This window comes from Bufo gargarizans, chromosome 10, assembly GCF_014858855.1.
Source record: "Bufo gargarizans isolate SCDJY-AF-19 chromosome 10, ASM1485885v1, whole genome shotgun sequence".
Taxonomy (NCBI): Eukaryota; Metazoa; Chordata; class Amphibia; order Anura; family Bufonidae; genus Bufo; species Bufo gargarizans.
In genome coordinates, this window is record NC_058089.1 from 37304170 (window position 1) to 37376258 (window position 72089).

Below are 72089 nucleotides of genomic sequence, written 5' to 3' on the forward strand. Positions count from 1 at the left end.
AGAGCACATAGGATCCCCACAAAAAATAGGGTACCAGGAGACTATCCCAGACCGATATTGGTGAAATGTCTACTATCCAAGGACCGAGATGGAATATTAGCCGACGCTAGAACCTCGGAAAGATACTATATACAGGGGGTAAAGATTAAACTTTTTCCAGATTATTCATTTAGTACTAATGCACAAAGAAGAGAGTTTATATCGGTAAAAAAAAGATTAAGGGAAGCAGGTATAAAGTATAGCCTATTTTTTCCAGCAAAATTAAGGGTGGAACATAATGGCAAGTTCGTTTTCTTTCAGACTCCGGAGGAAGTTAGCGAATGGGCAGACGGGGAGGGTCTCTGAGGTTGGGGGGGGAGGTGGCGATAGGTGCTAAGATATGGAGTCGCCCGGACTGCCGACCAGCAGAAGGGGGGACTATTACGGAGGGGTTGGGGGGGTGGGGCGTGGAGAGAATTTTTTTTTTTTTTTTTTTTTCTTTTTTCTTCCCCTCCTGGATAGATGGTTAGGGTTCTTTCATTGAACGTGAGAGGGCTCCGTGAGAGGGTTAAAAGGTTTGCTATCCTTGAGTGGATCAAGAGGTTCCTGCCAGCCGTCATCTGCCTCCAGGAGACACATTTAGACAAAGAATCAGTAAGGTGGTTGGAGAGGAGATGGATGGTGGCGGGATATCATTCGGTATATACTACCTACTCTAGAGGGGTCTCGATTTTGATACATAATAAGATTAAGTTTGAGGCTCTGGCATGTGAGGCCGATGATTGTGGCAGGTACCTCTTTTTATACTGCTATGTAGAGGGGAAAAAAACCGTACTTGCAAATATATATATCCCACCACCTTATAAATCTGATGTTTTGTACCAACTGTATAGATTTATGTTGAATAAACAGGAATGTATGTTGATCGCGGTCGGAGACTATAACGCGGTTATGGATCCACTCAGGGATAGGATGTCTAGCGGAAGGGGAGGAGTACAAAATGTAGAGTTACGCAAATTAGTGTATGAATTTAATTGGGTAGATGTCTGGCGGGTGCAGAACCCGGATGAAACTAATTATTCTTGTTACTCAAAAACACACCAAACCTGGTCGAGAATAGATATGATTCTGGGAAACAAAAATTTAATATCTCAAAATAGGATTAGGATAAAGTATATACCCATGGCTTTATCGGACCATAGTGCAATGGTAATGGAGTTGGATCTGAATAAAAATAATACTTTGCCGTTGTTTAAGTTCAATCCCCATTGGCTATTATTAATCTCAGATAAAGAGAGTATAATAGAAGAGTTGAAATTTTTTTTCATGGAAAATAATGGTTCTGCCGGTAGACTTGTGGTTTGGGACACCTTTAAGGCTTTTTTGAGGGGATTACTGTTTAAAAAAGTAAACTATTGGAAAAAAAACACTAGAGAGAATGGGAAGGCATTGGAAAAAAAATTACAAGAGGCTGGAATGGTATGTATGAGACACCCTACTGTACTTAATAAGAGAGTTTGGGAGGAAGAACAAGAAAAGTTGAGGTTATATCAATTAGAAAAAAGTAGGAAAGAATTGCTCCTTCAGGGGATTAAGTTGGCCTCAGAGGGTGAAAAGGTCGGTAAAATATTAGCAAATATAGTCAGAAATCAAAAAGGGAAATCATGGATTGGAGTGATTAAAGATAAAACGGGAAAATTACTCACTGTACCTGAAGATATAAAAAAAGTGTTTGGGGACTACTTCCAAGAGCTATATAAGTCCAGGGTACAATACTCAAAACAAGAGTTAGATTCCTATTTAGATAAGATTGCCTTCAATAGGATATCTGAGGTTCAAAAAGAATTTCTGGAAAAAGAAATAACGGTGGCAGATATAAATTCAGCTCTGGGCAAGGTTAAATCCGAGAAAGCACCAGGCGGAGATGGACTGCCCTTTGAAATATATAAAACCTTCGCACAGGTATTAGTTCCAGAATTAAAAATAACATTGGATGAGGCCCGAAAATTAGGTGATCTACCGAGCTCTATGAAGGAAGCAATTATTACATTAATTTTAAAAAAGGGGAAGGAACAAACAGACCCCGGCTCATATAGGCCTATATCCCTCTTGAACACGGATGCAAAAATGTTGGCAAAAGTTCTAGCAGACAGGCTCTCTAGGGTTATTAAAGAAATAATAAATAAAGATCAAACAGGTTTTATACCGGGTAGAACAATATACTCCAATATAAGAAGGCTATTCCTTAACATTGAAGCTAATAGATCAGATGCAGGGGAAAAAGCGATACTCTCATTGGATGCTCAAAAGGCGTTTGATTGCATTGAATGGGAGTATCTATGGGCAGTATTAAGGAGATTTGGCATAGGGGAAGGATTTATAGGGTGGATTCAGCTAATTTATCGTAACCCCAGGGCTAGAGTGGTTGTGGATGGGAGCCTATCCCCCTCGTTTGCCCTATCACGCGGTACAAGGCAGGGATGCCCTCTCTCCCCATTGCTATTTGCAATTGCAATTGAACCCCTGGCAAATATAATAAGAAATGACAGGGAGATTAAAAGTTTTACATATGTGGGTGGAGAAGAAAAACTGTTGATGTATGCAGATGATATTTTACTTTTTTTGCAAAACACTGGGGAACAGTTTAATAAAATAGTAGAGATAATAGATAAGTTTGGGTTTTACTCCGGTTTAAACATTAATTGGGGTAAATCACACATGTTATTATTAGGAGAGGGGCAACTACAGAGAGACACACGGGTGCATGTTTTAAAAAGGCACGAAAATTTTAAATATCTCGGTATACAAATCTCCGGGAACATAGAAGAATATGAAAAATTAAATATTCTCCCTCTAATAAAAGAACTAAGAACTAAAATACACATATGGAAAAGATTACCACTGTCAATGCAGGGCAGGGTAAATTTAATAAAAATGGTCTTCCTCCCAAAGATACTTTACGTATTGCAAAATGCCCCAGTAAGAATACCACAAAATATTTTTAAATTATTTGATAGATTAATGGGGGATTTTATGTGGAAGGGTGCGATTCCTCGGATAAAGAAGGAAGTCCTTCAGCTCCCAGTGAAAGAAGGAGGATTAGCGCTTCCTAATCTATTTTTCTATTATTTAATAACACAATACGGGAATATAAAGGATAGCTTAGATAGTCAGGTGGGTAGACAAGAAATAAATAGATGGGGATGGAAAGAAAAATTTAATCACTTAGAGGTGTTGGAGTCAGGTTTTTTTGGGAAAAAAAACACTAGTAATAGGATATTCAACCTGTTAGAATACGTATGGGGGGAAATTAAGAAACTATTGGAGATTAAAGGGTTTTTGAAATATACACCGATATGGAAAAATCTTAATTTAAAGGAATTGGAAACAATAAGGGATTATATAGATTGGGAAAAAAAAGGAGTGAAATACCTAGAACAGATTTTCGAGGGAGATAAGCTGAAGGACTTTAATATAATGGTGTCGGAATTTGGGATCCCCCACAGGGACTTGTATAAATATTTCCAGCTTAGGAATGCATTGCGGATAGCGGTACAGGGGGATAGGTACCGAAGGGAAACATCAGATATGTTGGACAAGTTTATTGCAGCAGGGGAAGGAGGTGGAATAACTGCAAAGAGATATAAGATCTTGATGGAGGAAAAAAGAAAAACAATTACAATGCTTGCCGTGAAGAAATGGCAGAAAGACTTAGATTCCTTCACAGAGGAAAAATGGAGCGATGCCCTTAGAAATTATGCGACAATTTCGGATAGGGGTTCGCATAAGATCTCACAATTCTTTATAATACACAGACTACATCGTTCTCCATGGATGTTAAAAAGAATGGGAGTGAGACCAACAGATAAATGTTTAAAATGTTGGGAGGAGAGAGCTGATTTGATACACTGTTTTTGGAGGTGTCCCAAGCTTCATAGATACTGGACAGAAATTATGGAAACTGTGTTTTTGTTACTGAAGGTCCGAGTACCAAATGACCCAGTAATTTGTATTTTAGGGGCAACTGAACATTTGAAATTAAATAAAAATATACGATTGGTTTTGAATAAAGTATTATTTCAGGCTAGAATCCTGATACTTAGGAAATGGATAAAGGTAGATCCACCGACGGTGGAACAGTGGAGGAAAACAATAGATAAGTTAATTAAAGAAGAACGTGGGACGAAGAATTATACAAAAAAGTCCTCAAATCTCGACCAGGTCTGGAAAAATTGGGTACTTTAGTTTTTTTTTTTTTTTTCTCTCTCCACGCTGGGGGTAATGGGAGGGTGGGCGTTGGGAGGTGGTCGGGAATGGGGTGAAAGAAAGAAAAAGAATAAAAATGAAAGATGAATAGTAATCACCATTTGTTAATAATCTTTTCTTATGTACTGTTGGGATAATGTTTTGTTACGGAAGTATTTATTGTACGAAATTGAAATAAAAAGACTTATAATAAAAAAAAAAAAAGATTGCACCTCAATCAACAATTTATAGGATCATCAAGAAGTTCAAGGAAAGAGGTTCAATTCTTGTTAAGAAGGCTTCAGGGCGTCCAAGAAAGTCCAGCAAGCGCTAAAGAGGATTCAGCTGCGGGATCGGAGTGCCACCAGTGCAGAGCTTGCTCAGGAATGGCAGCAGGCAGGTGTGAGCGCATCTGCACGCACAGTGAGGCGAAGACTTTTGGAAGATGGCCTGGTGTCAAGAAGGGCAGCAAAGAAGCCACTTCTCTCCAAAAAAAACATCAGGGACAGATTGATCTTCTGCAGAAAATATGGTGAATGGACTGCTGAGGACTGGGGCAAAGTCATATTCTCCGATGAAGCCTCTTTCCGATTGTTTGGGGTATCAGGAAAAAGGCTTGTCCGGAGAAGAAAAGGTGAGCGCTACCATCAGTCCTGTGTCATGCCAACAGTAAAGCATCCTGAGACCATTCATGTGTGGGGTTGCTTCTCATCCAAGGGAGTGGGCTCACTCACAATTTTGCCCAAAAACACAGCCATGAATAAAGAATGGTACCAAAACACCCTCCAACAGCAACTTCTTCCAACAATCCAACAACAGTTTGGTGAAGAACAATGCATTTTCCAGCACGATGGAGCACCGTGCCATAAGGCAAAAGTGATAACTAAGTGGCTCGGGGACCAAAACGTTGACATTTTGGGTCCATGGCCTGGAAACTCCCCAGATCTTAATCCCATTGAGAACTTGTGGTCAATCCTCAAGAGGCGGGTGGACAAACAAAAACCCACTAATTCTGACAAACTCCAAGAAGTGATTATAAAAAATGGGTTGCTATCAGTCAGGAATTGGCCCAGAAGTTGATTGAGAGCATTCCCAGTCGAATTGCAGAGGTCCTGAAAAAGAAGGGCCAACACTGAAATTACTGACTCTTTGCATAAATGTCATGTAATTGTCGATAAAAGTCTTTGAAACGTATGAAGTGCGTGTAATTCTATTTCACTACATCACAGAAACAACTGAAACAAAGATCTAAAAGCAGTTTAGCAGCAAACTTTATGAAAACTAATATTTGTGTCACTCAAAACTTTTGGCCACGACTGTAGGTTTCAATTTTATTGTAATCCTGCTTGTAGGTTATATTATAATATTTAATAAAATGAAGTATATAAAGCTGAATTTTATATGACAATGTATACAATGTTATGACAAAATGACGTTTGACTACCTAGATACTCAAAGTCGTCAAAATGATAGGATATCATTGAAACAGTTAACATATCGGGCAAGGAACTGGTAGCAATGTGGGGTGTTCATTTGGTGGTCTCTTTTATCTGTCATGTATGCCACCTGTCTGTATCTTCAATGTCTCTTGACCAGTCTGTTTTTTGTGTGGTCTCTTGGAGGACAAATGTGGATCTCTTAAAGACAAGTTGTCTATATTTAGTTGAGCTAGGATCAGGGGACTATTCTGTACTTCTTACACTCATCTTTGTTTTTTAGAAACTAAGTCCCATAGAAGTGAAAGCAGAGAGCAGTGCATGCGCAGCATGCTCTCCATTCCTGGTGGTGCGAGATGGAGCCCCATTCTCAAGATAGGAACAGGAGCAGCTGATAAAACAGCTAATTGGCAAGGGTGTTGGACACCAGCAATCCAGAGGATAGGTAATCAATATTTAACTCCTGGAAAACCTCTTTAAATGGTTACTTACCTTTCACATAACTTTGAATTAATCAACAGTAGAAAATTATATATATAAAAAAACTACAACTGCGGATGGAGGAGATTTCTGCGGAGGCTTCGGACCTTTCGAATAAATTCCAAAAGGTATGGTCGCAGTGGATTGAGTTTCAAGACTCTCCAGAACTTCGGTCATTACTCACTTCATAAATGGCAGGCACTCTCATCATATACTTCCCCTCCTTATCCCCTTCTTTCCCCTTCCCCTTCTCTCTCCTTATCTTTACCTTTCTTAACCTCCTTCTTCCTTTTCTTCTTTCTTGTACGCTTAGTGTCTTCTTTCTAAATTGGGGTGGGGTCTTTCCCTCACGCCCTATTGACATGTCACATTACAGAGATACTTTGATGGTATGTAATTTGTCTTTGCATATATATTATGTACTTCATGGATTGAAATGTGAACATGTTAAATGTTTTTGAAAAATGAACTGAATAAAAACAGTTTAAACATAAAAAAACTACAACTTTGTAATATATCTCATAAGAGAAAAATGCCTCTTTCTCCACTCATCAGCTTTTTCCCCACTCATCTCGTTACTAACTTAGGCTACTTTCACACTTGCGTTCGGGGCTCCGCTTGTGAGTTCCGTTTGAAGGCTCTCACAAGCGGCCCCGAACGGATCCGTACTGCCCTAATGCATTCTGAGTGGATAAGGATCCGCTCAGAATGCATCAGTCTGGCAGCGTTTGTCCTCCGCTCCGCTCAGCAGGCGGACACCTGAACGCTGCTTGCAGCGTTCGGGTGTCCGCCTGGCCGTGCGGAGGCAAACGGATCCGTCCAGACTTACAATGTAAGTCAATGGGAACGGATCCGTTTGAAGTTGACACAATATGGCTCAATTTTCAAACGGATCCGTCCCCCATTGACTTTCAATGTAAAGTCAAAACGGATCCGTTTGCACTATCATGAACACTGTTCATGGTAAGGGCTCATTCTGACGGCTGTATGCTGTCCGCAAAAATACTGAATGCTATCCGTTTTTTTGCGGATCCGCAAAAAAACTGATCCGCAAAAAAACGGATAGCATTCAGTATTTTTGCTGACCCATAGACTTCAATAGGGCCATATCCTGATTTTCACGGACAAGTATAGGACATGTTTCATTTTTTTTTGCGGAACCTTGGAATAGAAAAGGGCCCCATAGAAGTGAATAGGTCAGCATCTAATCCGCAAAAAAATGGATATAGCATATAGCATACGGCCATCTGAATGAGCCCTAATGCAAACGGATCCGTTCTGAACGGATCTAAGCGTTTGCATTATAGGGGCGGATCCGTCTGTGCAGATACCAGATGGATCCGCTCCGAACGCAAGTGTGAAAGTAGCCTTAGTGAAATTTGGTGGGTGAGTATTAACACATAGGTCAAGCATTATTAATTAATTATTATTTCATACATCACTCTAAAAATGATTTTGGAATAAATTGCACTAAATGTATTAAAAGGTGCACTCATCTTAACTAATATTCAATCTGAATTGTCTGCTGAATCCGTCTTGAGAGACCAAGACAGCACATCAGCTCATAAGAGGAACAGGTAACAGTTGCCCATAGAAGTCTATGGATGAAAAAGTTGCAGTGAAAAAGACAGAGGCACAGAGGCTGGAGCAGCTAATAGTATTATATCTCCCCTCCAGTAGTGTTCAGTACTCCTCAATAATCTACAGTATATTGTGCTTACAGCGCGAGTCCAAGAGTTAGAGAGCAGAATCTCCTGTCTCCTTAGTTTCCACCCACCAGCTCAGAACAACTGCTAAAATGCAGCATACAAGTCATATAATAAGCAGACAGTGTTATTACTCAAGTACACAAAGTACAAACACGGCAACTTATTATGTCAGTTATGCTTCCTGAACTATTGAGTCACATCTGATTGGTCGAGGAGCCTCAGAGTTGCTCATTTGCATGCAAACTGAAAGATCAAGTGGTCCCCCTAGGTGGAGTGCTGTTTGGTGGATGAGTGAACACATAGTTTACTAGATCACTCCTAAGTATGCAGGGTGCAAATAGTGGGGTTTTTTTTTACTTATTTTTTTGCAATGCGTTTTTCACTGATGGTTGCTAAGAGATGTTGTTTGTAAACCTTCAGTTTTTTATCACGCGTGTGAAAAAAGCATCAAAACGCATTGCACCCGCGCGGAAAAAAACTGAACAACTGAACGCAATCGCAGACAAAACTGACTGAACGTGCTTGCAAACTGGTGGGAGTTTCACTGAGCGCACAACCGGAGCCAATCCGCCACGCTCGTGTGAAAGAGGCCTTAGGGTATTCTGTGGTTGAAAAAGCTGCAGCAAGTTTTGTGCTATTTTTTTTCATGATTGACTTCATTATTGAAAACATACATTTCTAGAACTTTTTGAGGAGGAATAATAAAAAAAAAAGTCTGTTGTTCTCAGCTACATGCGTCATGAAGTAGGATGCTCATAGTTTTCCGATAAAGCATTATTTCCCTCTAACCAGGAGAATGCCATTAGGTCACTTTCCCCAGGACAAATAAGCTATTAATTGGATTATTAGTTGACAGTGGCAATAGATTTTTTTTCATACCATATTATAAGCAGGTCATATTGCTTTAGGCGCTTTAACATTCCACAGCAACACACTGTGCAGAATTAGGAGGAGTGGAAATACAGAATCTCTCATTGCCCCATGTGTACAAAGCATATGTTAGCAACATTTACTACTGATGAGTTCATTTGGAAGTATAATTATTCCTACTATTGGGGCAGATTTCCCAACTATACTTGAATACTGAACATATATTGCTCCGGAAGAATAATCTGAAAATATGCTACTCTTAAAAAATAAATAATGAAATGTATCTATGAAGTGCTTCAAAACTACAATGTGATCATTTTACCAAAACCAAGAGGTCTCTCCCGACTTTCCATACACTCTTGGCTCGGCCGAGCATGCACATGTCCTGAAAGGGGAGAAAGCCAGCTGCCCAAAATGATAGGACAGTTGAAACCCAACATCTGAAGAGTCAGGAGGCCACCATACACTATATGGTTGTCTAGACCCACGAAAATCGGTGGTTTCGGACGTTTATCCAAAATGTATGTCCAGCTTTAGGGATCATACATACTACTGTATTACCACACTGGTTTCTGAGGCACAATATGGCACCCTTGGAGATGTATGGGGCCGAACACTACTGCTGAAATTCCATTTCAGATTCCAGCATAATCTATTAGGAAATAAAAAGAAGACTGTAGCATGCTTCATTAGATGCCGTATTATGGAGGCAATATGGCAACACATAGATTGCCTTCAGCCATGTAGTACCCACAGTAATTCCATGTGCCTCCATTGACACGCCACATTATCTATATTTGTCCGTTACTCTAATACCACAAACACGTTAACACAAACAGGATTCCAGTTTTATTAAATCAAACAAATATTACAATTGTGTATTATTTTAATATTCCAAAACTTCATAAGCCAGCTGTGATAAAAGGTCGGAATTGCTATTTCGTAACTTCTATAAAATACTATAAAATGGGATGAAGCAGTTGTGCAACCAATGCCCCTCCAACCGTAGAGGAATTCGCTAGCAGCAGGTCACATAACCTTGTCCCACAACCGCGAATTGAAAAACAAGCAAAATTTAGAGATTTCAATTTAATGCAAATTTTTTATTGTCAATGCACAATACACAATAGACAAAGCCTTATAAAATGGAGACCGTTATGTTTGTCCCTATTTAGTACTTTGCACCATGTTTCTGAGTGCAGACAGTAGTAGTGTTTCTATAGCCAAAGGGGGACGCAATTCTTAGACATGCATATTGTCTTAGGCTACATTCACATCTGCGTTCAAGGGTCTCCATCGCAGATTATGTATACAATGCCAGACAAAATAGTGCAGCATATTGCACAATTTTGTCCAGTAAAACAATGAACAGGAGCTGTTGCTGGCAGGGATGCAGAAAATCTTTTTTTTTCTGTTTTCCTGTTCTTATGATGGAACAAAAGGAGATGTAAAGGAAGCACAGCTCTGTACATTTTGTAGTGGCTGTGTCTGGTACTGCCGCTCAGTCCCAATCAAATGAATGGCAGTACCAGACACAGTCATTACAAAACATACATCAATGAAGGGGACATGATCCTTGCTGTGGAGTCCTGCCTTCTTCATCAGCTGATCGTGGGGGCGCCTGGAGTCAGACCCCCGCCATTCTTATATTTTTGGCCTATAGGTGCTGGAAAAGAAAAATCTCACTGTAGCTGATGAAGGGGCTCTGTCTTGAAATGTGTTGCATTTGAGACCAAAACATTTACATTAAAGGGGTATTACTGTTTCCTGAGGATAGGTCATCAATTTCAGATTGGTGGAATTCCGACTCAGCACCCCTGCTGATCCGCTGTTTGAAGGGGCTGCGGCACTAGTTGAAGAGCTGCGTTCTCTTCAGTGTTGGACAGTGCGCTGTCTATATTGTGATGCAGGGTAATTACAGTTTCCTCAAATGGGACGAACAGCTGTAATTACTCTACACTGCCACTACAATGTAGACAGCGCGCAGGTGAACACTGAAGAGGACGCAGCCCCTTCCAACAGCTGATCGGTGAGGGTGCCCAGAGTCAGATCTGAAATTGATGACCTATCCTAAAGATTGGTCATCAGTTTAATGAAACTGGAAGACCCCTTTAAACAATACTTCAGGATTTAGTCTCATCACTGCAAGACAAGGATAGCGCCCGTCCTAAATTTATTTATTTTTTGCCAATATTGTTAGGCCATGAATATTATAGTACCGGAACATTTCTTTGATGTCTTCAATAATTTTTGGTCACTTGTGGACGCTAGTGAATCCATGGTCAAGATGTTTCTGCTAATATCCCTCCACAATGCGTAACGTGACAGGACATGCTGAAATGTGCAGAATATGTAGCAGCCTTAAAAGGGGTTGTTCACCCCTGGAGACCTTACTGGAAGACCTGTGGAATCATATTTACCTGCTCCATGCCCCTGGGCTCTGGCTCCTTTGCTCCCCCGTCACCATACTCTAAGTGTCAATATCCGGTTTGATAAGGTTCACGAGGCTGCTGCAGCCAATCACTGGCCACAGTGGTGAGGTGTCCTCCATGTGTGAAGTAACATGACCCATGGGGGACATTTCACCTTTGTGGACAGTCATTGGCTGAAAAGGCCATGTGACCTGTGTAAAACTGAATGTTGATGGAGTGGGACGCGCATCAGACCGCTCCTGTTTGAATCCTGTAACATCCTGGAGATTGCAGCCTGCTGGTGGTAAAAAAACCACAAGAAAGAGTCCCAGACGACGGTGGATCCCTCTGGAACACTTAGTGGAGGAGGACAACATGTCGAAGAGGGGGAAGATGGTGCGGGAATAGAGGCGGTGAGTCGGAGCGCAGCAGCGCCCTTCAGCAAATATGCCAGGGTAGTAGAAGGGGCAAAGGACTGGTCACAGACCAATGGTGCTGGAGATAATTCCTCATCTGAACAAGAGGAGCACTCCACAGATGAAGAGGGGGTGAACAACAAAGACTGCCAAGTCTCTTTACCCCGAATAAAAGCCCAGGGTAAAGCAAACGCTCACAAACATCTTGAAAAAGAACCTACCCTTAAAGATATCATGAAAACAGTAGCTAGCTGCAATAGTACCTTAAAAGCCCTCAACCTCCAAGTAGGTAGCCTGAGAGAAAATATATCCCTGATTAGACATGACTTGCATACAATCATGGAAAGAAACTCCATGCTTGAAAAAAGAGTGTCAGAGATGAAACTAGACCTCTTAAGATGGCGGCCAAAACGACTGCAAGAGATGTGGCGGCACTGTTTGCCAAGACGGACGATCTGGAAAATAGATCACGTCGTAATAACATCAGAATCTATGCAGGAGGCACTTATAGTAGTGATAACAAAACCAGGGAAGGATCCATGATTATCTGACTCATACAGGCCTTTATCCCTACTAACATCAGATGTTAAGTTGTTATCAAAAGTTCTGGCAAAAAGATTGTCTAAGGTTATACTGAGCATAATCCATCCGGACCAAACGGGCTTTATGCTCCAGAAATCTACAGCTACTAACATCTGCATATACCAGCTTACAAATCCCAGCAGAGAACTGTGGAGATAGGGCCGTTCTGTCGCTTGACGCCGCTAAGGCCCTTGACAGTGTAGAGTGGGGGTACCTTTGGGAGACGTTGAGATGCATGGGCTTAGGTCAGCGGTTTATTAAGTAGATACAGGTCTTCTACTCTAATTCAAAGGCGTGTATTAGGGCAAATGGGAGCGTGTCCAACTACATCCAACTGGCAAGGGGAACTAGGCAGGGGTGCCCACTGTCTCCTCTTTTTGCTATAGCAATTGAGCCCTTGGCGGCGGCAGTGCACAAGTCCCCAGACATTAAAGGCTTCCAATATGGCCAGATAAATAATAAAATTGCGTTACACGCTGATGACACTCTTTTATTCCTGGGGGATACGATGTCTTCACTATCGGCGGCTATGTCTCTGTTTGGTTATCTGTCAGGACTAACGATTAATTGGCAAAAATCAGCATTGATGCCTATAGATGACCAGGCAAAATCTGAGGTTGTCATAGCCCATAATATCCCATGTGTAAATATTTAGGAATCCAGATTTCTCCCAAGACTAAGAATTTTGAAGAATTAAACTTATCCCCCCTGCTTGTGCTGTTTAGAAAAAAAGCTAAAGCATGGAGTAAGCTTTTTCTGTCCATAGTGGACAGAGTAAATCTCCCTCTAATAGGCCTTATGGAGAGTCTGGATGAAGGTCAAGCAGCTGAGAGGGGTGATGGGCATCAGTGAGTTGGCCCCAATTTGGAACAACTCTCGGCTTCCGGAATTTCTTTCTCGACTTGGTAGACGATGAAGTGTTTAAAGCATTTACGAATATGCAAGAGAAATTTCAAATTCCTCGAACGAGGGTTTATCAATAACTACAGATACGCCATGTGTATAACACCATGCAGAAAAAAAAGATACTTGCGTTGTAAAATTAGACACGGCTCAAAAATTATTTCATGTATGTTTTATAAAATGACAATACGCAATGCACATCTTGAACAGATTTATTTTTCTGTATTAAGACATAATAATGTTTCTACTGTATACAGCTTTGTATTCTTGACAAATAAAAAAGATTTGATTAAAAAAAAAAAAAAAAAATGTTGATAGAGGGACACCAGAGAGCAGCAGTGTGGCAGGGAGCAGGTAAGTACGCTTCGCTCTGCAGGTCTAGGAATATAGTGGGGGAGGAGCACAGGGTTTCCAAAACGGCCCCCAGGGGTGAACACTTTAAACTATAGCACAGTTAATTGGCTCCTGGCTAATAGAAAATGTATATTATATATATATAAAAATTCACTTTTAAATGGAATGTTATAATTTTACGAATTAGTAGAAAATGGTCCTGTTGATGTATATACTCCTACAGCTCTTGCTGCTGTATCTTTTCATGCTGACAGGTGAACAATCACCCCGCATCTCTGTCTTGTCTGGATACAAAATACAATATTGGTAGTAGAAGCAAGACACCGTGCTTTCAACGTAAAAGGGCCAAATTTCTAACTATAAATGCGCCACATTTGTGGAATGAAAAAGTTGCGTAAGTGTGCGGTTCTCTTCTTGCTGGTTCCCTCCTGACTCACGGAGCAGCATTCTAGGAAAGCGATAAATATAAAATTTGCCAGTTTTGGCTAGCGTGCTAACATTCTAGACTTTTCTCGCCTCTTGCATATATTGGAAAATCGTCGGGGTTACCTAGAAAGTGGCATGGCTGTCATCTTTCTGACAGATTTATTACTGGACAGAAAATGACACCAACCATAGCACAATTATAGGCCTGTTCATATTAAAAGCCAGTTTTAATAAATCTCCCCAGAGCGTGTTAAGCACCGACATACTTGTTAAGATCTGCCAATAGGCTGCTGGAAGAGGCACCGAGTCAGAAGGAAACTAGCGGGAAATTAACATCAGCAAAACAAGGAAGTGGAAACCTGGTTCCGAGCCATCAGAATGCCCATTTAATCTCTATAAACCTTGCACTAGACCAGAATTACATCCTTTATTGTAACCTACAGCCACATTCACAATTCTGCTGGCGTAAGAACAGAAAATCTCTTAATTTCTGGGAACTCAGTGTTGGCATACTGCATTCTGGGAAGTCATCTTTACTCCATGTACAGTAATCCGATGTAGGTAAACTTAACTGTTCCACCTTATTATAAGAACCCAGCTGAATGTGTGTCTGACAACTTACCAGTCAAATATTTCAGCAGAATTGTGAATGCAGCTCTGGGCTATATAATATCTGCTGTAACCGATGATCTCTATAGTACATTGTAAATATCATACTTGTTCTGGCTACAGCCTCAAGAAGATATTTAAAGCATACCTAACATTTCAACAAACTTTGCATTAATCAGTAGTACAGTGTGTGTGTGCGCATTAGGAATACCACAATTTCTGCCAATTATATTACTTGTATTTGGAATTTTTTAGCAGTTTCCCCTCTAAAGGCCCTGCCTCTAGTTTGCAGTTCTCCTAGATCTTGTGGGCCAAGACTAACTGGCATCCACTGCACACAGAAAGTAGAGGAGAACCTGCTTCCTAACCTTCTCGCACACACTCAGAAGCAGCCCCAGGATCATGGATGACATAAAAAAAAAAAAAGGTACTGACCTACATGGATGTGAATTTAGCACTTGGGCTAAGAAAACAAACAAACTGTGAAGTCTCTCTTGCTGTGTCTGAGTTCCTGCTTACGACTTACCCCTCCCCTCTGCATAGACTTGTAATGGCAATGAGAAAAGCATTGAGGGAGAGGTAAACTGGCAATAAACAGGAGAATTAGACATTTGTCTCTGATAAAATATATTACTACGTTTTTTATGGTCGCTATTGATTTATGCAAAGTTGTATAAAGAGTTAGTGACCATTTAAGATGGCGAGTTTTTAAACAGTAAAAATGCTAGTATTGTTCCTTTTTTAAATAGTAATATTTAAATTATATTTGACTTATGTTACAAACTTTTTAAAGATAGTGACTCTTGTGCAAATCTAATACCTAAAAATATAGATACACTTTAAAAAAAAAAAAAGTGTTAAAAGAAACCAAATGTCGAGAAACGACTTACCTCAAGTGCAAGTTTTCTTGACTTTCCGCCTACTGACCCATATCAGGGGGAATATCTAGCATTTTTGATGATCAGAATCACTTGATAACTTCCAATCTTTTTAGGAAAGGATCCTGCTATACTGGTGACACCACAAGCACAGCGAAGGATCAATAATGCAATGATGGGTGAATATCTCACTGACTGCCCATTTAGCTTGCTCCACAAGTTTGTTAAATATGGTCAGTACACTGTGCCTCCTGGGTTAGTATAAGGCTACTTTTAAAAAAGCATCATGGACAATAAGGACACACTGTCAGCAGACCAAATGTGAATTAGGCCAAAAGAACTGCATAAAAAATATCACAAGACACCTGGAAACCCTGTTAAACGATCATAATGTGTATTTTAATCAATGTCGATTAGTGATCCTTTATGATGTACTGTCTATTAGTGTCATTTGCACACATTATAAGTCAGAAGGTATGAAGCCTGTAAATTTAACAAAAGAAAAACTGTTGCTACACAATCCAATCTGCAACACTGGCTTATAGCTTTGTATGACCCAAAGACATGAGAAAATATTAAGATAGTCACTAAAAAAACAAAACATCTGTATACAGAATGTTACAGTCACACTTGTAGTTTATGGTATTTTCTCGGCTAGTCTCCACATCTGATATTTCCAATTTACACAGAAAAGGATTATTCTTAAGTTAAACCAAGGAGCAAAGAATATATGCAACAACCTTTATGATGTTTGATGTAGACTGTGCGTCGCTGTGCCACCTGTAAAGGCACAACAGGATCCTATCGCTCATGTACCAGCTAATGCATCCTTATACCGAAGTCTTGCCCCTGGGCAGAAAACACACTACAGCCATTACAGCTGGATAATGTCTCTGCTTTTCCTAAGCCGAAACACTGTAAGGGCACAGTGTAAAAGCTGTTATGAGACTTAAGGCCATCCCACTGGGCAAACGAGCCCAGCAATGTGCTTCTCCACCTCTGGGATTTCTTAGGTCATAACACTAATCTGCGGTGGAGGACAATGTTCATTCCTTTCTTCTTCCCCTGGAATGCTGCAGCATGATCTACTCATTCCCAATTCGGATATGCGGGTTAAACAATGGGTTAAGGTTTGGGTCATTGTCAGCTGATGCTCTGCCCCATTTTGACATGAGTAGAATGAGAGTCAGAAAGCCCAATACACCAATAATTAGGATAACCAGGAACCGCTGTTTGGTGGAAACAGGCCGCGACTTTGAACCGGTACGATTGCTGCAATGACATAAAATGTCTAATTATTCTCCAGGCTATTCAGACTGGAAAAGAAGCTTGACATATTCACATATAAAGAAATAAAGACTAACACACATATGAAAAAATATATACACGCAGCCACATCCATATTTACACACAGTAGTATATTAGTGAGGCTGCGTATACCAGCTAAATGAATGTCTATTTCACAAGTGAAGGAAACCTACATGCACAAATCTTATTAGAAAGCAGGAAGTGAAAGCATATAAAAGTACATTTTACATAAAGTTTTAAAAATAAATAAAAACTTAAATTAATCAAAGTTTAAAAGGGTTTTATGCACAGCATGGCCCTGAAACAGAAGATTCATACGTACCGGCTCCATGCTGCCCCCACTCTCTCCATCTCCCATCTATGGACATGGTCACTTGCACCGCTCCAGCCAATGACTGGCTACAGCAGTGATGTGGCCATAAGCAGCATGTCACCACTGAAGGAAGTCATTGGCAGGAATGGTACATGGGTCCATGCCCATAGCCAGTGCAAAAACCGGAAGATGGAGAGGGCAGGGGCAGCGCACGGGACTGGAGCAGCGTCAAGCAGGTAAGTATGAATTTTCTGTTTGAGAATCATGCTGCAGGCACCTAATAAAAAAAATATTAAATTTTTACCGGAAAACCCCTTTAAAGTGGTATGAGACAGCTTACCGGAGTATCCGTGCCAACCAACTTAGAGTGGGTCTCCTCCTGTATTTGTCATCATCAAAGTCGATCGTTGTGTCTTGTGAGGCAGCAACATCTCGAGTGTCATAAATCTTTCTAGGAGTTGAGGCTACAGAAGGAAAAAACAAAACAAAAAAAAAAATGTATATTATATATATATATATATATATATATATATATATATATATATATATATATTACCATCACATGCTCCATACATTGTTTTTTTCACAGGGGTGTATTCTGGCTTCACAAATATTGAAGGCCTGTCCTGAGGATAGGTCATCAATATCAAATTGATGGGGGTTCCATTCTTAAAGGGGTTCTGCACTTTCATTTAACTGATGATCTATCGTCTGGATAGATCATCAGCTTCTGATCGGCGGGGGTCCGACACCCGGGACCCCCGCCGATCAGCTGTTTGAGAAGGCAGCGGCGCTCCAGCAGCGCCGCTGCCTTCTCACTGTTTACCGCCGGGCCGCCCGCCCACTGACGTCACGACTTGTATCAACTAGAGTGGGCGCGGCTAAGCTCTGTTCACTTGAATGGAGCTTAGCCGCGCCCACTCTAGTTGATACAAGTCGTGACGTCAGTGGGCGGGCGGCCCGGCGGTAAACAGTGAGAAGGCAGCGGCGCTGCTGGAGCGCCGCTGCCTTCTCAAACAGCTGATCGGCGGGGGTCCCGGGTGTCGGACCCCCGCCGATCAGAAGCTGATGATCTATCCAGAGGATAGATCATCAGTTAATTGAAAGTGCAGAACCCCTTTAACATTCCTACCGATCAGCTGTTTGAAGGGGTAGTGGTGCTCATGTGAGCTCTGCCGCCCCTTCAACGTTTACCTTCAGGCCATCTACATAGTTCAAGTGAATGGGACAAAGCTGTAATTGAAGAGGCCGTCATGAATCACTGCAGCTAGTCTTGAGCGAATCAAGCCTTGGATCTTAGAGCCGAAGACGATTCGTTCAAAAACTTCGATTTTAATGCTTAGGAATCCGAAGTCGGTACCAAACCCAACTTTGGATTTCAATTTTTAAAGTTTTTAAAGCCGCAGATAGGAATACCGATTCACCAAGTCTTGCGAGACTTCAGGCGATACGAATTTTGCCTACGCGCAGCCCATACTGTACTGAGACAGCATTAAAATCAAAGTTTTTGAGCGAATCAACTTCGGATCCGTGATCTGAAGCTCGATGCTCTCAAGACTAACTGCAGCCTTCTAACCGTGCCGCTGTCCCCATCAGATACTGATCTAGCACTGTCACACCAGGAGTATCCTACAGCTATACTTCATACTATGTTATATCTCCTATTCTAAGGTCAAATGTTCACACTGTTCATACAGTAGACTCTTGCTGTATGGCAACAGAATATTACAGTACAACACGTTCATGATGCAAATCCAATTATTCCCTGTGATTAAAACAGTCAAGAGCAAGCTTGGCCTTATTGCATGTAACTAATGTCGGCATAGGGAATAACTGGAATTGCATCATAGCCACCATTTTTTGTCTCAGTGTAGCACTAGTGTTATTCAGTTATTTTCATTAAAGCGTTTGTGCCAGAAACTACTTTTCACTCAAGTGCATTTTCATCAATTACCCTACCTCCCATTCCTCCTTGGATTGTTTTTTTCCCCCAAATTTACCTCGTTTGCAGTTCTCTCTTATCCCCCACGTTTGAATCCTACTTCCTGGTTTGTCACGTGACTGCTGTCCCATCATGCCATAGGGCCGTGAGAAGTGCCCTGACATCAGCATGTGACACTCACCACACCAATCACGCTTCCTACGTCCTACATTACAAGGTTTCAATCCACAACATAACCAATAGCAACTGAAAATCCAAATGGATTTGCCACAGGGCGCATAGATAGGTTAATAACTTTAGAATAAGGCAGTTTTGATAAATGGTTGTATCTGGGGAAAGTGATATACAGCAATATCTGATGGGCGGGATACATTTATGTTAGTGGCACAACCCCTTTAATCTTACCTGCATTAATATTAACACTATCAGCTCCTCCATCTCCAATCATCACAGTGTGGTCTTTTGACATGGCGCCAGATAAGCCATGCTGAGCTGTGGAGGTGGGTACTGAACCGTAGAGATACCCGGCCTGTTGTGGTACTTCTGAGCTTTCTGACATGTGATCAGAGGATGAGGCTGAAGAGGAAGCAAACACAACAGTCATAACACACAACTGTACCTGCAGCATCATATATGCACAGTATATGACAATGCGTGATAAAACACTCACAATTGACAATTGACCAGTCCCTGTAATCTGTGACATCGTGTTCTGCAACCGCCTCTACAGGTGCAGTCTCTTCGATCTAAGAAAAAAATATACATATCGATATATACAGAATCCATACTGAGGAAGAAACGCAAAAATAACGTGGAAACTGAAATCATAAAGTTAAAGGCATTTTCTGGGAGTTTTACACTGATGACCTATCCTCTGAATAGGTCATCAGTATCTGATCAGTGGGGGTCCGACACCCAGGGCCCTCTCCGATCAGCTGTTTGAGAAGGCACTGGCACTTGCAGTAGCGCCACGGCCATGTGACAATGAACGGGTTATCACTAGCCTAGGAAAAGCTGCAAGAAAGCCACTGCACAACAGCGAGCACCACTGCCTTCTCAAACAGCTTATCGGCAGGGGTCCTGGGTGTCGGACCCCCAACAATCAGATACTGAGCGGTGTAAAACTCCTGGAAAACCCCTTGAAGTATGTTGCCTCCAGTACAAAAACTCAGATTGTGTATCCTTTGTGGGTACTCACTAAAGGGAGGCCCAGTCCAGCCCTTGCCCAGTTAACCGTGGAGAGCTTCTCCCGCAGGGTGGAGGCCACTGGGCTGACAAGATTGCTAGGGGGAAAGATGGGTCCTTGGCAGCTCGGGCATTGGTACCCAGCAGGCGCAGTGTTTGGTGGTAGCCGTGATGCCAGGTCATTCAAACAGGACCAGTGGAATAAGTCTAAAGGAACATAGTAAAACAGAGGTTATTTCAAAACTTCATAAGGCCTGGTTTACATCATTAGGCCGCTGAATTCGGTTAATGTCTTACCTCTAAAACTGTGCAGCCGCTGCCCGAGGGCAGGGATTAGGTTACATGCAGAAGCCAGAATGTGTAAACCCAGCCTAAAAAGGGTTCTCTATAGAGGAGTTTCATGTAATTTTGTTTTGTCTGTGTTTACATCTGTGTTACACCTGTTTTGTCCAGCAAAATAATGGACACTATGGCAATAGCGTGACGGACCTCATTATAGTCAATGGGGATGAACAGGCGCAGTTTGTGTCCGTCATGTGGTGGATCTGGCACTCCCACAGCACTTGATGGAGCAGAACAACGGAATAAGCAACACAGATGTGAACAGGGCCTTACATAGTTCTAGCCCATCTAGTTCAACCTTTTATACTTAGGTCGCTGGATAAACTGGCGATTGTAAGGCCGCTTTCACACAGTGTTTGATCGGGGATTTTGATCAGTACTTGTGGGCAAAAACAAGAAGTGGAGCCTTCACAGAGATAGGGTACAATGGAAAGATTTGCACCTGTTCTTTTTATTCACAACCACTGATGGAAATCACTCATAAAACATGAAGCATGCATGATCAATATGATAATGAACAGGGGTTATAGATATTAGTCATTCTTAAAAGGGGTTATCCAAGTTATTTTTTGTTCTGTGTGTGTTTGTAACTAAGCAAATGTTTTCAATCCACTTCCTCCATCTACAGTGGCCCCGTTCTCCTATTTAGCTGATGTCACATGACCTGTGATGTCAGCTTCTTTCCCTGCTCTGATGACGTTCTGTGCACAAGTCTGAGAGAGCAGACTGTGCTGGTTGGAGAGACAAGCCGAGCCCCTGCACTGCCTGATCTGGCCACGCCTCTGCACTGCCTGATCTGCTGGCCACGCCTCTGCACTGCCCGATCTGCTGGCCACGCCTCTGCACTGCCCAATCTGCTGGCTGATCTATCTGCCCTGTGTTTCCGATCCCACTGGTTCTACCATTCTACCATCAGCAGCACAGACTCAGGTTGGAGGCTCTGCCTCAGGTACTGAGCAGCTGCAGGGTTTTCTCTTCCCCCAGGCACTGAAGAGATTAATGCTGTGCACAGGATCTTCCCTCCCTCCTCCCAAAGCTGACAAAGACCAATGACGCCGTGCGCTCCTGCTCTGAACAGGAATCCAGCCCGGCATACCACGGACCGCTCTCGGCCGCGGAACACGGCCGCGTGTATTCGGCCTTAAGTGATCGTCCTGGCAAACTCCTGCTTGTCAGTGAAGGATACCGCTGCATTTACATGCAGTGATCTCCTCCACAGTATGGAGAGGAGTAATCGCTATGCCATCACTCGTTCCCATACAGACTCGTTGTTTTCTGCAAACGATGATTTCGATGACTGCATGAATGATCTATTACCCAAAGAACTAGCGATTTGCTTGCTTGTCTGGTAATCAGCGGCACCTTTACACTGCCGAAAAATCGCTAACAAGCGCTCCTATAAACGCTTGTTAGAGATCATCTGTCGTATTTTCAGCCAGTGTAAAGGGCTCTTTATTGAAGGTTTCCATCCAAATTTATTGCACATACACCACATTTACAGAAACTGGAGAAGCTCTTCTTGGAGGTGATAATTTCTATACATCTGATTTTATCATTTCCAACAAAAGGCATTGAAATCTCATACCATAGCACACGAGGCGCGCAGTCTCTTTAGCAGACAACAGAGTGTTACACAGGCTGCAATTCGGATTGTAATCGCTGTCCTGAAGCCACTGTAGGTACGACTGAACAATGCACTGGAACAGACAAACGTACGTCTTTAAGAGAGGTGGAAGATTAGGTCAGAATCTGTACAATGTCAATCGCTGCAAGCCTCACCTTTGGATGATTGGCCACCAGACAATGTTCACAAACATTTACCCGATGCTCAAAGCAGAACAGATTGGTCACTTTTCTCTTGGGACATTTGCAGAGACCCATGATGGCAGAGACACCTGTCAGAGAGGTTGGACACAGAAAATGAGCAATGCATCACTTGGTTATTTAAAGGGACAGTCCACTCTTTGTTACACAGGTCCCCCAGAAATTAGGTGATATCTCATTGCTGGAACCTTCACCAATCAGCATTAGGTTACTTCAACTAGGGGCATTTCCCGTTGTATGGACACTTCCCATTAAAAGGACCTGGCGAGTCTCCCCAGAGTAAGGGTCCATTCACACGTCCGTTTTTTCTTTCCTGATCTGTTCCGTTTTTTGCGGACCAGATCTGGACCCATTCATTTTCAATGGATCCTGAAAAAAAAAAATCGGACAGCACAATGTGTGCTGTCCGTTTCCGTTGTTCCGTTCCGCATGTCCGAAAAAATATAAAACATGTCCTATTCTTTTCCGCAAAAATCGGATCCTGGTACAATACCAAGTCAATGGATCCGCAAAAAACAGAAGACATTCGTATGTCATTACGTATGTCATCCGTTTTATGCGGATTCCGTTCCTGGAAATTAAATCCTGCAAACAGAAACTTTTTTTTCCAAAGAAATCCAAACAACTTTATTTGCTTATTGAAATTTATACATGTTTCCGTTTTTTGCGGATCCGCAAAAAACGGATAACATACGGAAACATTTTCAGGAACAACGGATGCGCAAAAAACGGACCGAAATTCGGGATATAGAAAAATACTGACGTGTGAATGTAGCCTTAGGCCTTGTTCACATTTTTCACTGACGTGTACTGTCCATGGAAAATGCAGATATCCATTGATTTTAATAAGACACTGGGGCAGGTTTACTAAAGCTGTCTAATTTTTAAACCTTAGACTGGACAGTTTAAAACGTCACCAAATTAATCACAGTGGCCAATGCTAGATGACGACTTGTGTGCACCTTTGGTTCCTTATAATCAACATTCTGGAGCAATTTTAGCGCACACCGGGACAGAGTTATAAAAAGGGTCTCAGACAAAAACTATGTTGTCCAGCCAATCACAGCGCAGCTTTCATTATTAGAACTGGGCCACATTTTGATTAGTAGATTAATTCTCCCCCCTTTGACTAAGGCCCCATGCACACGACCAAATTTTCGGTGCAGCCTAAAGGCCGACCCATTCATTTCTATGGGGCTGCAAAAAATTCCATCCTTGAGCTGTCCACATCGGTGCTGCAAATTGTAGAACTTGTCCTCGTCTTGTCCGTTTTGCGGACAAGAATAGGCATGTCTACAATGGGGGTTCACGAAAAGTGTGGGATGCGCACAGACTACATCTGTATTTCGCGAATCTGCAATTTATGGACCGCAAGGTGGACACGGCCATGTGCAGGAGGCCTAAGGCTGTATATACGGTGGAACAGAAATATGAAATAAACCTACGGTTATAGAATGCAAAAAAATAAAATAAAAAAAAGCCATGACTGCGAGCAAAGCTGCAACTGAGATCAATTACATTACGGGCATATCAAGTAGGGTGACAGCAATGCTGGGACACACCTATAGGTGGTGCAGGGGATCAGCAGCGCCCATATTACAGAAAGACGCTTCACATTCACAGTACTTCCTGGGGAGTCTGGAGGAGACGTCGTCTGTCCTTCAGGTACCATTGTTTTGGAAGCCATAAAAGAGATTTTCCCCTTAACAATGCATATGTGAGCACAGCTCCATTACTTCTGTGAGACCTGTGGAGATTGCTGTACTCGGCAGTCCCACTGACGGCGAATGAAGCGGCTGTCACACATGTGCACTACAGCTCCATTTACATAAGGGACTTCATTCTTGTGTTCGCTGGGGTCCTAGCAGTTGGATCTTACAATTATCACGTCTATAGGTAATAAATGCTGTTAATGGGGAAACCCTTTTACAAAGCACCGGTCACCAGGATCAACCCTATGAAACCAGGCATACTGCCTTGTAGGTTGATCCTGCTGACTAAAATGATAACTGTCTTATCAAAATCAGTTGCGGCATTAGGCCTGTTTCACACTTGCGTTGTTGTTTTCCGGTATTGAGATCTGGCAGAAGATCTCAAGACCAGAAAAAAATAAAACGTTTCCGCTTAGTCCTTATGTTTTCTGAATGGAAAGAGATCCGTTCAGGATACATCAGGACGGCGTCGGTTCCGGCAGCATTCCGTTTTGTGACTGGACACAAATCCGCTGCAAGCTACAGTTTTGTGTCCGGTCATAGAAACTGAACAAACAATGTACGTTAAGATTCCATCCATTGACGTTAAATGTATTTAATGACGGATCTGGTTTGTTGCGTTTTGATTTCACACAATCGCATCTTAAGGGTCCAGTCACACGTCCGCAAAATGGGTCAGCATCCGTTCCACAATTTTGCGGAACAGGTGCGGACCCATTCATTTTTAATGGGACTGGAATGTGCTGTCTGCATCTGCGGATCCGCCAAAAAATAGAACATGTCCGCACATTTCCGGTGTCCGTTTTGCGGATCCGCAAAACACATGCGGACGTGTGAATGGACACTTACGGCACAGATGCATCCTGATATGCAAATTCAAAACCAATCTGTTTATTTCCGGTATAGAGATCCTCTGCTGGATCTCAAAACCGGAATTAACAACGCAAGTGTGAAACGGGCCTTACCAAGAAAAAAATACTTTTATGCTTTATGCAGATGAGGGCGTCAGTGCCCTGAGAGGCGGGGCCTATCTCCCTGATGCACCTTGGCTCCTTCACTCCCCCTGCTGGCGGCACCCCTCGATGCACTGAACCCCTTATCTGCATGTAGAACAAAAGCCTTTTTTCTCGGAAACCCCACAACCAAGACAGGAATCATTTTAATCTGCAGAATCAACCCCACCAGGCAGTAGGTCTGAGATAATAGGGTTGATCCTGATGGCAGGTGCTCTCAAAATTTGTCAGTGCTCCTTGCAGTAACTAATCAGATTTTAGCTCTCAGGGATACAAATGAACTCACCTCAGAGATGATGGCCGATTGCCGAGGGATCTGTCTTTAGAGATGGATTTATCTTGGTGACACATAGGCTACTTTCACACTGGCGTTTTGGTTTCCGTTTGTAAGATCCGTGCAGGGCTCTCATAAGTGGTCCAAAACGGATCAGTTTTATCCCAATGCATTCTGAATGGAGAGCATTCCGTTCAGGATGCATCAGTTCAGTTTTACGTTTTCTGGCTGGAGAAAATACCACAGCATGCTGCAGTTTTCTCTCCCGCCAAAAATCCGGAACACTTGCCGGCATTAATTTACATTGAAATGAATTAATGCCTGATCCGGCCCCAAGTGTTCCGGGAAAATGGATAAGGTTTTGCAGTCTGCGCATGCGCAGACCTTTACAAATGAGAAAAAAATAAAAATACCGGATCCGTTTTTTCCGGATGACAACTGGAAAGACGGATCCAGTATTGCAATGCATTTGTCAGATGGATCTGCATCTGGATCCGTCTCACAAATGCATCCGTTTGCGTCCGGAATCCTTTGCCGCAAGTGTGAAAGTACCCTTATAGGAAACACGGCAGTGTTGGATTTTGTAGGCGATTCTGAGGTGGCGGCAACTTGGAAGTCGCACTGTGACCCCATCAGCTCAATGGCTGCGCCGGTATACATCGATCTTTGGTCATTTGATAGATGTGACGGCCAAGATCACTGTGTATCCCCACCCCAATACAGACACTAATGGGGTCATTGATAAAACTGGTGTAAAGTAGAACTGCCTTAGTTGCCCATAGCAACCAATCAGATTCCACCTTTCATTTTCCAAAGGAGCTGTGGAAAATTAGAGGAGGAATCTGATTGGTTGCTATGGGCAACTAAGGGCTCTTTCACACTTGCGTTCTTGTCTTCCGGCATAGAGTTCCGTCGTCGGGGCTCTATGCCGGAAGAATCCTGATCAGTTTTATCCTAATGCATTCTGAATGGAGTGAAATCTGTTCAGGATGCATCAGGATGTCTTCAGTTCCGGAACGAAACATTTTTTGGCCGGAGAAAATACCGCAGCATGCTGCGCTTTTTGCTCCGGCCAAAAATCCTGAAGACTTGCCGCAAGGCCAGATCCGGAATTAATGCCCATTAAAAGGCATTGATCTGGATCCGGCCTTAAGCTAAACGTTGTTTCGGCGCATTGCCGGATCCGACGTTTAGCTTTTTCTGAATGGTTACCATGGCTGCCGGGACGCTAAAGTCCTGGCAGCCATGGTAAAGTGTAGTGGGGAGCGGGGGAGCAGTATACTTACCGTCCGTGCGGCTCCCGGGGCGCTCCAGAGTGACATCATGGCGCCCCAGGCGCATGGATGACGTGATCGCATAGCACGTCATCCATGCGCATGGGGCGCTCTGACGTCACTCTGGAGCGCCCTGGGAGCCGCGCGGATGGTAAGTATACCGCTCCCCCGCTCCCCACTACTACTATGGCAACCAGGACTTTAATAGCGTCCTGGCTGCCATAGTAACACTGAAAGCATTTTGAAGACGGATCCGTCTTCAAATGCTTTCAGTACACTTGCGGTTTTCCGGATCCGGCGTGTACCTCCGGCAAGTGGAGTACACGCCGGATCCGGACAACGCAAGTGTGAAAGAGGCCTGTCAGTTCTACTTTACACCAGTTTGATAAATGACCCCATAAATACAGCAGGCTTTCCGAGGCCTCAGTAGGAGTCTCTCTCACCATTACTGCTGATGATGGGGGTCCGGTCACCACAGTCGCCGCTGTATTGACCTCCCACCCAGTGCTGTACCTGACTTACCAGACGGACCCACACAGATCAAGCACCTCTCATGTATATGGCATCAGTGCCCACTGCGGGGACCCCATCCAGGAGCCCTGCAGGTGAACATGGCTGATAACAGAAAACAGATGAGTGTCCCCCATACCTTACACTGCAGGGTCACTCACGCCCCACTTCCGTGTTGTCCTCGCCCCCTCCTTCTCCTCGGTGTTACTGTAGGATGCTCCCCCGTATCCTCTCCCCCATCACACCCCCGCACACAGTGTTCCTCGCCCTATACACCCTGAGATATTTTTCTTCTTTCTCCCCCAGTCTGACTTCTGTCTGCCACGTCTCTTCCTGGTGACAGTGACAGCCTCAGTCTCAGGGCGCAGTATCCTGGTCGTCACTTCCTCCACATCCAATATGGCGGCGGGTGGATTGCCGTGACGTCACTTCCTGTTCCGGAAGCCGAGCGGGCGCGGGACATTTGAACCATTTCCTCCGATATTGTCGGCGGGGAGACTCCGTGAAGCGCTGTTTATCGGATTTCCGTCCATGAGATCGAATAGACGATTCCCGGAGAATTCTATCTTGGGAAGCCGAGTCCTGGGAGAGTTGTGAGGGGTTATGTAATCCTGGAAAACCGCGGGCGGCTGTACACACAGAGCGGTGACATCTCCCCAGTAGCGTCACCTTCCACCCGAGAGCATTGCTGAGATCTGGAGCCGCTGCCATGTCTGGGCGGAAGAAAAGGAGCGGCAGCCGAGGGACGGTGACCTGGGGCCAGGACAGTGAGTGCACTTACCTCTGCACTGCGCGCGCGCACACACACACACACACACACACACACACACACACACACACACATATACTTACCTCTGCACTGCCCACACTTACCACTGCACTGCCCACGCACACACTTACCTCTGCACGGTTATATAGTGATACAGCCGCATCTAATGCTAAAATCATTACTGGACTACTCCTATGAGGGCTCAGCAACCTCCAGGTGTTGTTAAACTACAACTCCCAGCATGCACACATGCCCGGTTGCGCTCAGAAATGCTGGGAGTTGTAGTTTCACAACAGCTGGAGCTGCAGCGGATGCTGACCTCTGCCTTATTTGTGAGTTGTCAGGTGAAAATTACTGTCCATACCCCCTGGTTATCTCTAGGCCGTGGTGACATCACGTCCGTGATGATGTCATGTGACTATTCTCTGATGTCACCTGTTACTTGTCATTATACTGGGCAGCGCGGGATAGAGGAGACATTAAGATTCATGTAACGAGCTGTTTTAGGCCTCATTCACACATCAGTGATTTTAAACCAAAACCAGCAGTGGGTCTAAGCCCAGAACAGGTGCAGATCTTTCCCTTATACCTGATGTTTGTGGAACTTCATTCCTGGTTTTGGCTCACAGTCACTGATGTAAATCGCTGACTAAACATTGTGAATGAGGCTTTAGGCTACTTTCACACTAGCGTTCGATCGGATCCGTTCTGAACGGATCCGATCATATTAATGCAGACGGTGGCTCCGTTCAGTACGCATCCGTCTGCATTATATTGGCAAAAAAAGCTAAGTGTGAAATTAGCCTGAGCGGATCCGTCCAGACTTTTACATTGAAAGTCAATGGGGGACGGATCCGTTTGAAGATTGAGCCATATTGTGGCATCTTCAAACGGATCCGTCCCCATTGACTTGCATTGTAAGTCTGGACGGATCCGCACGGCCAGGCGGACACCCGAACGCTGCAAGCAGCGTTCAGGTGTCCGCCTGCTGAGCGGAGGCTGAACGCCGCCAGACTGATGCAGTCTGAGCGGATCCGCATCCATTCAGACTGCATCAGGGCTGGACGGATGCGTTCGGGTCCGCTTGTGAGCCCCTTCAAACGGAGCTCACGAGCGGACAGCCGAACGCTAGTGTGAAACTAGCCTTACTTTGTTTTTCCTCACGATCTTGGGGCTCGTCCTAACCCCTCCAAATACCCAGAAGATCCCTTTAAGTGAAGTGACTTTTATTACACAAGCTCCTTGTACCCTCATTCGGCACAAGGGCCCCAGTTATTAATCCATTTTCTCCAGTGTTTGGTGTAAACTGATCCTAATTTGTCACACATGATGACACACACAGTTTTTTTGCATTAAATAATTTAGACTTTTCCTGTCAGGTCTGACACTTATTAATATGGCGCAGATCTGCGAATGACCATATGAGGCCAAGTCTCACTTTAGGAAAGTCCAAAATGTGGCAAATTTGCTCTTTTTATTTTTTTTATTTACAGTTTACTCTGACAATATTTTTTTCAACTGGTGAATGAAACGTCAGCCTTAAAGGGGTTGGCTCATTTCAGACATTGATGACACATCGGTCACCTTTGGGACCCGCGCCTATCCTTAAAGCGGGGCCCCAAAAATTGAAGGAGAGCGCACCGTGCTATGGGAGTTCCGAGAACAGCCATGCGAGCTCCCTCCGCTATTTTCGGAAGTAAGTTCTTAGTGGTGAATGAACAAGCACAGCCACCTCTCCATTCACCGCTATGGGACTGGCGGAAATACGGAAGCCGGAGCCGGACTCCCGTAGTGGGGAACTGAGGATAGCCGTGCATTTCACTTCAAGGGGCCCAGTTCTGGAGACAGGGGTAGGACTTGCACCAATCCTATAAAACTGTGGCGGAATTACATTTTATAAATTTTTTATTCCACCTCATTTGGATATTTTTTCCAGCTTCTCACTACATCATGTTCATATCTATGTCTGAGGTTCTGCTACAAGCCTCCGTTGTAGTTTTGCTGGGAAATATAGTGCAGAATGCAGCGTTTTTTTTTTTTCTTCCTTTGACAGATCTCACTAGTAAGGAGTCTATCAAGCGCCGCTGGCGTCCGTCTTGTGAGGGGTCTGGCCCTACTGTCATTCTTGTTTTTTTGCTCCTATGAATTGTACAGTAAATCAGAAGTGTGAGCTGAGCCTAAACTGTTTTCTTCCTGACTTTTCTGTCTCTTCACAGTAATAAGAAACCATGTATGTAATAGACTATTGTATCGCCTGATCCTTGTACAAGTTGTCGACCTTTAGAACGTTAAGTCCGATGTGTAATGTTCATGGTTTTTGACCCAACAGGTATCGCTTCTCCACGGGTCAGAAGATCACAGAGACATTCTGCGTCGTTCAACAAGTCTTCAGACAGCCCGGTATGTTTAAGGCAATACAAGGTTACGTATTTTTAGTGTAGGCGTCCTGGCTACACCAGTGGACTATTTGGATTCCTTAAAGGGGTCGTGCACCAATTATATATTGTTGACCTACCCTTTGGATAGGCCATTAATATGTGATCAGTGGGGGTCCGAAACCCATGCCGATCAGCTGTTTGAAGAGGAGGCAGCACTCTATGCGAATGCTGCTTCCTCTTCATTACACTACACGTCGTCTCCTGTGGGGAAACTTCCAAGATAACGGGCAGTGTAATGACCAGGAAGCAGTGTTCGCATGGAGAGCTGCTTCCTCTTCAAACAGCTGATCAGCAGGGGTGTCACACCTTAGCCGATCAGATATTGCTCTACAACCCCTTTAAAGGATATGCTGTCAGGTGTGGGTCACCCTCTAGAAAGGAGCCCCTAGATCAGGGACGGCCAACCTGCGGCCCTCCAGCTGTTGCAAAACTATAATTTCCAGCATGTCCAGACTGTCGACAACTATCAGCCTACAGGAGGGCATGGTGGGAATTGTAGTTTTACAGCACCTGGAGAGCCGCAGGTTGGCCAGCCCTGCCCTAGATTGAACAGATAGATGTGCAACCACCCTGTTCACCGCTGTGGGAGTTGCGAAAATAGCCAAGTGCTGGCTCAGCTTTTTCCAGCAGTTACACGGCAGTAAACGAAGCGGTGGCCATGCTTGCACAATGCACTCTCCATTCATCATTACGGTACGGCGGGAGATGAATGGAGACTGCTGCGGGACCCACTCCTGTCTGCATTAGAGGCATATCCTAGCGATATGCCATTCATTTCACAGATGAGCCAGCCCCGTTAAAGGGGTTGGCCCAAGAACAACATATACCATCTAGCCACAGGATAGGTGATCAATGTATGATTGCTGAAGGTCCAACAGCTGGGACCACCACTGATCAGGAGAACAGGGTTCCTCGCCTCTCCTGTGTTAATGAAACTCTCGTATGCATATCTGACCACCGCTTCATTCACTGACTGCCAAAGATAGCAGAGCACTGTACTCAGTAGTCGCATATGTACAGCACCGCTCCGCCGGACTCTGGGACGCCTGGCATTGTGATTGGTAGGAGTCTCAACGGTTGGCCCACTGGCAATTGATCATTAAACACTAGGGATGACTGAATTGACTTTGGATGGTACATCCAAAGTTAATTTGCAAAACACTTAGTTGTAATACTGTATGGAGTTCCCGCTCCGTACAGTATTAGAATGTATTGGCTCCCATGAGCCGAAGTTATTACTTCGCGAAGTCGCGCAATAACTTCAGGAATGAATTATTACTGTAAAAAACCTTGGTACCGAACTCTGGTTCAGTTCCAAGGTAGCACTAGGAACCGAACCAGAGTTCAGTACCAAGGTTTTTTACAGTAATTATTCTCAAAGTTATTACACAAAGTAGTAACTTCGGCTCATCGGAGCCAATACATTCTAATACTGTACGGAGAGGGAACTCCATACAGTATTACAACAAAGTTTTTATTTTCTAATGGACTTCAGATGTACCATCCAAAGTCGATTCGCTCGTCCCTATTTAACACCTAACCTATGGCGAGGTGATAAGTGCTGATGATGTAATGTAGATAAAATGTAGGATCTGTTCACACTTCATTATTTCTTTGCCATCGGGTTTCCGTTGCTGTTTGCCGTAATAATGGCAGAAGTTACTGCAGTGAGACTAGTAAAAAAATAAAATAAAAAAATCAACTGATCTATAATATACCTCATGGATCCTGCAAACACTGAAGCCATGACACGTGTGAACAGAGCCTCAATTATTGTAAAATGCAGTGTTCAGTAATGTATTGTGTTTTAACTCCTCATTTTCAAGATCTCTTTTGTCAGTGAAAATAGGAACATTCTTGATTGAATTCCGCAATATAAAGGGATACTACCATATTACACATTTTTACATCCTGTACCATGCTCTGTATTTCAGATGCCTGCACCAGTGATGAAACGATCCGTCACTGCTAAGAAAATCATGCCTCGCAAAACACTGGTAAGTATTACCTCCTCAGCCGGAGCTGTTTTCGACCATTCACATCTAAGGGGGTTACCCAGGAAGTTGATACTGATGCCCTATCCTCAGGATAGGTCATCAATATCAGATCTTCAGGGCTGGCGAGAGTTGGACCCCTGCTGATCTGATATTGATGAGCTATCCTGATCAGCCGAAGAGGATGTGGTTTGCCAGTGAGTGCTGCAGTCTCTTCACAGCTCACCAAGCACATCGCCATACATTGTATAGAGGCTGTGCTTGATATTAGAGCTCAACCCTATTTGAATGGGAGTGAGCTGCACCTATGACATGTGCCCGATGTACAGTGATGTCACTGACTTGCGGAGCTGTGGCCTTTTCTTAACAGCTGGTTGGCAGGGGTGCTGGGTGTTAAACCGCTGCCGATCTGATATTGATGACCTATCCTGGGGATAAGCCATCAATATCAAATTCCCAGAGCAGGGCTCCAGATGGCGACCAGAATGGTCGCAAATGCGACCTAGAATTGCTAAATGGTGACAAGACTTTGTAGTCTTGTCGCCATTTGCGCCTAGACCTTTGCCGCTTTCCCATTACTGACATGGCACGCTCTGCTCTCAGCGCAGGGGAGAAGAAGGCAGTCCCTCCCCCCCAGTACTGCCGCTGCCACCAATGGGCTGATAGCAGGGAGGAGGAGGGGAGGGGCTATGGCCACAGGACCATTTGTTACAATAAAAAAAATCTAAACCAAGTATGCAGACACGGAGAGCGGTGCCCAGGCATCTCCCTGCACTTACTATTATCCCTGGGCGCCGCTCAGTTCTCCCGGTATAGGCTCCGGTATCTTCAGATTTTCGGCTCAGCTGGGCGGAGCCTGCTCTTGTTCTCCTGGGCGTCTCCTTCTCCCAGGCTGTAGCGCTGGCCAATCGCTGCGCAGAGCTCACAGCCTGGGAGAAAAAAATCCTCTCAGGCTATGAGCTGAGCGCTGCGATTGTCCAGCGCTACAGCCTGGGAGAAGGAGACGCCCAGGAGAACAAGAGCAGGCTCCTCCCGGTTGAGCCGAAAAATCTGAAGATACCGGCAGAACGAAGCGGCGCCCAGGGATAATGGTAAGTGCAGGGAGATCCCTGGGCGCCGCTCTCCGTGTCTGTATGCTTAGTTTAGTGCCGGACATATCACATACCCGGCACCCAGCCTCTATGACTGCGCGCTGCGATCCGCCGCTGTTAACCCCCCAGATGCTGCACCTGGGGGGTTAATAGCGGCGGATCGCAGCGCGCAGTCATAGAGGCTGGGTGCCGGGTATGTGATATGTCCGGCACCCGCAGCCTGCGTTTGTATTAAGCATAAACGATATTCATTGGTGGTGCAGTCTCTACCTAATCTCTACCAGTATACATAAACTGACAGTGGGCTCAATATATTTAGATCCTGCCAAATCTATATAATGAACCAATGACCGCTGACGCTAATCTAACTGTGCAAGTGTACATTAATTAAATAACAGGGTGCTGGATGCGTCCCCCTATTAGATATAAACACTGGACCTAATGAAAAGGACTGGAAAATGGCCTATAATGTAAATAACATACAAGAGCAGGATCAAACACACCATATAATGAGCCTAAACTGACATTACCTCTAAAGAATGGAAGAGATACAGGTGGCTTTTTCCCCTCTACGCGCGTTTCACGTGTCTGCTTCAACCCTTAGAGGATCACCTGGTGTTACTGACCAGTCTGCAGATGATATTCCCTGGTTAGATATCAGTCTATGGGACCTTGTTGGCCGGGTTCTGGTCAGCCCAGCTGTTTCTCAAGCTCTGAATATCAGCGAGCCCCTCACGTTTGTACCTCTGTATTGTATATGATTATAATTGTGCACTGGCTACTTCTTTATTATACAGGCTGCACTTGCCTCTGCTGAATCTCAGCCTGTTACTACAGCCACGGTAGAACAATCCAGTCTCTGCTCCAGTTCAGCTCAGCCTAAGATGGTACAGACTGCTCCACAGTCCACCCCAAAAGTAAGTATTTCAGCTAAGCCTGCTGCGCTACTATCGGCCAGTGTGTCCATGGTCTTAGGCTAAATTCACACGTGCTGGCATTGAAAGAAATCCTCACCAGTGATATAAAGCAAAAACCACAAATTACTTCAGTGGCCAGACCATAGCACAAGTACTGCATTGCATGAAATCCATATGCTGAACAGTTAGTTGGTGAAAAAATTAGATTAATTATACAAAACTTCTTTAATTTTAGGTGTCAAATGTTGCAGCTCCTCCTAGGAGAAGTTCAAGGGTAAGTTCACAGACACAATATTACCACTGTATAGTATGAGGGGCTGTTCACATCTTGTTTTTGCTGTACGACAAGCAGGTATGTATGTAAACAAAAAAAAGTGTAGAATTGGGCAAATGTAGTTAAAAAGTGCATACTTTTGACTCCATTTGTCATGGTTTACTTTTCATACATAGCATTCCAAGCTTTTCTGTCCTGCAAAAAGGGATAGAAACGTATGAAAGAAGGGATGGAAACGTAAGTGTTTCCATCCGTTAAAGCAGGCGTGCTCAACCTGCGGCCCTCCAGCTGTCATAAAACTACAACTCCCACGATGCCCTTCTGTAGGATGATAGCTGTAGGCTGTCAGAGAATGATGGGAGTTGTAGTTTTGCAACAGCTAGAGGGCTGCAGGTTGAGCATGCCTGCGTTCAAGGTATTTTTTTCAGATTTTTTATTTTTTTTCAGTGTTCAAATCTTTATCTAAAAAAAAAAAGGTTTCACAAAAAGTATACTTTTTTGTTAAAGCGTATCGAAACGTATGCACAATTGTCACATATACAAAAAAAAGAAACACTGAAGTACATAGTACGTTTACGTGTATTGGCTTGACGGACAGCAAAAACGAGATGTATGCAGCCCCTTAGAATAACCAAATACTAGTTGTATCTGTTGGGTTTTAAAGTGGTCTTTTGGAGAGATTTCACTGTGTGTGGGGGGAAAAAATGAACAAAAGCCGGTCCTTCACCTTCGAAACGGGATCCGTTCTTCTAGGTACACTTGCACACAGATTTTGAAGGAATTCAGCAGGGAGGGTGTTCTAAACATCTTGGAGAACACAACACAAATCTTCTGTGGATGTAGGCTTCTTCAGATCCTTCTATCGCCTCATGTAATCCCAGATAGACTCGATGATATTAAGATCAGGGTTCTGTGGTGGTCATATCTCTTCCAGGACTCCCTGTTCTTCTTTACGCTGATGATAGTTCTCAAAGAAGACCTTTCATCCATTTTGACATAGGCTAATTATGGAATTACCTTGTAGGGCGGCCCCCACTGATGCCTTGGGTGTCTGCCTGTATTTCTAAGCATTGGGGGCACCCTTAATCTTGTTAGCTAAAGGGCTGGAGAGCGATACATTAACAAGTGTCTACAGGCAACAGTGAAGCATGGTGGAGGTTCCTTGCAAGTTTGGGGCTGTATTTCAGCAAATGGATTTGGTCAGGGATTAATGGTGACAGCGGATGGGACAGAATAGAGCCATGTTAAATTGGTGACTGCCTTTTTTTTCCCGTGGCTACGTCTTCAAACAGCTGATCAGTGGCAGTGTCCTAAGTAAATAAAAATGTGGAGTTTAACTGCTTTAATGGGTGTCGTATACTACCTGCCATTCTCTCAGCAAGAGGTGTTCTAAGATACTATGAAGGGATTTTAATGTGGTGGTTTTGGAGCAGGAGAATAGACTGTGCTGAGCCAAGGTGAGTTACACCCCCAATACGTTTTTAAATACTAGAATACTGTCTGATAGGTGGAGGGTTTGTTATCAAGGTATGCGTGCACATAACTCATGGTCCAGAATCAACATGTCCTTAGGCCTCTTTCACACGGGCGTCCCGGATTTGCTCCGGATGTGTCGTGTGCATTGTGGAAAACCTGAGTGAGTGCGCACGCAATTTCAGTCAGTTTTGACTGCGATTGCGTTGCGTGGTTCAGTTTTTTTTTCTGCGTGAGTGCAATGCATTTTGCATGTGCGTAATAAAAAACTGACACTGGTACCCAGACCCGAACCCGGACGTTCAGGTTTGGGTTAGGTGTTCTGTATATTTTATTATTTTCCCTAATAACATTGTTATAAGGAAAAATAATAGCATTGTTAATACAGAATGCTTAGTAAAATGTAATAAGGTAAATTGACTTATCATTTTACTAACCATCTCCTAGCAACCATGCGTGAACATCGCATTACATCCGCACTTGCTTGTGGATGCCTGCTATTTTCACGCATCCCCATTCATTTCTATGGGGCCTGTGTTGCGTGAAACGCAGAATATAGAACATGCTGAGATTTTCACGCAACGCACAAGTGATGCGTAAAAATCACCGCTCATCTGCACAGCCCCATTGAAGTGAATGGGTCCGGATTCAGTGCGGGTGCAATGCGTTCACCTCACGCATTGCACCCGCGAGGAATTCTCTCCCGTGTGAAAGGGGCCTAAGTCACTCCATGCTTTCCAGAATCATGGATGAGCAGGTTGAGGATATAGTTATCTGGGGTCATATTCACTGCTATTAAAGTGATTGTCCCATCTGGACATTTTATATAGTTAAGATATGCAATAGGTGTAAGGCTCGCCTCTGGGGCCCGCTCCTATTTAAAGCATAGGGTAATGAATGGAGACGACATCCCCAGATTTCTCCATTCACTGCTATGGGACACAAAAAGCGTCTAGATATTGCTGACGTACTTGTCAAGGAAACCCTGCCGTTCTTTTGATTCCCTCTCAGAATATCCAGCTCATGGCCAGTACTGGTGCGGAGAAGCTGATTTTCTATGGGGTAGTCCAGTGATGGCTAACCTCTGGCACTCCAGCTGTGGTACGACTAGACCTCCCAAAATGCACACTTTCTTGGCTGTTCTCAGAACTCTACAGAAATGAATGGAGCATGCTGGGAGTCGTAGTTTCACCACAGCTGGAGTGCTGGAGGTTAGCCATCACTGGGCTAGTCTGTAGAAGAACAAAATCACTCCACTGCCCGTGGCCAAGAGGATCCAGACATTGGGGGGGGGGGGGGGGGACTGAGCAGCTGAGTATGTGTGACCAACTGAGGTGGACATTCTGCGAGAGAATGAAAAGAACACTGGGGGGCAGCATAAAAGCAATCTATGAACACAGGAATGTTTTAACTGTTGTTCTAACTATAATTTTATTTCTTTCATCTACGTTTTTTAGCAGCCATTGATTGTGGTTTTTTTTATTGTTTTTTTATATCAGATTTTTATTGAAGTAAAAGTAAATACAAATGTATTCAATAAATACAATAACAAAATCCCCTATAACCCCAACATTGTGGGAGAAGAGCAGCAAATCTAACATATTAGTCAGATACATTAGAATATGTGCAATTACATCAAGCACAGTAATGAATTCAACAGCGGAGACAACGGAGACGCCGGCAGACCCGCAATACCAAGCCCACAGACAGACTAGCCAAAATGGTAACAATGGTTCAATAGCGAAAGTAAGAGAAATAACAGAAAACTCCCCCCACAATTTACATTGAGTGACATGTACGGATGATGATCTTGGCTCCTGTATTCAAGAATAAGGAAACATCAGCACACCCCCGGTATACCTTTCCATAACTGATATTCATATGTTATTAGTTGCAATCACATAAGCGCCACCCCTGCTTTAAGAACGACCTGGAACAATCCAGCTACTACAGTGCAAGGTCAGCCATTGACTGCACACCCCAGATTTGTCTATCCAGCAGCCATTGATTAGATGGTATCGGGAGGAGAACTATTGAGAAAGTTGTTCAGAAAGGATTCTGTTGCCATTGATAGCCACCAGTCAGGTGAACGGTTTCAGTTTGTACCTGTTCACACATGTTTTTTGGTTTGCCTTTAATGGAAACTTCAACACATTGCCAGATCCATTGCATTATGGATACCGACTGCGCCAGATGGACCACCTTAATTTAAAATGGATTCTGTTGTGGTTCCCTTTTGCTTGGGTCAAGAATGGAGGTTCAGATGCAGATGTGAACGAAGTTTTGGAAAGTAAATTTAGACACCCTTTTTAGAACCTTGTATTCTGATGTGTCAAGGATGCATATTATATGGGTAAGATAAAGGGGGGGGGGGTGTCACGGATTCCACCACTGATCACTAGAATGAAAAGATGTTTTGTACACTTGCGTGTCAGGTGTCACTTTGCATGAGCCTCTTTTTTTCACTGCTGAACCAAATGTGAATGTACAGTATATGTGGAACGTCCAATAGCGAAGGTTCTGTCAATGATCATTTGGATCAGAGCTGTGTTGCTATTACGTAACTGTGGTCCGTTCTGGTCTGTCAGCTTGTGTAGGCTTCTTGCTTGGTTTTAAAAACTTTTTATTCCTTTACAGATTTCCCCAAGTACGGGAAAAGAAAATGTAATACTTAAGTCCCAAGATATTGCTAAAGTAGTACAAGGCGACTCCACAACCTCCAAAATAGACATCCTATCTCCTATTCCTCTGAACATACCCCAGTCACCTACCTATGAAGACCGACAGAAAGTGATGTCTCAGAAAGTACGGCGCTCTTACAGCAGATTGGAGATGTCTCTGAATGGCAGCTCGTTTTTGTACAGTCCCACCAGGAACACTGATTCATCTGACACCTCTACCCCAAACTTTACATCAAAATCAGGTCGGAGGTCACTTTTTGGGTTTGATAAACTTTTGAGCTCAGAAGATGATGTGGTGAACAAGAAAGTTGGTGAGAAAATGAAAGGGACATTTAATGAGACCTCAAATGGGACATCCATGAGGCTACCTGTGGAAGAGCCGGACTTTAACATCCCTGGTGTGGCTGTACCCAAACAAAAAAGGAAGAAACGTAAAGTTCCACAGATTAAGGTATGAATGGAATTAGTTTTTAGTTTATTTATTTTTTTTTTTTGTGAGGGGCTGAGGGGATTTTTGACACTGTAGCAAAAGATTACGCAATTTTTTTTGCAATGCAAGTTCTCTATGCAGAAAACCTGCAGTGTAATAAAGTATCAGCTAAGTGTATGAGATTTCACATGTACCCTGTGCAGAAATTGACCTGCCATGTGGAAATCTATATAGCATATCAATTCTTTGTGTGGATTTCATCCTTGGCAATGCAAGGGTTAGATCTGCCTCAAAACCGCACCAAAAACAGCAAGTAACACATGCAGGTTTTGGTGCAGAAACGCACAGAAATCCGCACTGATCTGCAGGTAGCCGTACAGTTCTGTATTAAAAAGATGTAGACACTCTACTATCCCTTAAATGCCATACCTGAAGGGGGAATCTGCAGGTAATAAAATATGCAAAAGAAAATAAACCCACACCATTATTTTTGAACTCGCGGTTTGTTTTTAACGTTCCTTGGGGAAAAAAAAAATTCTATGTGAAATAGGCATGGGGAAGGACTAGTGTATATATATATGTGTGTGTGTATATATATGTGTGTGTGTGTGTGTGTATATATATATATATATATATATATATATATATATATATATATATATATATATATATATAATATATATATATAATATATATTATTTTTTTTTATTGAAAAAAGTTTTTAAGAAATAATACAGACGATAACTGAATTAAAGGGGTTGTGCAGTGCAAAGATATTAATGACCTATCCTCAGGATGGGTCATTATTATCAGATTGGTGGAGGTCCGACTCCTCGCACTCCTGCCAATCGGCTGTTTTAAAGGTATTCCACTTTTCCACAAAATTAATTGAATTTTTTGAGTTAGATTCTTACTTTTTTTTTTTTTTAGGTTTCGGCTCTGGATGAGTGGGCGGCAGCAATGAATGCGCAGTTTGATGAAGCAGAGAAATTTGACCTGCTTGTGGAGTGACGGGACTGGACCCTGCTTGTGTATATACGATAAATAGAAGCTTCTATAGACTTGTTCTTTAAATCTAGTTGTCACGTCTTGTCTTTTTTGTACATGTATATTTTTGTTGCTTATTTTAAGATGGCAGGTTCTTTTACTAAAGACAGATTGTATAGAGTTTCTTATATTGGTGTATTGATAAGAGGCTAAAAGGGGTTGTACGGTTTCAGAGCTGAACCCGGACATCCCTCCATTCGCGCCCCCCCCTCCCCTGCCTTGAGCATCGGCGCAGTTCATGCTCCGATGCTCTACTTTGCCCTGTGCTAAATCGCGCAGGACAAAGGCATTTTTTGGAGATCCGGTGACGTACCCGGTCTCTCCATGGGGCTGCCAGGAACCCCCGGTGACATCCTCAGCACTGATGGTGTGGGATTTAGCGCTGCTCTAGCCAGTAAAACAGCTAGGGCAGCACTTAAGCCCGCCCATCAGAGCCGGTGCCGTCACCGAACAAATTGCCGGGCGGAAGTTTCTGCCCGGCAGTGTGCTATTGAAAACAAAAGAACCCGTGCCCTGAGCGATCTAGCGCATGGCAAGGGAGCGCATCGGAGTGGAAGGCTATCTCTGGAAGTCCTAAGCAGAACGGCGCATACTCGTCCTGCCACTCCGTTAGGACAGTGAAATGGGACTACCATTCTTGGGACCCCCACCGTTCCCATTAATTGTACCCTATCTAATGTGGAGGAGAAATTTTAAGTAACTGGAAGCCTCTACCAACTGAATTGACCCTAATGTACTTGGAACCAGAAGCCAACGTGCCTCTAAATCTGCAGCGGACTTAGTGTTGTGATAAGTCCTATATAAAATCACATAAAACAATAGTATCTGTTATGCTATGCTTCCTGCTCTATCTGTACATATGGCCACTATATAGTAGCAGGAAATAGTCCTTCCGGCAACCTAAGGCAAATGTGACTCAAGTTTATATAGTAATCCTATCATTAAAGGAGTTATTGATTTAATGTAAAAAAATAAAATCTCTTTCTTACAAAGCTAGAACCAGGAGGTAGTTGAAGGATGGAACTGAGCATGTGCGGCCATCTCTGTGAGGTGGACAGAGAAATAAGAAAAAGAACAAATAGCTGGCGCTATACAGATACATTGTATTGAATAACTCAGTAGCTATACAAAATTTTTAATTGGATGCAATTAAATTATTCAGATCCAGGTGCTGGTTTGAAAACTCCAGAGTATTTTTTGTGGGACAACCCCTTTAACATACAAGGCATTTACCATGGGGAAACATAATGGTAGTAAATTTATTTGTACTTCAATAATAAAATAAGCAAAATCTGTCAAGATATTTCACATACCAAATAATGCTTTTCATGCATTGTTCTATGTCAGAAATATTCAATTATCACTATGTGAAAATGAAGGGAACCCAGCACTTACTGAAAAACAGAATAAAAGCCTCTGTGGTAAATTAAAGGGATTGGTCCAAGCCCCAGGGGTTCGATGATGAGTTTCTGACTTTTGGAATGCCCACCCATCATGATAACAGCACTTGGCTATCTCTGGAAACCAGATGGTTGAACAGAGTGGCGACACAGTGTGTGCTCGACTACCCCTCCATTCACACAGGAAACTCTGATATCCATTTACAGTAAAGCGGATATGTCATGGTGACTCTTAATAGCTTCTGTAGCATCAGCAGACTTGTATTAATTATGGCATCTGATAGATCAGTGCTTCTCAAACTGCCATGCAACCCCTAGTTGGTGAAGCATTGCTGGGTGGATGTATTTGACAGGTGATTATAATTGTGTAGAAATGTTTTTTAACGTCTCTCCCTTGTCTTTGATCTGTACACAGTGCTCAATGAGCGCTGTACATAGAGATTGCTCCAGTGCAGCACTTGTGATCACTGGGGATTGGTAGTTTGCGAGAGCTGCTGGGTCTTATCAGACCCACATCAGCTCTGTAGTGAGCTCTAGGGGCTGTACTCCCCCTGTAACTGGAGCAAATATGTAAGCCCCACTTACTGGAGAAATCAGCAGTAAATGTAAAGTTAAATGTTGCTCAAAGGTTTTGTATGACTTTAAGGGGGAGGGGGCACAAAGAGTAAATAAATAACTATAAATCACCATGCATGTCAAACCACAGCTTCTAGCCCTGCCCCCAGCAACCATAGCCCATACATCCCATTTATCAAAATGACTGTTTTTTTATGTCCCCATTCCATATTTTATTTTAAAGTTGTGCTATTTTAAAAAAAAAAGGTGTAAAACTGACTTTCTCCCCCCCCCCCCCCCTTTTATTTTTAAAAATGGTAAAATTAAAAAGATGAATCTAAAGCCCTAAAAATTATTTACATACGGTAACCACCAAATGGAGAAAAATAAATTATGGCTTTCAAAGATGCATCTACTAGTGAGAATGCACCTGCTCAGGAAGGAGGGTAAATGACCTGGTCTGGAAGTGGTTAGGGCACTGTGGGGTTCATTCAACCTCTTTAAGACAATAAAATACATTTTTAGTGTGAACGATTACAAACAGTGAGACCCCAGTAGAGAAAGCTCATTCAAACATAACCTAATAAAGGATTTCGGTCACCATGGCTGACCCTCTTGCAGTTGTGTCAAAATAATACGTTACATGTTGTTATTGTATTACCATTGTTCACATAATTAGTTTTATCTGTTCTAGGCCCCTTTCACACGGGCGTGGCGGGAAAATGTGCGGGTGCGTTACGGGAACACCCGCGATTTTTCTGCGCGAGTGCAAAACATTGTAATGCGTTTTGCACTTGCGTGAAAAAAACCGCGATCTTTTGTACCTGAACTTCTTCACAGAAGTTCGACCTTGGGATCGGTGTTCTGTAGATTGTATTATTTCTCTTTATAACATAGTTATAAGGGAAAATAATAGCATTCTGAATACAGAATGCATAGTAAACTAGCGCTGGAGGGGTTAAAAAATAAATAAAAATTGAACTCACCTTAGTCCACTTGATCGCGGCCCGGCATCTCCTTCTGTCTCCTTTTGTTGAATAGGACCTGTGGTGAGCATTAATTACAGGAACAGGACCTTTGATGACGTCACTCCGGTCATCACCTGGTACGTCACCATGGTAAATGATCATGTGACATACCATGTGATGACCGGAGTGACGTCATCAAAGGTCCTGTAATTAATGCTCACCAAAGGTCCTATTCAACAAAGGAGACAGAAGGAGATGCCGGGCCGAGATCAAGTGGACGAAGGTGAGGGTTTTTTTTTTAACCCCTCCAGCGCTAGTTTACTATGCATTCTGTATTCAGAATGCTATTATTTTCCCTTATAAACATGTTATAAGAGAAAATAATAATGATCGGGTCTCCATCCCGATCGTCTCCTAGCAACCGTGCGTGAAAATCGCACCACATTCGCACGATATAGAGCATGCTGCGATTTTTCACGCAACGCATAAGTGATGCGTGAAAATCACCGCTCATGTGAACAGCCCCCTAGAAATGAATTGGTCGGTATTCAGTGCGGGTGCAATGCGTTCAACTTGTGCATTGCATCCACGCGGAATACTCGCCCGTGTGAAAGGGGCCTTATTGTTCTTTCAGTGTTTATAGAAGTTTTCTACCTTTTTAGTTGTATTAGAAAATCACCCCTTTGTATGCCTATTAGGCCCCATTCACACAACCCTATTTTTTGGTTCGCATTTTTTGCGAATTGGATGCGGACCTATTGCTTTCAATGGGGCGGCAAAAAATGCAGACAGTACACCATGTACATCCGTATGTCCGTTCCACAGTCTCACAAAACAGAACATGGCCTATGCTTGTCTGTTTTCCGAGCAAGAAAATACATTTTTAACAATGGGTCATCAAAATACATAGTCGTGTGAATGCACCCTTAGGGCATATGGATATCACTGAGAAACCCACACCCTTTGAGCCATAGTGGAGCGCTTCACAGTGAATTGCTCTGCATGCATCAAATTTCTGCCTTCTGTGAGAGGGATATGCACACAATGTATATGTCCAGTAGAGGCCTGTCACAATCTGCATCCATCACCATAGGGCCTTACTCTAAAAGGTCATATACCACATGCTATGTTTTTTGTTCCCCCAGTGCTCTCTGTGTAGGAAAGCAGTCTTCTGTACCTTCCTTTACAATTGCAGAATGTTATAGGTTGATGTGTACTGGCACAAAACTGTTTTGGCCTATGGATATGTTAATATATGTCAGAAGCTTCGCTCTACAATAAGCTTAGTGTACAAAGGTAGAGTGTACTTAGGCCAAGTCATCACTTCTGCTGTAATACAGTTTCCCTCTGATCAGTTGGCTACTAGTTTCGGTTGCTGGACTAAATTTGAGTGTCAAAGGGTCTACGTTTAGAAAATGGATAGGAGAACCCGTAATGCCACCTTGTCTCACAATGCTGCTGAATATGGATATAACTAAAACCAGATCAGGTATTTGTTAGGCTACTTTCACACTAACGGCACGGACCTCCGGCAGGCTGTTCCGTCGGGTGAACAGCCTGTCAGATCCGTCCTTCCGCTAGTAAACATGTGCCTCCAGACTGCCGCTCCGTCCCCATTGACTATATTGGGGACGGGGAGGAGGCACGGCGAGAGGCTGCCGGAATAAATGTTGGACATGTCATAGTTTTATTCCGGCAGCCTCTGATAAGAAGAAAATAATCTGAATACAAAGACCCTTTAAGGACTTTAAAGGGGTCCTGTGGTCCCATAATGAATTCTGCCCAGAGTACTCCAAACACTGCTTATATCTGTCCTAAATACATGTCCACACTTTCCTTCCCCTGATCTTGGCATCACACTGTTCCCTCTGCAGTAGTGACGCCCTCTTCACATCCCCTCTATATTGGAGCAAGCCCTATAAAATATGGAGCAAAGCATGCTGGGTTTATTTTGTAACCTCAGCAGGAAGATGGTGAATACAGGAAGTTCTGCATGTAAACTTCCTGTCAGGATCCAGTGATGCTGAGAACTGGTGATGAAAAGTGCTGCCTGGGAAAAACAGGTATATGGGTACTCTGGGCAGATAAAAAATAATAATTATGGAACCAGATAACCGCTTCAAATATTGTTGTGGTATTCATATTTTTTGTTGATCCCATCAGAATAAAGAAAGTGTTTTCCTATTTTTCTCTCCTAAAACCTACTCATAATGTTAGGAGTGCAATTCCTAAATAAAGGACTGATGTATAAAAATGTTATTTCTGTCAACCAGCAACCAATTCCATCACTGGGCTGATGAGGTCTGGAGCTGCATTCAGACTTGTTCATGACTTCTGAATGATTCACCACATCCTCCTGTGCTCCATGAATTTTTCACCTGTATCGTTTTTTACTTTAGTAAACCTGGCCAGATAGCATGAACTGGGTCTACTCATTCATCTGACAATACTTAGGCTGATGCAGAATACATGGAAATATCTCAGAACATTACATTCAAATCTGTTCCGAATGTCTGTGGTATGTTCATCAGATTTGTGGTACCTGTCCTTGTAGCCTTTTTATGCATACATCAGTAATACATGTAAGTATATGAAACTTAATAGAGTGGTCCCTCAAGTTACAATATTAATTGGTTCCCGGGCGACCATTGTATCTTGAGTAATCTGTTCCAAAACCCCAAAATGTCATCCAAGATGAGAGAAAATGAAGATTTAAGAAAAATAAGCAGATAAATAGTCTAAATAAAACAAGTCCTTACATATAACAGTCAGGAATAGCTGATAACTAGCAACTAATACACCTATTTTACCAGAGAAGTGGCCTTGATTGGTTGGATCTGAGTCTGAGACGTTGTATGTTGAGTCTAGTTTCAGTTTACAATGGATCAGAAAACACCATTGAAATATTGTATCCTGAGGTAGCATTGTATATTTTCTAGGTGGTTCTCAGCGGGGTAGAGTCCTCCTCCCCTGGGTCTGTATAGACTTCCTTTGTGCTGGTGGGCGGCGGACCGGGCTGGACAACAGTATTTGTGTAGGAGTTGGATATGATAAGAATTAAACCGGTTTGGACTGAAGTCTGATCCGGGAGCCCTGACTAAGTGGTTAGGTATGGTTAAAGGGAACCTGTCACCGGGATTTTGTGTATAGAGCTGAGGACATGGGTTGCTACGTGGCTGCTAGCACATCCGCAATACCTAGTCCCCATAGCTCTGTGTGCTTTTATTGTGTAAAAGTATATAGACAGAAAAATTAAAAAGTTATAGCTCTTGGAACACGACGATGAAAAACACTTGGACAGTAAGCCCTAAAACAGGCTGGTCACTAAGGGGTTAAGAAATAGCCGCCAAAGATTAACTGATGTTGATCAGGCGTAAAACCAGCTTGGTCCTCATGAATAATGGTAATAAGTACAGTTTGCAGCCTGTTTGCCAGGACCTTTGCTAGAATCTTAACGTCAGAGGTCAGTAAGGAAATAGGTCTGTATGAATCAGGATGAGACAGGTCTTTTCCTGGTTTCGGCAGAACCACGACTATTGCCTCCCTCATTAAATCAGGCAACTTCCCCTTCTGAAAGGCCTGGGAAGTGGCATCTTTTGACCGACCACCCCCATTATCTGATACTGATCCTGGGTTACAGACTTACACATTATAACCCAGAGTGACATCCCCAGCTGCATAGCTTCATGTGTATGTGCATATGCATCAACGGTATGCCATATTACAGAAGTATTTTATATACACAGATCGGCTATTACAGGGAGGCTGGGTCTCCACGTTCAGGTTTTCTGATGCAGCTTTTGCAGCAAGAACCAGGAGAAGTGAGATACTTTATTATCTGTCCTTTATATTTCCTCTCCCTTTATCATGCACACTTCGTTTTGGCTTCAACAACAACATAAAAGGAGAGAAAGATACCCTTCTCTTTTTTTAATTCATTCCTGGTTTTGGCCTTCAAAACGGCATTCAGAAACCTGAGCATGTGTTTGTACCCCTAAAGAAGCACTCGCACAAAAATTTTTAATTCTCTGACCTCTTAGAAAGGTACATAATGTACACTATAGTGAATATCATTTTCTTACCAGTGACTGTATTTGTGAGTGGTAACCTCCCTTCTGATCCTCAGCTGTGTCATGTGACCAACACTCTGATCTCCAACTGACACAGGACAGGGAGTCAGCTACTTCTCTATTTATTCCTATGAGACTGACAATAAAGGGGTATTCCCATCACAGACAATGGGGGCATATCGCTAGCATATGTCCCCATTGTCTGATAGGTACAGGTCCCACCTCTGGGACCCACACCTGCAATGAGAACAGAGTGGGTAAATGAACGGAGGGCGCACTGCGCAGCCGCAGCCCTCCATTCATTTCTAAGGGGCCGCCGAAAATTTCCGTCTGCTCCATAGAAATGAATGCGAGCAGGGGCCGCACTTGCGCGGTGCGCTCCCATTCACTTTAGTAAATGCAAAAAGCAACAAAAAAAAAATACAGCTCTCACCTGTTCCCCTTGTTATGAGCACGGATTTCAGCCTGGACACGGCTGTCTTGAAAACTGAAAAAAAAGTGCAGGATCCAGGTCTTTATAACAGAGGATACTTTATTCCAAGCAGTAAAATGTCAACAACAGAAGCTAGAAAGTCGGTCTACGCGTTTCGGACCCTTGTATTTAGGTCTTTACTCATGACACATATGACTAACATAAGCAGTTTCCTATATACCCCTATTCCACCTATCCCTAAGGACTACGGTATCACATGGTAGGAGCACAAAGCTAATAAAATCTGAACACATGATTCTCTTAAAAATGATTCTCTTAAAAAAAAATTTGAGCATAAGTTTAAAACATCCCAAAAAAAACGTATTCACGATAAGCAGGAAAAAAAAGGGGGGGAAATGTCAGTGGTATTGATAAATCAGGTCATGCCTTTTATTTAAGCCTGTAGGGAAACAAGTTCCCACCTGAAACATCCAAAAAGCTTCTCTGTTAGGCTACTTTCCGCCCAGACGGATCCGCCCATATAATGCAGACGATGGGATCCGTTCAGAATGGATCCGTCTGCATTATATTGTAGAAAAAATTCTAAGTGTGAAAGTAGCTTTAGACGGATCCGTCCAGACTTTACATTGAAAGTCAATGGGGGACGGATCCGTTTGAAAATTGAGCCATATAATGTCAAATTCAAACGGATCCATCCCCATTGACTTACATTGTAAGTCTGGACGGATCCGTTTGCCTCCGCACGGCCAGGCGGACACCCGAACGCTGCAAGCAGCGTTTAGGTGTCCGCCTGCTGAGCGGAGCAGAAGCCAAACGCTGCCAGACTGATGCATTCTGAGCGGATCCGCATCCACTCAGAATGCATTAGGGCTGGACGGATGCGTTCGGGGCCGCTTGTGAGAGTATTTAAAAGGAACTCACAAGCGGAGCCCCGAACGCAAATGTGAAAGTAGCCTTAAGAAGCTTTCTCCTATGGCAGGGATGGCCATCCTGCGGCTCTCCAGCTGTTGCAAAACTACAACTCCCAGCATGCGCAGACAGCCTACAGCAGGGCATATTGGGAATTGTAGTTTTACAACAGCTGCAGATTGGCCAGCCCTGTCCTATGGTCTCCACCCCTTATAGGCGCAATAACCCTTTCAATTCCTTGTACCGTCAATGCTGATGTATCGCGTTTGTGAACGCAAAATGTAAACTAGCTGCTGAAACATTGCGATTCTTATAATGTGGTACATCTGAAATGTGCTTGTGTATTCTAGTTTTTATTCTATTAGTAGTGCAACCCACATATTGGAGCAAACACACTTCACATGTAATAAGGTCAATGGCAAATTCCGTATTACAATTCAGATATGTCTTAATCTTATAGCTTTTACCATGGATTTGAAATATTTAGTTCAAATCCATTTCACCCTCATGTGGTCACAGCATATATACAGGTCCTTCTCAAAATTAGCATATTGTGATAAAGTTCATTATTTTCTGTAATGTACTGATAAACATTAGACTTTCATATATTTTAGATTCATTACACACCAACTGAAGTAGTTCAAGCCTTTTATTGTTTTAATATTGATGATTTTGGCATACAGCTCATGAAAACCCAAAATTCCTATCTAAAAAAATTTGCATATCATGAAAAGGTTCTCTAAACGAGCTATTAACCTAATCATCTGAATCAACTAATTAACTCTAAACACCTGCAAAAGATTCCTGAGGCTTTTAAAAAGTCCCAGCCTGGTTCATTACTCAAAACCGCAATCATGGGTAAGACTGCCGACCTGACTGCTGTCCAGAAGGCCATCATTGACACCCTCAAGCAAGAGGGTAAGACACAGAAAGAAATTTCTGAAGGAATAGGCTGTTCCCAGAGTGCTGTATCAAGGCACCTCAGTGGGAAGTCTGTGGGAAGGAAAAAGTGTGGCAGAAAACGCTGCAGAACGAGAAGAGGTGACCGGACCCTGAGGAAGATTGTGGAGAAGGACCGATTTCAGACCTTGGGGGACCTGCGGAAGCAGTGGACTGAGTCTGGAGTAGAAACATCCAGAGCCACCGTGTACAGGCGTGTGCAGGAAATGGGCTACAGGTGCCGCATTCCCCAGGTCAAGCCACTTTTGAACCAGAAACAGCGGCAGAAGCGCCTGACCTGGGCTACAGAGAAGCAGCACTGGACTGTTGCATGTCATTCGGAAATCAAGGTGCCAGAGTCTGGAGGAAGACTGGGGAGAGGGAAATGCCAAAATGCCTGAAGTTCAGTGTCAAGTACCCACAGTCAGTGATGGTCTGGGGTGCCATGTCAGCTGCTGGTGTTGGTCCACTGTGTTTTATCAAGGGCAGGGTCAATGCAGCTAGCTATCAGGAGATTTTGGAGCACTTCATGCTTCCATCTGCTGAAAAGCTTTATGGAGATGAAGATTTCATTTTTCAGCACGACCTGGCACCTGCACACAGTGCCAAAACCACTGGTGAATGGTTTACTGACCATGGTATTACTGTGCTCAATTGGCCTGCCAACTCTCCTGACCTGAACCCTATAGAGAATCTGTGGGATATTGGGAAGAGAAAGTTGAGAGACGCAAGACCCAACACTCTGGATGAGCTTAAGGCCGCTATCGAAGCCTCCTGGGCCTCCATAACACCTCAGCAGTGCCACAGGCTGATTGCCTCCATGCCACGCCGCATTGAAGCAGTCATTTCTGCAAAAGGATTCCCGACCAAGTATTGAGTGCATAGCTGAACATAATTATTTGAAGGTTGACTTTTTGTATTAAAAACACTTTTCTTTTATTGGTCGGATGAAATATGCTAATTTTTTTATATAGGAAATTTGGGTTTTCATGAGCTGTATGCCAAAATCATCAATATTAAAACAATAAAAGGCTTGAACTACTTCAGTTGGTGTGTAATGAATCTAAAATATATGAAAGTCTAATGTTTATCAGTACATTACAGAAAATAATGAACTTTATCACAATATGCAATTTTTTTTTAAAGGACCTGTAGTACATCTGTTTAAAACATCGTGGGTAATCAGAAAAGATACAGCGGGTAATACAACGCTGTTGGCAACTTCATGCCATCCTTCCCACGTGGTCCGCAACATCCCCAAAGGCGAATTGATACGCGCGAGGTGCAATTGATCTGATATGGAAATGTTTATTCAAGAAGCAGACAAGGTAGGCAAAAGGCTGGAACACAGAGTACATACTCCACAGCTAACTATCAGTTCTAAGAATTTGGCATTGTCAATGGACAGAAAAATTCTAGCTTTTCCAAAGAAACCCAATTCAAAGGGTAATAAATATACTAGAACGTCCAAGGGCAATGAGGTTATGTTCATTACTAAATACAGTGAGGAATATAGTCGAATTTGCAAAATAATACAAAAAACATTTCCCAGTACTTAGTTAGGACAAAGAATGGATCGGACTGGCAAATAGTGAAATCAGATGTGTGGCACGTAGAGCCCCGACATTGGGAAATATGATCAGTCCCAGTTTATTTCAAGAAACTTCTGTTAGGCTGGGTTCACACGGGCGTTGCGGAAACAGATGCGGGTGCGTTGCGGGAAAATGCACGATTTTTCCCCGCAAGTGCAAAGTGTTTTGCACGCGTGTGAGAAAAATCGGCATGTGTGGTACCCAGACCCGAACTTCTTCACAGAAGTTCCGGTTTGGTTTAGATGTGTAGATTCCATTATTTTCCCTTATAACATGGTTATTAGGGAAAATAATTGCATTCTTAATGCAGAATGCTTAGTAAAATAGTGATGGAAGGGTTAAAAAAATAATAACAAAAAATTAACTCACCTTAATACACTTGTTCGCGCAGCCCGGCTTCTCTTCTGTCTTCTTCTTTGAGGAAAAAGACCTGTGGTGACGGCACTGCGCTCATCACATGATCTTTTTTTACCATGGAGATGGACCATGTGATGAGCGCAGTGACGCCATCACAGGTCCTTTTCCTCCCAGATCATCAAAGATCACTATTTTACTTAGCATTCTGTATTAAGAATGCTATTATTTTCCCTTGTAACCATGTTATAAGGGAAAATAATAAAGATTGGGTCCCCATCCCGATCGTCACTTAGCAACCATACGTGAAAATCGCACCGCATCCGCACTTGCTTGCGATTTTCACGCAGCCCCATTCACCTCTATGGGGCCTGCGTTGCGTGAAAACACACAATCTAGAGCATGCTGCGATTTTCACACAACGCACAAGTGATGCTTGAAAATCACCGCTCAGGTGCACAGCCCCATAGAAGTGAATGGGTTACAATTTAGTGCGGGTGCAATGCGTTCACCTCACGCATTGCACCCGCACAAAAAACACGCCCGTGTGAAAGGGGCCTTACTAAACCTGTGTGGCTTTCCTGCAAGGGCAGCTATAAATGTGGCCACAGCAGATGTATATGCTGTGACCACATGAGGGTGAATAAATATTAAAAATCCATGGCAAAAGCTATAAGATTAAGACATATCTGAATTGTAATACGGATTTTCCATTGACCTTATTACATGTGAAGTGTGAGCGTGATGAGAGATAAATGAAAACAGCGGCACTCACCCGTGTGTTTGAAAAGACTTCGGCAGCTTTATTCATTCAAGGATTACATCAGGCAGGGGGCGGATGTACACAGGCACGCATTGATCAGCGGCGGCCGTTTCGCGCTAACTGCGCTTCTTCTGGCTGTGCGTCAATGCGTGCCTCTACACCACTCCTTTTAAAAGCCGGCGCAGCCCGTCATCACAGAGACTGACGAATCAGGCAGCACCTGCATAAACAAGGTGGTATACAAACCGCACATAGAAAGACAAAGATCCATGCAATAATTAAAATACATATGCAAATCAAGCGGCAAATGTTTGTGTGACATTACACTACAAAGCACTACAAAAATGGGCTGAGATCATTTCTATCGTTGAGTCCGAGTTCTCCCAGGGCCTGGGTGCGTATTATCCACTTCGCCTCTCTCTGCAGGAGGAGACGGTGTCTGTCTCCCCCCTGCAGAGGAGTGGACACAATTTCGAGGCCAGAGAATGAGATGCAATCGGTGTCACCATTATGTGCGGTTCTCATGTGCTCTATGAACCTAGCACAACCTTTCCCTGTCTTAATAGAATTAAAATGTTCCCGCACACGTTCAAAAAGGCATCTAATAGTTTTTCCAATGTAGAAACGTCCACATGTGCACAATAATAAATATACTAAAAAAGTACTCCGGCAGTTAATAAAGGTACTGACTGTGTGTTTAATACCAGCAAATTCAATACTCTTTTTCTGGGAATTATTAGTGCACAGTGAACAATTTCCACATCTATAGTTGCCCTTTGGAAGGTTGCGTTTGAGCCAATTTTTACTACTATCCATTTGGAGTCTGCTCCTGACAAGTTTGTCCTTAATAGTGTGACTCCTTCTAAAGGAAATGAGGGGTCTCTGTCCTGTCAATTCTTTTAGGGTTGCGTCCCTCCTCAAAACATCCCAGTTCTTAAAAATGACTGATCGGATACGGTCAGCCATGGGGCTGTATTTGAAGGAGAACGCAAATCTGGTGCCCCCAATATGGTCGCTACCACTATCCAATTTCTGGTTATTTTTGTTTTTACTAAGGAGACTATCTTGTGAGAAATTTCTCTCCACTTTCTCCATATCCCTGCTAAGTATTTCTTCGGGGTATCCCCTCATTACTAAGCGCTGTTTTAACTCCTCTGCTTGTCTGTGGTAACCACTGTCTCTGCTGTTAATGCGTCTTAGTCTGATAAATTGTCCGTATGGTACGGCTTTTTTGACGCTCCGTGGATGGAAGCTGTCGTGGTGGAGCAAGGAGTTGGTCGCCGTGGGTTTGCGAAAACCCTCCGTGACCAACTCATCGCCTTCCACCACGACAGCCACGTCCAGAAATTCTAACCTGCTCCCCCCAAAATTAAGGGTGAAAGTCATACCCATGTCGTTACTGTTTAAATAGTCAACGAACTCACTGCACTCTTTTTCTGTACCTTCCCAGACCATAAACACATTATCTACGAAACGTAGGTATGTTTTCATTTTTAAAAGAAAAGGGTTGTTCATAGAGTACACATATCTGTCCTCTAGTCTGGCAAGGTACATATTTGCAAAAGTGCAGGATACGGGGGTCCCCATAGCCGTACCCAGCTTTTGCCTATACCAATCACTACCAAATTGGAATACATTGTTGGTCAAGATGAACTTCAATAACTCTCCAACAAATTCACAATACACGGGATTTTTACCTAGGTTCAACACGATGTCAAGGACCGCCTCCACACCGGCATCATGAGGGATGCGGGTGTAGAGGCTTTCCACATCGAGTGATACCAATTGGTATCCTTTCTGCCAATGGATTTCTTTCAGGGCCAATAAAAAATCATTAGTGTCCCTGAGATAAGCAGGTGCACTACTGAGTATTGGTCTCAAGAGCCAGTCCACATACTTGGATAAAGGTTCAGTCACTGAGCCAATCCCCGCGACGATGGGACGCCCCGGGGGGTGGCTCAGTGACTTATGGACCTTTGGGAGAAAGTACCAAGATGGCTTGACTGGGAATGGTGGAACAAGCTTGTCCAACATATTTCTGGGTAGAAAACCCACCTCCACGTATTTCCTAACGAGTGATGACAGCAACCGCTGGGTATCGGGTAGGGGGTCCCCCCGTATCCTCTCATAAATACTGGTGTCGCCCAGTTGTCTCATGGCCTCACTGACATAAAATTCTTTAGACATGAGGACGACATTTCCCCCTTTGTCCGCCGGTTTCACTATTATATCCTCCTGGGAACGTAGCCATTGTAAGGCTTTCTGCTCCTCTGTAGTAATGTTAAGTTGGGCAGTGGGATACATCACTGCTTTTATATCCCTCATGACTTGATACTGGAAGATATCAATGCTACTCCCGGCGGACATAGGGGGACAGAAGGTGGATTTAACTCCACCAACAAATGGATCCATAGGAACATCGGTTGAGGATCTCTCAGTGATATCCGTTCCAGTAAGGAACTCCAGACAGGCCCGTTCATCTTCATTAAATTTATTGCATATTTGGAAAGCCATGGGATCTGGCTGAAGTGGTATCTCTCCTTGGGTAGTGGATAGTTTCTGTGGAGTGTCCCTAAACAGCTTGTGCAGGTACAATTTTCGGGTAGCTTTAAATAGATCCACTTCAAAGGTTGTTGAATCAAATTCTTCGGTTAAACTGTACCCCAGTCCCTTGTTGAGAACTTCCAGACATCCTGGAGGTAATACGTGGTCAGTCAGGTTAATCACTAGATTTTCATCAGAGGGTAAGGGGGCGTCTATTTCCTCCAAGAGACTTGTTTCCTCTCTCTTCCTGATTTCCTGACTCCTGTCACCTTTGTTGGTCTTCCTCCCTCCTCTTCTGATCCTTTTCCTAAAGGGTCGCATGACTCCCTTGTCAAATCTGTTGACGTGTGACCCGGGTCATCTGAGACGCTGGAATCGGAATCCGTTGTCCAATAATCATTATTCTGGCGGCGATAGGTCTTTTTCTTTTGTTGTTTTCTATTGGATCTTTTCCCAATATTCCAGTTGAAAATTGTGCCGGACTCATAATCCTGTTTATCCCTCACAAACTTATCCCTTTTTCTTTCCTTGACTTCGGCTTGCGTGACAGTCAACTTTTTGTTCAACTTTTTGTCAAAGGTCTCCAGGAGATTCTCAGATAGCCTGGATTCTAATTCTGTCCGCGCTTTATCAAGTTCACTTTTAATGATGTCATATTCTTTGATATCTCTCTTCAATACCATATCTAATATTTGTAGGGAAAAACTCATGTGTAGGGATTGCCACTCCTTCAAAAAAACATCATCTTGTTCATACTGTGCAGGAACTTTATACACTCTTAGACCCCTGGGCACTCTGCCACTTTCCTTGTAGGACTTGAGTGATTTCACCGTCCAGAAGAGACGTACCTTGCCAGACTAGAGGACAGATATGTGTACTCTATGAACAACCCTTTTCTTTTAAAAATGAAAACATACCTACGTTTCGTAGATGATGTGTTTATGGTCTGGGAAGGTACAGAAAAAGAGTGCAGTGAGTTCGTTGACTATTTAAACAGTAACGACATGGGTATGACTTTCACCCTTAATTTTGGGGGGAGCAGGTTAGAATTTCTGGACGTGGCTGTCGTGGTGGAAGGCGATGAGTTGGTCACGGAGGGTTTTCGCAAACCCACGGCGACCAACTCCTTGCTCCACCACGACAGCTTCCATCCACGGAGCGTCAAAAAAGCCGTACCATACGGACAATTTATCAGACTAAGACGCATTAACAGCAGAGACAGTGGTTACCACAGACAAGCAGAGGAGTTAAAACAGCGCTTAGTAATGAGGGGATACCCCGAAGAAATACTTAGCAGGGATATGGAGAAAGTGGAGAGAAATTTCTCACAAGATAGTCTCCTTAGTAAAAACAAAAATAACCAGAAATTGGATAGTGGTAGCGACCATATTGGGGGCACCAGATTTGCGTTCTCCTTCAAATACAGCCCCATGGCTGACCGTATCCGATCAGTCATTTTTAAGAACTGGGATGTTTTGAGGAGGGACGCAACCCTAAAAGAATTGACAGGACAGAGACCCCTCATTTCCTTTAGAAGGAGTCACACTATTAAGGACAAACTTGTCAGGAGCAGACTCCAAATGGATAGTAGTAAAAATTGGCTCAAACGCAACCTTCCAAAGGGCAACTATAGATGTGGAAATTGTTCACTGTGCACTAATAATTCCCAGAAAAAGAGTATTGAATTTGCTGGTATTAAACACACAGTCAGTACCTTTATTAACTGCCGGAGTACTTTTTTAGTATATTTATTATTGTGCACATGTGGACGTTTCTACATTGGAAAAACTATTAGATGCCTTTTTGAACGTGTGCGGGAACATTTTAATTCTATTAAGACAGGGAAAGGTTGTGCTAGGTTCATAGAGCACATGAGAACTGCACATAATGGTGACACCGATTGCATCTCATTCTCTGGCCTCGAAATTGTGTCCACTCCTCTGCAGGGGGGAGACAGACACCGTCTCCTCCTGCAGAGAGAGGCGAAGTGGATAATACGCACCCAGGCCCTGGGAGAACTCGGACTCAACGATAGAAATGATCTCAGCCCATTTTTGTAGTGCTTTGTAGTGTAATGTCACACAAACATTTGCCGCTTGATTTGCATATGTATTTTAATTATTGCATGGATCTTTGTCTTTCTATGTGCGGTTTGTATACCACCTTGTTTATGCAGGTGCTGCCTGATTCGTCAGTCTCTGTGATGACGGGCTGCGCCGGCTTTTAAAAGGAGTGGTGTAGAGGCACGCATTGACGCACAGCCAGAAGAAGCGCAGTTAGCGCGAAACGGCCGCCGCTGATCAATGCGTGCCTGTGTACATCCGCCCCCTGCCTGATGTAATCCTTGAATGAATAAAGCTGCCGAAGTCTTTTCAAACACACGGGTGAGTGCCGCTGTTTTCATTTATCTCTCATCACGCTCACACCGAACTTTACCTGTGCAGCTGAGCACCACCGATCGTGTGCCGTCCTCTCCAGCCGTCAGGAGCATATGATCCGTGTGTATGCAGCCGGGATAGTGGTGCCGCCCCCTACCTCACTCGTTACATTACATGTGAAGTGTGTTTGCTCCAATATGTGGGTTGCACTACTAATCGAATAAAAACTAGAATACACAAGCACATTTCAGATGTACCACATTATAAGAATCGCAATGTTTCAGCAGCTAGTTTACATTTTGCATTAGTTCACAAAGGCGATACATCAGCATTGACGGTACAAGGAATTGAAAGGGATATTGCGCCTATAAGGGGTGGAGACCATAGGACAGGGACGGCCCTGCTGTAGGCTGTCTGAGCATGCTGGGAGTTGTAGTTTTGCAACAACTGGAGAGCCGCAGGTTGGCCATCCCTGCCATAGGAGGAAGCTTTTTGGATGTTTCAGCTGGGAACTTGTTTCCCCACAGGCTTAAATAAAAGGCATGACCTAATTTTGCAATACCACTGACCACTATTAGCTTTGTGCTCCTTTGTGCACCACAGAACCAAAACAAGAATAAACATAAAAAAAAAAAGCATGCACTGGGATTAGGACAGATTAAACTGGGGGAGGGGGACAAGGGGCTCATACATATCTAATAACTGCGTTCTTTCTCCGATGAGAGATGTTGGGCTGTGCTCAAACATGTTTGGGAGATCTATTTAGAAAAATCTTTAAATGTGCTAAAAAATCTCTGCAAATGTGCTAAAAAATCTCTGCAAATGTGCTAAAATAACAGAAGAAGAGAGATCCCTTTTTCCCCTTGGTTCTTCCAGTGCTGCGCTTTGGTTCTCCCCACCACTGATGTCACGGTCCTGGCTGCAGCGGGGACATTCTGTGCACACAGGTCATCGTGCAGCCAGTCACTGGCCTCAGCAGTACAACTTGAAGGCAATATATAATGTTAATGAATATGTAGGGGGAGGGATAATATATCATAGAGTTTGCAAAAATATGCAACTTTGAAAAATTTATTGTGCTCTCAACACTTTTGAAAAGTGGATGTGGCTATCTATGTTAACTAGGTGCATGTCAGTTTCATCAACCTCAACTTTTTAAAAAGTAACAAAAAAGGTGCAATCTCCTTTCAGTGGAGGGGGTTGGGATTTACAAAACCTGGAGTAACATTTCTAGACAAAAGTGTTATGTTATAAAGATGCGCCAAATTTATCAAACACTGCGACATTTAATACATTTGTTGCAAATTATGTCAATGCTACTTTAAAGCAAAACTCGCCTCTAAAAATTCCTCTTATGATATATTCCAATTCCCACACCCCCAGGCCCAGATTTACTAATCCTATTGATGGGGTAAACTAGGACCGGCTGTCTAGACCTGCACCCGATGTATCACAATTTTCTCTGACTTTATACCAATTATTAGTTGGCTTACTTTAAGGGTCCATTCACACGTCCGTTTTTTCTTTCCTGATCTGTTCCGTTTTTTGCGGAACAGATCTGGACCCATTCATTTTCAATAGGTCCTGAAAAAATCGGACAGCACAATGTGTGCTGTCCGTTTCCGTTGTTCCGTTCCGCATGTCCGAAAAAATATAAAACATGTCCTATTCTTTTCCGCAAAAATCAGATCCTGGTACAATACAAAGTCAATGGATCCGCAAAAAACGGAAGACATTCGTATGACATACGGAAACATTTTCAGGAACAACGGATCCGCAAAAAACGGACCGAAATTTGGGATATAGAAAAATACTGACGTGTGAATGTAGCCTAAAGCAGATTTTTACGCCAGAATTATGGTAAAATGTTGGTATATTGTAGACCCTGCGTCGTGTTTTTTTTTAAGCTCTGCCCCTGTCAGCTAAGCCCCAACCCCTTGTTGAGCATGTTGAAAAAAGGTGTAGAAACCCTAGATTTGCACCACTTTTCGGACAGATTTTTGGCTCAGAGACATTAACAAATCTAAGCCACGGTTTCTTTCTCAATATGCATCTCAGACAAAAAGTGGACATTAAACCATTGTCTTCTCAATTGGCTCAGTCTATGACAGTGTCCTGGGGGAATTAGCAAGTAAATCTTGAGACAGGGTCTTCCCTATATAGAATACATTATTTCTTCCTCCCCAGACTGCAGTGGTGGAACTACACAAAGTTCCAATACTACAACCATATCCATCCTGCATTCACCCTCCCCAGCTAGATACAACAATTATGACAGATGCTTCTCTGTTGAGCAATGCAAAGGAAATGGACAGAGACTGAAAAGTGATCTGTATATAAATCTGCCGTTATGATTTATGACAGCACTTTGGGGGGCAGCTGCCTAACCCACTAGTTGTTGCTAGGTGGCTGACCTTATCATTAATAAAGTGCTCCCTCCTCCCCAACCCATTGGCCTTTATTTCAAACACTGTCAAAAAATGCTAGACATTCTACAGATAACTGGTATACAGGTAAATGCAATACATCCGAAAGAGTAGGTTAGTTGGATGCACAGGGTGGCTGATACACCAAAAAGGGTGCTCTCAAACTTACAGCGTCACCCCACTGTTAAAAAGCAAAAGTATATATAGGAATGATTGGGCACACCTAAGATACTTGGTGACCAATTTATTAAGGTTGTTAAAATGGTTAAGTGATAGAAGACAGTAATAAAAATAGTAGGAATAAAAGCAGCAGTGCGGATTTTGCAGTACTATTAATGTATAAAGCTGTCGCGTAATAAAATGGAGATTAGATGCGTATGTGACCGAAAGGAGGCTCAGAATAGTACCTGCCCGGCAGTGCCAGTGACTATGAGCCTCGTTGCTACCACAATGGACAGCAAATGTAAATATTCCAATAACAGTGAATAAAATTATATACTTTATAAATTTAAGAATGCCGGGTGGGTAAAAACCTATATAAATATAAATGTAAAAATCAAAAGTCCGGATGTACCAAGTCGAGATCCTTCTGGTATTGGCACCCACTTACAGCAGCAAAAGAGTGTTTAAAAGGGGTTGCAGTGTTTGGAGTCAAGATTTCTCTGTCTCTGACCCGGCGGCGTCCCGCTTACAGTCAGAGAACAATCCCGTAATGAGACAACAAGTAGTTCACAGTCTTACCAGTGTTGGAGGGTTCTCCTGATTCGGAGATACCTCGGCCGTCTATCGAAACCTTCCTTCAATCTTTGCCTTTATAATCAAGTGGATCCAGCGGTAGCTTGAGTGCGTCACTTATGTGGTTGCTGCACATGTCCCGCTTGTTTGGCTCCAAAGATGCCGGGTTTTCCAGGCTTGGTTTCAGATCGGCTCCGTTCGGTACACTGGCTCAGAGTGGTCTTCAAGTTAGTTGGATGCGGTGCACTCGCATAAGATTGGGGGGTCAGACCAGACGCGTTTCGGGGCTATGATGTCCCCTTCCTCAGTGGCTATCCGACCTCCCCAAATGATCATCCTTTTATACCCTGTGAGAGGGCTTTACAAGATCCGATGTGGATTTTAATTCCGGAAGTCTGATGTGAATCATTAACCCATCAGATGAAAGTTCACTCTTTAATATATTGTGCCGGATTTACTTGCTTCATTTTGAGTTAGACATATTCAGTCTGTGCCGTAACTTATCCGATCGTATTGTCTTTACATTTATTGGAATAGCAATGAAGTTGAGATTAAAAGTAAAAGAAAACAATAGTGAATAATTTTGCGTTTCACCTAAAATTAATTTTTATATTTTTATCTCTATTTTACCTTTTTATTATCTCATTTTCCTCTTTTACATTTTTACAAAATATATATAAAAAATTTTTCTTAGTTTTTCTATATTTTTACAGACGGCCCATATGTCTGCATCACCTATTTTATCTATTTTTATAGATAGTCCGTTTGGGCATCAATGACAGCATGTACCGATAGGACACATAATACTTCCAAAACTCTAAAGAAGACCAAAAGTGAACTGACATATCCATTAGTATACAAATTATACGTATGGGAACAGAGTATTGGTTCTCCGATATAGGGACAAACTACAAGAAAATGCTCTGATGTTAAAACACGATCAAATACCATTAGAGCAGGACCAAGAAAAACTATTGTTATTTTTTCTTTTTCTTTTTCCTTTTATTATTATCTTATATATCTATCTTATTACTTTTTATCTCAGATTCCACATCTTAACACACATTGCTTTTATACACTGTATGAACTTGTCATAAACCTTGGTTACAATGTGTCATATATGTTGCAATTGCAGTACCGCTGGAACCCTATCGTATATGCAATCGCTTCAGCGGTTTGTGGGAGAAACACAAATATAAGTGAAACGCAAAATTATTCACTATTGTTTTCTTTTACTTTTAATCTCAACTTCATTGCTATTCCAATAAATGTAAAGACAATACGATCGGATAAGTTACGGCACAGACTGAATATGTCTAACTCAAAATGAAGCAAGTAAATCCGGCACAATATATTAAAGAGTGAACTTTCATCTGATGGGTTAATGATTCACATCAGACTTCCGGAATTAAAATCCACATCGGATCTTGTAAAGCCCTCTCACAGGGTATAAAAGGATGATCATTTGGGGAGGTCGGATAGCCACTGAGGAAGGGGACATCATAGCCCCGAAACGCGTCTGGTCTGACCCCCCAATCTTATGCGAGTGCACCGCATCCAACTTACTTGAAGACCACTCTGAGCCAGTGTACCGAACGGAGCCGATCTGAAACCAAGCCTGGAAAACCCGGCATCTTTGGAGCCAAACAAGCGGGACACGTGCAGCAACCACATAAGTGACGCACTCAAGCTACCGCTGGATCCACTTGATTATAAAGGCAAAGATTTTACGCATCTAATCTCCATTTTATTACGCGACAGCTTTATACATTAATAGTACTGCAAAATCCGCACTGCTGCTTTTATTCCTACTATTTTTATTACTGTCTTCTATCACTTAACCATTTTAACAACCTTAATAAATTGGTCACCAAGTATCTTAGGTGTGCCCAATCATTCCTATATATACTTTTGCTTTTTAACAGTGGGGTGACGCTGTAAGTTTGAGAGCACCCTTTTTGGTGTATCAGCCACCCTGTGCATCCAACTAACCTACTCTTTCGAATTTACTCTTGTCACCCTAGTGGGTAGCACGGTTGGCTGATCCACCATGGATATTTGGGACCATATAGAGACTAAGAAACAAAAAGTGGAAAATTTTCTTTTTGACAGCACCAATACTGACACTGTCAACTCTGAAATATGTATCAGTAATACCTTTAGAGAATTGGAAACACTACTAATCCGCCAGTTAAAACAACGGTGGGAAATTAAAACATTAAGAAGATGCATTGAAATAGACAGGATCCCTAAAGGACTATTGATCAATAAAAATCCTGCACAAGATTTGTGCAGTGCCGAATTCAATAAAGAATGGGAAGGTTTATTACATGAACAGTCGGTTGCATGCACAAAATTAATTATTAAAAGACGTACAGAGATACTGGAGGAGTCCACTAAACGCATCTCTGAGTTAAAATTAATAGTAGACAAATTCACTAGAAATGAAGAAATTAGTACAATTCAGTCTAAAATATGCAAAACTTTGGACAGAATAGAACAAGAAATAATAGAAAAAAAGGTTAAAAAATTGAACTTTAATAGAAGAGGAAAACCTGATAGGGAAATAATTAATAGGGAAGAACGAGACGAACATGCATTAATGACGGGAGCATCGAGTGACACTATCAAAGAAATAGATATGATGGAACAAGAATTAATAAGAAATGAACACTATAATATACCCACATATAATAGATTTGAAACATTAGAAGAATCAAATCATTTTTTAGATTGCACTCCACCACATCACCGACCACGAAGAAAACAGAGATCCCCCCCTCCGAGAGCACAACACACAGATCACCAATACAATTTGAGAAACAAAATTCAGAACATACCACAAACATACAAGACTCCCAATACGAGGAGACACAAGTCACAGGACGAACATCACAACCACAACTACACACACAGGGTGAGATATCACGACACAGAAAGGGGAAGACACGAAGAGGCACAAGGAGAAAACAGACACCATCACTACAGACATCACCCATAATCACAAACGATGCCATCATTAATTTAAGTTCAGCAACTCTATCAGACACACAGAAACAGCTTCTCAATAAGGGCTTAAAATTTGCACCAACCAAACCACTTAATAAATTTGAGACATTTATTGGAATTGAAAAATTTATAAGGAAACTATGCCTAAAAAAATATTTCCTAAAAAATCCAGTTAATCAGGAAAACATACCTCTCTCAAACAATGATTCAATCATACATACTTCTTTGAAAAATAAATCAAAAAAATATCCGCGAAATGAACTTAGTCAAGAACTAATTACATTCAAAGAATGCGTGATGAAGGATGTAAAAAAGATTAAAAAAATGGGAAATATAAACGTAACAACTTGACACAAAAAGAAATTGCAGCACTAAAACTCCTACAAAAAGAGAATAATATTATAATCCGCCCGGCGGATAAAGGAGGGTCCATAGTGATCCAAGACGCCCAAAAATATAACGAGGAATGCCTACGGCAACTGGCGGACACTAGCACATACCACCTTCTAAAAAATGACCCAACAGATGAATTTTTTTAAAAGTTTAGGGAACTTGTGTAAGAAAGGAAAGGATAGTGGAATTTTAAATAACGAGGAACATGATTTCATTTTAAATAAGTACCCACGAATACCGGCGTTTTACTGTATTCCAAAAGTACATAAAGACATAGCAAATCCACCTGGACGCCCCATCATCTCAGGGATCGAATCATTAACAGCTAATCTCTCAATGTACATCGATACCCTATTGCAAACTAAGGTTAAAAGTACACCTTCATACGTCAAAGATACAACACAAATTATAAATAAGATAGAGAATATGCAATTTGAAAGACATTGGATTATGGGATCCTTAGACGTTCAATCTTTATATACGATCATAGATCATGAACAAGGTAAAAAAGCAATAAAAAAGCAACTTGCAACGGAAGACAGATTAACCGATAAACAGATAGATTTTTTAATTGAGGGAATTGATTTTATTCTAAACCATAATTATTTCTATTTTAATGGTTCTCTTTATCTGCAAATTCGGGGCACTGCCATGGGCACCAGGTTCGCCCCCAGTTATGCCAATCTTTTTATGGCAGATTGGGAAGAACAGATTGTGACTCCCAGACTGGGGGTGTACCTGGTGCTCTGGCAACGATATATCGACGATGTGTTTTTTATTTGGCAATCGGGCCCCGAATCTCTTAAACAGTTTTTAGATGATATTAATCAGAATGATTTTAATCTCAAATTCTCCGGCACCAACAGTAAAGAAACTTTAGAATTTCTAGACTTGAAGATTTATGTAGAGGAGAATGTACTCAAAACTTGCACGTTTATTAAACCTTCAACGCGGAACAGTTACATTCTGTTTAACAGTTGCCATTTACCAAGTTGGCTTACTAATATTCCGCAAGGTCAGTTCCGGAGATTGAGAAGAAATTGTACAATGATGGACCAATTTGAAATAGAGGCGGAGCAAATGAAATTGGAATTTTTAAAAAAAGAATATCCAGAAGAACTTTTAAACCTGGCATTAGATAAAGTCACTAAAATGGATAGAAAGGAATTTTTTAACCCAAAAAACATCAACTGTAAAGGAGAAATAGACAATCAAGTAAAGATAATATTACCCTACAGTAGTGAATATGGTAAGATAAGGAATATCATACAAAAACACTGGGACATTATTAAAAAAGAGAAAACTATAGGGACAATAATCCCATTGAAACCTGTGATTGTCTTTACCAAAGCACCAAATTTGGGAAACAAGATAGCCCCCACAGTTAAAGAAAATGACCAACGTCAAAAGACCCCAACACTCCAAAAATGGATGGATCTTAAGGGTTTCTTCAGGTGCGGCCAATGTGGGAATTGCAAATTGACAAAATTTACTAAACAAACAAAAGAAATAACTGCAACCAAAAATGGATATATACATATTATAAAAGACTTTTTAACCTGCAGCACAGAAAACGTTATTTACATAATAGAGTGCCCGTGTAAACGTCAATACATAGGCAGGACTAAGAGAACCCTCAAAAAACGCCTTTCGGAACACATATCCAACATCAAAAAGGGAGTAGAAACTCACTCACTCTCGAAACATTTTAAAATTGCACACAATAGCGATCCATCCAATTTAAAATTTGCGGCCATAGACAAAGTGCCTATAAGCTGGAGAAAAGGGAACCATATTAGCAAAATGTCGAGACTAGAGACACAAAGAATTTTTGAATTGGAGACTATGATTCCAGATGGCTTAAATGCAGAATATGAACTCTTCGGCTTTTTATAAGTATAGGTTGGGGACTGCCTTTGAGGGTGAACTATGCCGAGTTGCTTCACGCCCCGGCTGGTTCCCCCTTGACGACAGTCCCACAACATTGAGCATCGACCGACTGTGTATGGCCCCATCCCAACTACTCTATGTAATTTTGGTCAAGTATGAAAACAAAAGAAAGAAGAAGTAAAAATTATATATGTGTATATATATATAAAAAAAATATATACAGAAAACATATATTTTTTCAATATGGTTTAAATATTCTTAACGATTTCTTACTTTTTCTACTTCTCTCTCTTACTTGAGGGGGATAACAACACTGGTCTTTAACACCTTTAAGTATCTCGTCTATTTCTAATCCACACAATCTACACAGAGTGTGGAAATTTTATAGGATCCATCATGATATATTTCATAATTTACCTAAAATTAATTTTTATATTTTTATCTCTATTTTACCTTTTTATTATCTCATTTTCCTCTTTTACATTTTTACAAAATATATATAAAAATTTTTTCTTAGTTTTTCTATATTTTTACAGACGGCCCATATGTCTGCATCACCTATTTTATCTATTTTTATAGATAGTCCGTTTGGGCATCAATGACAGCATGTACCGATAGGACACATAATGCTTCCAAAACTCTAAAGAAGACCAAAAGTGAACTGACATATCCATTAGTATACAAATTATACGTATGGGAACAGAGTATTGGTTCTCCGATATAGGGACAAACTACAAGAAAATGCTCTGATGTTAAAACACGATCAAATACCATTAGAGCAGGACCAAGAAAAACTATTGTTATTTTTTCTTTTTATTTTTCCTTTTATTATTATCTTATATATCTATCTTATTACTTTTTATCTCAGATTCCACATCTTAACACACATTGCTTTTATACACTGTATGAACTTGTCATAAACCTTGGTTACAATGTGTCATATATGTTGCAATTGCAGTACCGCTGGAACCCTATCGTATATGCAATCGCTTCAGCGGTTTGTGGGAGAAACACAAATATAAGTGAAACGCAAAATTATTCACTATTGTTTTCTTTTACTTTTAATCTCAACTTCATTGCTATTCCAATAAATGTAAAGACAATACGATCGGATAAGTTACGGCACAGACTGAATATGTCTAACTCAAAATGAAGCAAGTAAATCCGGCACAATATATTAAAGAGTGAACTTTCATCTGATGGGTTAATGATTCACATCAGACTTCCGGAATTAAAATCCACATCGGATCTTGTAAAGCCCTCTCACAGGGTATAAAAGGATGATCATTTGGGGAGGTCGGATAGCCACTGAGGAAGGGGACATCATAGCCCCGAAACGCGTCTGGTCTGACCCCCCAATCTTATGCGAGTGCACCGCATCCAACTTACTTGAAGACCACTCTGAGCCAGTGTACCGAACGGAGCCGATCTGAAACCAAGCCTGGAAAACCCGGCATCTTTGGAGCCAAACAAGCGGGACACGTGCAGCAACCACATAAGTGACGCACTCAAGCTACCGCTGGATCCACTTGATTATAAAGGCAAAGATTGAAGGAAGGTTTCGATAGACGGCCGAGGTATCTCCGAATCAGGAGAACCCTCCAACACTGGTAAGACTGTGAACTACTTGTTGTCTCATTACGGGATTGTTCTCTGACTGTAAGCGGGACGCCGCCGGGTCAGAGACAGAGAAATCTTGACTCCAAACACTGCAACCCCTTTTAAACACTCTTTTGCTGCTGTAAGTGGGTGCCAATACCAGAAGGATCTCGACTTGGTACATCCGGACTTTTGATTTTTACATTTATATTTATATAGGTTTTTACCCACCCGGCATTCTTAAATTTATAAAGTATATAATTTTATTCACTGTTATTGGAATATTTACATTTGCTGTCCATTGTGGTCGCAACGAGGCTCATAGTCACTGGCACTGCCGGGCAGGTACTATTCTGAGCCTCCTTTCGGTCACATACGCATCTAATCTCCATTTTATTACGCGACAGCTTTATACATTAATAGTACTGCAAAATCCGCACTGCTGCTTTTATTCCTACTATTTTTATTACTGTCTTCTATCACTTAACCATTTTAACAACCTTAATAAATTGGTCACCAAGTATCTTAGGTGTGCCCAATCATTCCTATATATACTAAATGCAATACATGTCTTACATTGCTGGCTGCATTCAGAGAATTGGAAATAATAATTGAAACAAATCGTTTGTTTTACAGTAAAACAATTGTATTTACAAAAAAAAATAAAAAATGAGTAGCCATCTGCACATGGTAAATGATTTTTTATAAGTCATCATGCAAATTTTAAACACAGAGTTGGATCTGACTGACTGGAGAAGACATGATGAAACTGAAGGTCATCATATAGTGAACCTTTGTATAGTATCTGCCCAGTAATTAGTTTGTTTGCAGTACCCAGTAATCACACTGCTACACACAAAAGTTCCACAGCACAGTGATCAGTATTTGGCGGTTATGTAACAGTACCTTGTACACATTCATGCTCCACAGGATAATTGATTAAATGTCAGGTACATTTTTACAGCCGGTTACATTTTCTGTTTCTACTTTTAAAGGAATGGATTTATTTTTCATTTCACTATGCCCATAGGTGTTTTTCACAGAAGCCATCAATACTGCTTACTGTGATGTGTTACATTTTCCACTCATATGCCTTTTGTACGTCAGCAGACTTCAGTTCTTTACTCATATTGGGATACCGTAGGGGGCTGGAACACACTTGGTTTGTGGTGGACTCACAGTGTATTAGAGAAACTATGAACACTAAGCAAGAGGTTAGAAGAATCAGACTTACAGAACCCAGGGCAACTTGGGGGGATCAAGGTAGTTCAGAAGTGGCTGCTGGAAAACTGGAAGTTATGGAGAAATTCTTTACACCACTGCCCCATTCTTCTAGAGATAGAAGACCGAAGGGCCGGAGAAATGAAGAAGCAAGTTGGGAAGGGATTAAGGACCAATACTATAAAGAATGTATGTCATCCTCTTCGCAGTCCTCCTGTTCATCCCCGTGGTCATCAGAATCCAATTTTGGAGTAAGAGGAAGGTTTTCTGGTTACCAGCCTCTTACACCCCACTCACGCTCCTGCAATGATCTGTCTGTGGCAAGGACAGGAGGAAGTGGAGAAAAGAGGGATTACATTGTGAAGCAAAAGGACGGAGCACGTATAGGAAAAACTGACAGAGACATCACAGAACGATTGTCTCCAGGAACATCCAAAAGTGGATCAACTCTGAAGACCCAGAGTGGACACACACGAGATTTGGCAGCCAACAGTAAGGATCGACTAGATAATAAAAGAATGCTAAAAAATGGAGGTCGTAGAGCAAAATCCATGGAAGCTTTAGCAGAAAAAGAAACAAGGAAGGGACAAGGAAATGTCAGGAAAGAAGAGAAACAGAGATTCTCTCGTTTTCTAGATGAAATTACCATCCAAGTGTTAAGTCCTTCAAGCCTCAATTCTCTAGGAGTAAAAGAAAGACAGATTTTACACAACAATAGAGAGCAATGGAAGAATTCTAGTACAGATAGCTCAGGTTCTAGAGGTAAGGTTACTCAGCATGGGATTGATGTAGAACAAGAGTTAAGAAGGAAAGGAAAGGGCAAATCTGTGTCTTCTACAAAGACAAAAATAAGCACAGAACCTCCTGTACCTCAAAGAAACAGAGAAATGAGCACCAGTCCTGATTCTGTATCTTCCTCAACCTGGCGGAGAAGAGAAAGAGAGAACACGAACCTTGGTGTTTCAGCTGAGGGCCACCAACCAAGAAAAGCAGGCCATAGATTGTCACAGGAGAAAGGGATTAAAAGTGGAAACATAACTGAGGTACCGAAGGAGAAAAAGGAAATTAGTGGTGGAGGGGTTTCAAAGGGAAAGGTAAGTTTATAGCCTATTCTCTGACACATAGCATTGTAATAGTGCTGTATATCATACTAAAATAGTGACCATCATGCTAAAAATACAACTAAGGCTACATGCACACGACCGTATGTATTTTGCGGATCCGCCCAAAAAACGGATGACGTTCCGTATGGCATCCGTTTTTTTTTTTTGCAAATCCGTTTTTTTTGCAGATCCATTGTAATAATGCCTATCCTTGTCCGCAAACTAGAAAAAAATAGGACATGCACTATTTTTTTTTGTGGAGCAACGGAACGGACATACTGATGCGGACAGCACATGGTGTGCTGTCTGCGTTTTTTGCGGACCCATTGAAATCCTATCCGCAAAAAAAAAATGATCGGACACGGAAACAAAATACGGTCATGTGCATGAGGCCTAAGCAAAATATGCAGCTTTTTATACACTCAGTCTTAGTCTACTTTCACACTGGCGTTTTGGCTTTCCGTTTGTTAGATCCGTTCAGGGCTCTCACAAGCGGTCCAAAACGGATCAGTTTACATTCTAATGCATTCTGAATGGAAAAGGATCCGCTCAGAATGCATCAGTTCAGTCTCCACTCCGCTTTGAAGACGGTCACCAAAACGCTGCTTGCAGTGTTTTGGTGTCAGTCTGATGAAACTGAGCCAAACTGATCCGTCCTGGCACACAATGTAAGTCAATGGGGACGGATCCGTCCTGGCACACAATGTAAGTCAATGGGGACGGATCCGTCCTGGCACACAATGTAAGTCAATGGGGACGGATCCGTCCTGGCACACAATGTAAGTCAATGGGGACGGATCCGTCCTGGCACACAATGTAAGTCAATGGGACGGATCCGTCCTGGCACACAATGTAAGTCAATGGGGACGGATCCATTTTCACTGACACAATCTGGCACAATAGAAAACTGATCCGTCCTCCATTGACTTTGAATGGTGTTTAAGATGGATCCGTCTTGGCTATGTTAAAGATAATACAAACAGATCCGTGCTGAACGGATGCAGACGGTTGTATTACCTGAACAGATCCGTCCATGACGGATATGCACAAAATGCGAGAGTGAAAGTAGCCTTACTCTCACCCATCCCACCTTCACAGCCTACCCTACAGTAATACCATCAGCACCTGCACAAACATTTTAGTTTTTTTCCTGGCAAGTTGGCATTTGAGCAAGTCAGAAAGCAATTCCTCAAACTTTCTTCAAGAGATAGAGGCTTACTGCATCTAATGACGTTGCTGGACAGTGGATATTTGTCTGTGGAGGCTTAAAGGCTATGTACACTTTCAGGGGTATTTTTTATGATTACATTTTACTAATTTTGGTCTTTATAAAAAATATTCAGCAGCTTTGTCTTAAAGGGTTAACTTCTGCTTAGCTGTAAAAATCATACTTTCACTTTTTGCAATAACCTTTATCTCTAAATTACTAATAGCTGAAAACATTTAAGCCAAATTCATATCAGTAAGATATAAGGTTAGAAAAAAGGAGCTGTCAGCAGAGTTGGATACAGTAAAAATACAGAGCATGCTACTAGAGAGTCTCTAGGCTGTACAGAGAAACGGGCTCCAAAAATATTTTTTGCTCAAAATGAGTACAATGCAATAATTTAAAAAAAATTCCCCCAAAGATGTACATAGCCTTTAAGGGCTCATTCATTCGACCGTGGTTTGGTTCCGCATCTTCACTTCAATGGAGCCGCAAAAGATGCGGACAGCACTCCATGTGCTGTCTGCATCCGTTGCTCTGTTCCGTGGCACCGCAAAAATTATAGATCATGTCCTATTCTTGTCTGTTTTGCAATTTGAGGACCGCAAAACACGGGACGGTCGCATGAACGAGCCCTTAGTACAACAAAATATATTTAGGTTGGTTAGTTTTTGTAATTTCTTGAAATACATTAATTATTGCTTTATTTACTTTACTTCTAGGCTCAATATTCTGATAAAGGTCAAAACAGGTTAGTTTACTTTAAAACATGAATGTGTTCAAGGTGTTATATGTCAATTTTAATGTATAGTGTTTATCTGAGTGAGAATTAAACTAATAAACAGAATAAAATGGTGTATATATATATATATATATATATATATATATATATACACACACACAGTAGATATAAAAAGTCTACACACCCCTGTTAAAATGTCAGGTTTCTGTGCTGTAAAAAAATGAGACAAAGATAAATCATTTCAGAACTTTTTCCACCTTTAATGTGACCTATAAACTGTACAACTCAATTGAAAAACAAACTGAAATCTTTTAGGTAGAGGGAAGAAAAAATATAAAAATAAAATAATATGGTTGCATAAGTGTGCACACCCTTAAACTAATACTTTGTTGAAGCACCTTTTGATTTTATTACAGCACTCAGTCTATTTGGGTATGATTCTATCAGCATGGCACATTTTGACTTGGCAAGATTTGCCCATTCTTCTTTCCAAAAACACTCCAAATCTGTCAGATTGCCAGGGCATCTCCTGTGCACAGCCCTCTTCAGATCACCCCACAGATTTTCAATCGGATTCAGATCTGGGCTCTGGCTGGGCCATTCCAAAACTTTAATCTTCTTGTGGTGGTTTGGATGTATGCTTTGGGTCTTTGTCATGCTGAAAGATGAAGTTACTATTCATGTTCAGCTTTCTAGCAGAAGCCTGAAGGTTTTGTGCCAATATTGACTGGTATTTGGAACTGTTCATAA

At 42.4% G+C, this 72089-nt stretch overlaps 2 protein-coding genes across 2 annotated transcripts; one reads left to right on the top strand and one right to left on the bottom strand.

Annotated features, from left to right (window-relative positions):
• Positions 1-13227: 13227 nt before the first annotated feature.
• ZFPL1 (zinc finger protein like 1) lies at positions 13228-27335 on the bottom strand. Its single transcript, XM_044269849.1, has 8 exons — positions 27135-27335; positions 22168-22283; positions 21974-22085; positions 20060-20253; positions 19532-19607; positions 19267-19437; positions 17260-17383; positions 13228-16570 (listed from the first exon to the last, which is right to left on the bottom strand). The coding sequence occupies exons 2-8, from the start codon at positions 22267-22269 to the stop codon at positions 16384-16386; spliced, it is 966 nt and encodes a 321-aa protein (XP_044125784.1). The 5' UTR covers positions 22270-22283; positions 27135-27335; the 3' UTR covers positions 13228-16383.
• Positions 27336-27427: 92 nt separating this feature from the next.
• CDCA5 (cell division cycle associated 5) lies at positions 27428-41172 on the top strand. Its single transcript, XM_044269850.1, has 7 exons — positions 27428-27762; positions 30094-30164; positions 32137-32199; positions 34085-34204; positions 34440-34478; positions 38589-39083; positions 39993-41172. The coding sequence occupies exons 1-7, from the start codon at positions 27705-27707 to the stop codon at positions 40071-40073; spliced, it is 927 nt and encodes a 308-aa protein (XP_044125785.1). The 5' UTR covers positions 27428-27704; the 3' UTR covers positions 40074-41172.
• The last annotated feature ends 30917 nt before the right edge of the window (positions 41173-72089 follow it).

Excerpts from the sequence above, each read along its gene's own strand:
- ZFPL1 (XM_044269849.1), bottom strand. The coding sequence starts at position 22,269 with ATGGGTCTCTGCAAATGTCCCAAGAGAAAAGTGACCAATCTGTTCTGC. Across the intron at positions 19,438-19,531 it reads GGACTGGTCAATTGTCAATT|CCTCATCCTCTGATCACATG; the intron begins GTGAGTGTTTTA and ends CTTCCTCTTCAG. Across the intron at positions 16,571-17,259 it reads TGGTTGGCACGGATACTCCG|CAATCGTACCGGTTCAAAGT; the intron begins GTAAGCTGTCTC and ends ATGTCATTGCAG.
- CDCA5 (XM_044269850.1), top strand. The coding sequence starts at position 27,705 with ATGTCTGGGCGGAAGAAAAGGAGCGGCAGCCGAGGGACGGTGACCTGG. Across the intron at positions 27,763-30,093 it reads GGTGACCTGGGGCCAGGACA|GTATCGCTTCTCCACGGGTC; the intron begins GTGAGTGCACTT and ends TTGACCCAACAG. Across the intron at positions 39,084-39,992 it reads GTAAAGTTCCACAGATTAAG|GTTTCGGCTCTGGATGAGTG; the intron begins GTATGAATGGAA and ends TTTTTTTTTTAG.